General features: G+C 52.0%; 4 protein-coding genes across 9 annotated transcripts; 3 read left to right on the top strand and 1 right to left on the bottom strand.

Annotated features, from left to right (window-relative positions):
* The first annotated feature begins 33,341 nt into the window (after positions 1-33,341).
* Positions 33,342-61,881, top strand: LOC104144878 (olfactory receptor 5AR1-like). Of its 5 annotated transcripts, XM_068944418.1 has the most exons (6): positions 53,440-54,191; positions 54,723-54,821; positions 56,435-56,580; positions 57,835-58,009; positions 59,130-59,231; positions 59,921-61,881. In XM_068944418.1, the coding sequence occupies exon 6, from the start codon at positions 59,935-59,937 to the stop codon at positions 60,886-60,888; it is 954 nt and encodes a 317-aa protein (XP_068800519.1). In that variant the 5' UTR covers positions 53,440-54,191; positions 54,723-54,821; positions 56,435-56,580; positions 57,835-58,009; positions 59,130-59,231; positions 59,921-59,934; the 3' UTR covers positions 60,889-61,881. The 5 variants fall into 5 exon arrangements, with proteins under 5 accessions (XP_068800521.1, XP_068800519.1, XP_068800517.1 ...); XM_068944416.1 differs by lacking the exon at positions 59,130-59,231; XM_068944420.1 differs by lacking the exons at positions 53,440-54,191; positions 54,723-54,821; positions 56,435-56,580 and adding an exon at positions 33,342-33,491.
* On the top strand, positions 33,934-40,323 carry LOC104144884 (olfactory receptor 5AS1-like). Its single transcript, XM_068944422.1, has one exon. The coding sequence runs from the start codon at positions 36,369-36,371 to the stop codon at positions 37,314-37,316; it is 948 nt and encodes a 315-aa protein (XP_068800523.1). The 5' UTR covers positions 33,934-36,368; the 3' UTR covers positions 37,317-40,323.
* On the top strand, positions 40,528-45,768 carry LOC104144879 (olfactory receptor 5J3-like). The gene is made up of 2 exons (XM_068944423.1): positions 40,528-43,116; positions 45,695-45,768. Exon 1 carries the CDS (start codon positions 42,155-42,157, stop codon positions 43,091-43,093), a length of 939 nt encoding a protein of 312 aa, XP_068800524.1. The 5' UTR covers positions 40,528-42,154; the 3' UTR covers positions 43,094-43,116; positions 45,695-45,768.
* A 2,314-nt stretch (positions 61,882-64,195) lies between the features above and the next one.
* LOC104144877 (olfactory receptor 5AR1-like) lies at positions 64,196-68,489 on the bottom strand. 2 transcript variants are annotated; one of them, XM_068944424.1, is made up of 3 exons: positions 68,382-68,489; positions 68,135-68,248; positions 64,196-66,440 (listed from the first exon to the last, which is right to left on the bottom strand). In XM_068944424.1, the coding sequence occupies exon 3, from the start codon at positions 66,296-66,298 to the stop codon at positions 65,360-65,362; it is 939 nt and encodes a 312-aa protein (XP_068800525.1). In that variant the 5' UTR covers positions 66,299-66,440; positions 68,135-68,248; positions 68,382-68,489; the 3' UTR covers positions 64,196-65,359. The 2 variants fall into 2 exon arrangements, with proteins under 2 accessions (XP_068800525.1, XP_068800526.1); XM_068944425.1 differs by having other exon boundaries at positions 64,196-65,748.
* Between the last annotated feature and the right edge of the window lie 485 nt (positions 68,490-68,974).

Here is a 68,974-nt window from a genome sequence, read left to right as displayed (position 1 = left end):
CCTTCTACAATTCGTTGCCAGCTTCTCCTCTCCAGCGTTGAGGCAGAGGCCAGCTGGAGAAAGATGCTCTTGCATGTCCTAAGGTGAGGGGGACCCCCTTAGAACAGGGACTGACCCTGTGGGAGGACCTTTCCGCTGGGATCTGCCTTGGTTGCCCTCCATCTCAGCATGGAGCGCTTGAGGCAACAAATGGGCAATGCCAGGGCCTGTGCGCTGTAGGCCATAGTGCTAGAAAAGGTCTGGAGCTGCATCTCAGACCCCAGAGACCCTTTGACGGGACAGGTAAGCCCTGCAGAGCGCGAGGCCTGCTCTTGCTCCACCACGTCTCTGGAGAGAGCAGGGGACGCGAAAGCTTTTCTTCTCCTTGCCTCTTGGTTTTGCACCCCAGCAGAGTAGCTGGCGCTTTGTGGCAAAGACACTGTGTGTGTGTGAGTGTGTTCCGGCGGGAAGAGTGCGTGTCCTAGCTCTCGGGATGATCCTGATTCCTTCAGGGCCTGAGTTTTCTGCCGTTTAGTTTCCACCAAGAAAAGATTCCGACATGTGGTGAAGAGGCAGGGCTGCTGCTTTGGGGAAAGTGTAGCAGTGCTATGGAAACAGTTTGAGCCTAGGTTTCCAAGGAGCAGAGTCTCGCACAGGTCTAGCAGCAAAAGGAATTGATTATTTGTTGGTGGTGCAGCAAAGCAAGAGCTTGAGGTGGATGCCTCTAAGGAGGGACCCCGAACAAAGAGATTCTTTACAGTCTTATTTCCCTGCCTGCCAGGGAAGGTCTCGTTCAGTTTCTACTGAGTTGGTGGTCTCTCTCTTTCTGATTGGTCTTGGCCTACATCCCGGGCTGGTTGCCATGTCCTTGTCTTCCATGGTCCCTTGTCCTCTCAGAGGTGAACCACCACCCAGGTGCATCCCGTCTGGTCTCCTGCATGCATCCTGTTGTATGTCCTCATTAGGTAGTTGTGTGTCCTCATTAGCTGATTTGAACTGACCTTGTGGTTTTGTGGTCAGCAATGATTCTCGAGTTTGTTGACAGTTGGGCCTGGAGGCTTGCAGGCTTTGTTCACTTGAGATGCTAGTGCTAAGCAAGGGTTAGACTTGTGCTAAGCTAGTTACCATCTGAGTTACCATGTCCTTCTCTAACAAGCACAGGGTGGCCTGGCAGCGGCAGAGAGGCCAGGAAGCCCCCAGAGTTCCTTGCGCGCTCAGGTGGCCGCCATGGGCCGAGCAGGCCAGGCTCAGAAGTGAGCAGAGGTGCAGCAGCAAAGGCTGCTGTGTCTTAGAGGCCGCTGCCACCTCTGCCACTTGTTCCTGATCCAGGAGGAGAGGGTTCCTTGGCTGGCTCTGGCTGGAGACTTTGTCCTTGAAGCTCTCAGGATCAGGATGGTTTGGGCCACCAGCGAACAAGTGGAGGGCCTGGCTCTCTTCTGCAAGGTTTCAAGGGCTGAAAGAGCAAGGACCAGAGCAGAGATCAACCCCCCCCTGGATCTGTGCAGACCCCAGGCTTCCCCTCCCCTGCTGCCAGGGCCGGTCCCACCTAGCTCTTCCCATGGCCAGGAGGAAGTGGGGGGACAAATGGCTCAGCTGCAAGTGTGTGGCCAGGAATGTCTCAAGGGCCCCTGAACTCTCTCTCCTCTCCCCACAAGGCCCCTGCTGCGCAAGGGGAGCAGAGCAGTGGGGTGGGGTGCTCACTGCCCAGGGTGTGTCTTCCTCCCTGTCAGCCCTGGCTGACCTGCCACTGCCCTCACTCACCCTTGCAAATGTGCTGCAGCTCCTCCTCATCCTGCTCCCTCATCTGCCGTCCAATGAGCCCTAGGCACACACAGAGCCTGTCACAAATCCCGCTCGCCAGCGCACTGCCAGCAGCAGAGCTCCTTCCCAGCCCTGCTGGCGTGGCCGCGGGCCCTGCTCTGTGCAGGCAGGGCTGACTGCAGGGTGCTTTCCAGAGCGTAACACTCAAGGAGGCTGTAAGGGACTGGCCAAGGCCCCCACTATTCCCACTGGCGTGGACAAGGCTGGGAGAAGGTGACATGGAGCTGCCAGGCACGGGGCTTCCTGCACAGGGCAGGTGGGGCTGTGGCAGCCCCGGGGCTGGTTGTGGCTGCCAGCCCAAAAGCCAGGGCTGGGGCCAAGCTGCCCTGGGACAGAGAGGGACCCCAGGAGGGGTTGTGGCTCACCAAGGAACCTCACGGCTTCCTCTTGCAAGGGCTCCTGCGGGCTCTGCAGGTAGCGCAGGCTCTGGCGCAGGTATTCCGCTCTGTTGTTCTCCTTTGCCAGCTGGGGAGAGCACAAGGGTTGGTGGTTGGTGCCGAGCCTCCCCACTCAGCTGGCCAGCACCTCCACCTAGGAGCAGTCTCCCCTTCCTTCCCCTGCCAGGGCGTTCACGGTGCCCGGCCAGGAGGCGCGTAGCGCTCGGGTTTGGAGGGAGCAGAGGCCACAGTGTTCCCCAGGGATGATGAGGTGCCAGGTGGGCTGGAGTTGCCTGAGCGTGCCAGAGGTGAGCGAGGGGCACAGCTGCCTGCACTATACACTGGGCCTGGAGGGGCCCAGGCCTTATGCAGGCTGGGTGCTTTGGGGCTGTGCTTACCAGGTACTCGCTGATGCGCCTTGTCTGTCCTGTCTCGGTGAGGTAGGTGAGCTGCTGCCATTTCAGGAACTTGGCAGCACCCAGGAGGGCTTCCTGAGAGGCCTGCACAGCAGCAGAGAGTGAGAGATGCCACCGTGGCCCAGGGGAGGAGATCCTGTGCCCCCGTTCTTGTGGTGAGGCTCAGAGCCTTTCTTAGCCCGTGGTGGGAAGATGCCGCAGCTGGGCGCCAAGTCTGCCACTGGGTTCAGTGCCCCAGGCAGAGATGTGAGGCAACCACCATCTCAGGCGCCTTATGCTGCCAGGGCAGCAGGACAGAGATGGCCAAGAGGTGCTGAGCTGTAGCCAAAGCCAGGAGGAGGCTGAAGTGCTGCAGTCCCAGCGACGCCAGTGCAGGACTCGGGCAGAAGAGCCTCCCCTGGGGCTTCCCAGCGTGGTGCTGGGCTCCCTGTCCTGCTCAGTTGCTGTTGCCTTGTGGCCAGGCTCCAGAGCTTGGTAGCTGGGATGCAGGGCTGGTTCTCTGCCCTGATTGCAAGTGTCTGTGTCTCTGCCCTCCCCAGGCAGGGGGAGGCTGGGCAACGTGCTGGCTCTCGCAACCCCTTGAGGGTGCTGCACCCCTCTGCAGGGGCCAAGTGCCCTGGCCATGGGTAGGGAGAACTCTGTTGCTGTGGTGGTCATGCCTTAGAGAGCTGGGGCATGCCCCAGCCCAGACACCTGTGTGTCCCCTGGGCAGAGCGTGGTGGGGCGGGAGGGGAGGAGGGCCGTGATGGGGAGAGCATAACCCTGGCTTTTTGACTCCTGCAGGGACAGCTGGGAAGCCTGTGGGGCCTCGAGTGCTTAGGCTGTTTTGGCCATGGATGGCTGCCGAGCCTTGTTGGAGCAGGTAGAGGAGCTCTGGGAAATGGCCAGCTTCTCTGGGCCTGCCGGGGCTCTTGCTATGGCCCGCACTGGTGGAGGGCTGTAGGGAGGGAGCGGGGCTGTGAGGGGACCTCAGCTCTCTGTCCATCTGTGCAGGAAGAGGCATGGCAGGAGGATGAAGGCAGGGCAGTGGGTGGCTTGGTAGAGACAGGGAGGAGGCTCTGTGCCCTGCTCAGGGCCTCCGGAGGTTGGGCCTCAAGGTAACACCCATTCAAAGGGAGCGACTGCCGGCAGCCTTTGCTCTTGATGCTGAGGCCCAGCCAAGGTGGGGAAGGGGTCAGCATTGCCCTCCTGCAATGACTGGTCAGGTCAGAAATCCACACCTGGGCCACGCTCTGGACCTGGTCGTGCAAGTGGAAGAAGAGGAGGAGCAGGCTCCTCTGCACTTGCTTCCTCATCAGTTTTCTTGTGGTGCCCGCTACCATTGTCATCATATCTTTCAGGAGGTTGATGGAGAGGTTTCTGACGCAGCCGGACTCCTGGTGGGAAGGAAGAGGAGAGGAGCTCAGCCCTGGCTGCTCCAAAACCACAATGGGCAAGGGGCTCAATGTGGCTGGAGCAGCCTGGGCTGGCCATCCGCATCAGATCCCGGGGGACCCAGCGGGCCCCCGACTCTCTCCCGAGCCTTACATCATCGAAGAGTGGCAAGAGTTTCTCAGCCAGCTGCGGAACGATGAGGCTGGCCCTCTGCCCGTCCAGGAGATGGATCATGCTGCTGAGCAGAGCTAGGGCCTTCTCGCGGATGTCCGTGTCTGTGTCCTGCAGGCTCTCCATGAGGGCTGGCACCAGGGCCTGCATTTTCCTTGCCTGTGGGAAGTGCAATTTCCTTCAGCACAGCATTCTTGTGACTGAGGTGGTTTGGAGGTGGCTTGCTTGGTGCAGGGCTGGGGTCTGCCGCCGGCACCGGTGCCTTTCTCTTTGTGCAGCAGAGCCAGGGCCCTGTCCCAAAGGACTCCCAAAGTGGGCAGAGGAAGAGGACAGCTCTTGAGCTGTAAGCTACTGAGTTACCCAGCCCCTCCTGCCCAGCCCCAGGCCTCTGGCATGGCTTCAGCTGGCTGTCCCCGCTCGCTCACCATCTCAGGTCTCTCCCACAGCCTGAGGAGGCCCCTGAACACCAGCCTGCGCATCACCGAGCTCTGGCTTTGCAGGTATCTCAGGAAGAGGTTCAGGATGTGATGGTCCTCTCCTCTGAGGTCAGCACAGCCCAGCAGCTGAAACACACACAGCAGTGGCAGACTGACAAAGCTGCAGGACTCCCCATATCCTGCAGTGCTGGATCCAACCACCAGCTGAGGGCAAGGCCACCAGACCCGGGCAAGGGCCAGCCTGAAGGCAGCAGTGGTTGCGAGAGCCCCTGTGGCCCTGTCCTGTGCCTCAGGGCACGCTGTGCAGCTAGCTCGCTTGTTCCTCCAGGCCTGGCCACCAGCTGCAGCCTCTTACTGTCATGCCTCTGAGGAGCAGTTGAGTAGGGAGAGCAGGCACAAAGCAGATAGATAGGAAATACAGGTAGTGGCAAGCGTTCCCCCACCAGAAATGGACCGAGGTACTGCTCGGAGTGCACCCACCACCCTACTCCATTCATTGCCACCCACGGTGCAGTGGTGGGCACAAGAGAGCAGAGTGGTTTGAGGCACCCCAGAGATGCACCGCTGGCCGCTGAGCTCACCTCGACGAGGAAAGCCATAGCAGGGATCTCATGGGAGGGCTTCTCCCTGCTGAGCAGCTCTAGCAGGTGGTGGAAGATGTAGGCACGCTGGGGCCTGGGGGCCTTCCTCATCTCTCTGGCAGGGGGGAAAAAGGTAGCGTTGGCCTTGAGCAGGGCAGGCCAACCTCTTGTGGGATGGCACTGCCCAGTCTAGGTGTTCTCCCACAGGCCAGGCCAGGCCAGGCAGGGCGAGGCCATGTTTGTGCTCAGCTCCAGCAGCATTTGTTTTGCCGCTGCACCTTGCCATTAGAAAGGCAGTGCCCAACATGAGGAGGCTCATTTTGGTGGAGGAGGCTGGAGAAGCTCCCTTCCTGCCCTGAAGTCTGCCTTGCAGCATAACCCATGTCCTGCGCACTGTGGAGTCATGCCCCGTGCCCCCACCCCGCGGGCTCTTGCAGTGTTCCCCTGTGCCTCCTGCCCCTTCCCTGCTGGGCTGCCCGGGGTGGGGGTGGGGGAGGCGACTGCTGCTGTGCATCACCCTCTTTTGTGCCTGGTAACACCAGCTCTCCTCCAGGAGCTCTCAGAGCTGGGCTGTGACAGAGCGAGACCACCCCCCGAATCCACACCCAGCCCTTTGTCGTTCCCCTGTGCCATCCCTCAGTGACGAGGGCTGAGAGTGCAGCTCCTTTGTGGAGAGCTGGGGCTGGCCTGTCAGCCACGAGGAAGGGGATTGTATAGGGTGTCCCACCAGTGGGGAGAAGGGCTAGGGGAGAGCGGGGAGGAGGGGGCTCTCACATGGCCAGCAAAGCCACTCCGCAGTGGTGGGTGGCGGCAGTGAGGAGCATGTCCCAGGCGCCCTTGCTCTCCATGGCAAGCACTTGGCTCTTGTAGTTAGCCCAGCAGAGCAGTGCTTTCATGGCCTCTGCTGCGCACCTGCCCGCAGAGGAAAGGCCAGGTCACCCTGGGAGCCCTGGCCTTGGCCCCAGGTGCAGGGCAGAGGTGGGGGAAGTGGGAGGCAGTACCTGGTGGGGCTGGAGGCAGCAGCCTGATGCTGTTGGCATTCCCCCCAGAAGACAGCAACCTCCTCTGGCATCATCTCGAGAGCGAGGGAAATGCGGAAGAGCAGTGCCAGGAGGAGTTGGGGGAAAAAGAGCTTCACCTCCTGGGGGCAGAGGGGCTGATGGAGAATCTCGTGCAGCGCCCTGGTTGCCTGCAACAAACCCCCAGAGACGGTTGTCAATGATGAGACGGTGTTGCCCTGGCCGAGCTTGGGGCGTGAGGCTCAGGCGCTGCCCTGCGCCCCAGCAGATGCAGCGCAGTGTGCGCGCGGCCTGGCTGTCTGGGCAGGGCTAAGTCATGGAAACTCTTGAGGCTCAGCTCCTGTTTGTGACATGGGCCCATCGAGCCTCCCTGCGTGGGCATGGACATCAACCTGGGGGGCGGCTCTCGCGTATCTCCTGTGTCAGCCCTTGCAGCCTGCTTGGGCTGTGCGTGGGCCCTGCCTGGCCCTGAGCCCGGCCCCCACCGCTAAGCCTGCCCCTCACACAAGCTTCCAGCCTGCTGAGGAAGGCCAGGAGATGCAGAGACCCAGGAGGCCAGAGAGCTGCCCAGGCAGGCCTCGTGCTTGTGCGCGCAGGGCTCCAGGCGGTGCTCGGCAGCCCAGTGCACTGGCCCAGCAGAGGCTAGACGCTGGGCAGAGCCCTGCTGGCCATGGCCCTGAGGTGTGTGCGCCCTGTGGGAGGTGCCAGCTTGGGGGGCAGATGGGGAAGGCGAAAGGGAGCGCTGCCTCTTGCCTGGGGAGGCAAGCGCAGCCCTGAAGGTGATGGAGGCCTCGCCTGGAAACTCACAGCCCACGAAAGGATGCCCGCGTTGTTCCCGATGAAGGCGGATGTCTTGCCCAGTGGTCCAGCAGCATGGGTCCCAGAGTCCTCCAGCAGCCTCAGTAGTTCGGGCAGCACCTTCTCTGCAGCGCCGGGCTCCGAGACCATCACCCGCCACATGGCCTTGGCAGCGCTGTAGGCCCCGAGCGCTCTGTCAGCAGGCTGCCTTGGGCGCGCCGTGGCCTGGCTGCCCTGGAGGGCCCAGGCTGGCCACCAGCCCTGCCTCTGCCCACTGCCCTTTGCTAGCAACAGCCAGTGCGCCCTGCCCCACCAGCAGCACGTGGCCGAGCTGCAGTTCCTTATGGCGCAGGCAGGCACCAAGGTAGCCAGGCTCTGCGGCTCACTCGAGCAGCGCTCCAGGCAGGCCTGATCACCTCTGCCTGCTGCAGCCCTGCCTCATGCACCAGCACTGGGGCCAGTCCCTCAGCAGGGGTCCTGGAGATCTCCACCTCTCTGGTAGCCCCCATGGCATGAGCTCCCAAGGCTGCTGGGCCCTGAGCCCTGCAGGCAGCTGAGCCCCGTACCTGTTGCATGCCGGCGAACAGTACAAGAGGCTCAGGACTGCCTCGTGAGGGTGTGCGCAGGTCAGCTCCAGAAGAGCCCTGTTCACGCTGTGCCGGGCAGATGCCTCTTTGATGGCCATCAGGCAGCTGCACATGCACCTCATGATGATGGCCACCTGCAGGGCACATGGCATGGAGGGAGGCATTTCTCCAGCTCCCACCGACAACTGCTTCCCTTCCCACCACTCCGTGCTGGCCTCAAAGGCTCTTAGGTGCCTGGGAGGGAGACCTGCGTTCAGAGGAAAAACAATGCCCTGCAGGCCTCGAGCCCCGGCCATGCCAGCCGCGGGTGACTTACGTGCTTCAGCTGAGAGGCGTCCTCTGTCACCAGCACATCCAGCATGTGAGCGGCTGCCTGTGTGACAAAGGCACTGGAGCAGCTCATGGCCCTGATGGCTACGACAATGAGATCTGCTCTCTCCGAGGCCTGGAGGTATTTTGCAAACATCTAGAGGAGAAAGGAGGCAGGGAAGAGAGATGCATCACACGCAGTGCCCTCGTGCTGCTGGCTGCTGCCCAGCTGAGCAGTGAGAGCGGCTCTGGAGAGAAGCGTGTGGCAGTGCTGGCTCTGTGCTGCCAGGAGAGCCAGGAGCAGGGGTTGAGCTGGGCTGGGTGATGGCCCCAGGCAGGAAGTGGGCGGTTGGGCTCAGGGTGCCCCTCTGCTGCTCCTGTGGGGAAGCAGAGCTCTGGGGGGGGGGGAGGGGGAGGGGGCCAGGCCACAAACTTGTGGCTAGTCCATGCTCAAGAACAAGGTGAGCCCCCTGCCCGATGACGGCAAGCACCCGTTAGTCCCCCTGTCAAAGGGTCCCTCTGTCCATCTGAGCATCATGCTGACCCCACGGCTGGCAGTCCCAGCAACGGAGACGCTCCTTACCGCCGTGATTTCCCTAACGTCGTTGGGTGGCGAAAGGCGGCTTTTTGCCTCTTCCCTGTCCTTTTGGATCTGCAGGTGCTTTGGGCTATCGTGGGACAGCTCCATGCCTGGACAGGAGGGGAGACACAGGGCAATTAGGAGGGAGGATGGTGACTCAGAGGTGGTACCCTGCAGGCCTCAGCGAGAAACGTTGCTGGCAGAGAAAGCAGGCGTGCCAGAAATGGATGGGGAGCAGGCTTTCCGGGGAAGTCCTGGGCCTATCGCAAGGCAGGTGGGAGGGGAAACGGCTTTTAAGACTACCACAAGGCAGAGGCGTTTGAGCAGCCGTTCTAGTAGGAAGCGAGACACAAGCCCTAAGAGGAGCAGGGGCTGCTGAAGGTTTTCCAGCCCGTTGGTAAGCGGGCGAGGGATTCCAGCAAGGCAGCTGACGGCCCTGCGTGAAGTCTAGGAGGTGGCTGCTGTTTATTAAGTAGTGTGTGCATGCCCCCTCTCTCCCCAGAGAGCTGGCTACAGATCACATCCCCCATGGCCTCCTGCTTACGGGCCCGCTACACTGAGCCTGGGCTCTGTGAGCCCTGGCCTTTACGCAGTGCTTGCCCTGCGCCTACAATGCAGGAGTTTCTGGCGCTTTGCTGCTGCTGCGGAGAGTGGCTGAGGCAGCACGGTGCCTTGCCTGCCCTTGCCTGGCTCTGTGCGTGTGTGGAAGGACTCAGCCTGCGGCCGCTTCTCTTACTTTCTTCCTGTAGGATGAACGTGTACAGGTGATGAAGAGCTTCTGCAGCTCCGTGACTGGTGCCTTGGTCCTGGCAGGCACAGCACAGGATGACGTGTCCCACCAGCCCGCCCAGGATGGAGAACTGCTTCCTTCTGCAGTCGTCAGGGCCGTCACTGCTTCTTTCCAAGGGCGAGCGGACCTGGGGGAGGGAGGCAGGGCTGAAGGGTGCTGCTTGCCACCAAAGCCCCGAGGCCACATTTAAGCCGTGACTGGACCGCAGGTGAGCGGGAGCTGTGGAGGGCCTACCAAAGGGGCTGGGCAGGGAGGGCTGCCAGAGCTGTTGGGCCCACAGCGTGTGCCCAGGGCAGTGCTGCCCTGCCCAGGGCTGCGAGCAGAGGTGGCGTCTGAGAGAGCAGGGCCTGCAGAAGGAAGCCCACCGAGGCATGGCCAAGAGCATAGCTTCAGGGCAGGGCCTTGCTGAGTGCCCTACCTTGTAGCCAGGCTTCCCTTGGAGGCAGCGCGGAGCTGCAGAAGGCTCCGGAGCACCATGGAGGGGTGATGGGGCGGCTGGAGGTTGCCTGGACCTGAGGCGGCTTACCTTGAGCAAGGGAGGGATGACCAGGAGCTGCGTGAGCTCGGCAATGCGCCCCACAGCCCTCTGGCGCGTGGCTGCTTGCTTGGACCGGAGGAAGGGCAGCAGGACCTGGGAGGAGAAAAGCTGCTGGTCTGCGCGGTGACCTGCCAGCTGCTGCAAGCGAGGCAGCTCTGCTGATGCCCGCTCGGCTTTGCCCTTCAGCTCCTGGGAGCAGGAGCAAAGCCCGTAAGTGGGTTCTTGCCTTGCGAGTCCCCCCAAACTAGGGACAAGTCCCCTCGGCTGAGCGGCTGGAGCCAGGCAGGCAGCAGGCTCCCGTGGCTCCTGCAGCCTCTGCTGCTTGCCCGAAAGGGCCCGCTGGGCCCTCCTGTCGCGGAGGGCCAGGGCTTAGGGCTTTGCCTTCCACTGCAGGAGTCGGGTGGGCAAGAAAGGACTCTTGACTGCAGCCAGGAGACACTGGGCTTGCAGAAGAGCACGGTGGGGAAGCCTCGCTCCCCCGAGGGAGACGCTCCTCTCCCTGCAGCATGCTCTCTGCCCCTAGCGCTGCGGGGCCGAGCAGAGGGAGGTCCCCTCCAGAGAGTCCCTTTGTTTTGGGGTGAGAAACAGTCGGTCCCTGTGAAGGCCACTCTTTGCGTAAATGCCACACCTGCAGGATGTTCTGCAGCTCCAGGAGAGCAGGCGAGAGACATGTGAGCACCAGCGCCTGCAGCATGCTGTCCAGGGCAGCCAGCGTCTGCAAGGAAGACAGAGGCTTGTGGCACTTCTTCCCTGGAGCCCCCTGCCTGCAGGAGAGGGGCTTGAATCCCTGCAGCCTGAGGGGGCCACCCAGGGCCCTGCGGTGCCCAGGGAGAGGCTTAGGGCAGAGGAGCTGCCGCACGAGGACCAGCTTGGCGACACTACACGGGGCCATCGCCAGGGCAAGGGGGAAAAGGCACGAGGGTGGGAAAGCCGCGCTGCAGTGCTGCTCTGGCTTGGAGCTTGCGCTCATCTCTCGGCACAGAGCAGCCGGGGACCAGCCCAGGGGGACTGTCGGGCTCTGCAGCCCTCGGCCAGGGCGTACCTTGGAGTAGAGGGCAGCCTGCAGGCTCTGCATGTGCTCTGTCGGAGGAAGGAAGAAGACCGCGCAGAAGCAGGACTGGAGGAGGCTTGTCTTCTGGTTGCCATCTAGCACCAGCTTCACTTTGCTGCAAGGAGGGAGAGGCACTGCTCAGAGCCGGCGGCTGACAGTGGCACCTCCAGAGCTCGTGGGCGGCAGAGCCTATGCTGCTAGGGCTGCGAGGTGGGGAGGCCCCTGGGGAGGTGCCTCTTCCTCCTGTGATGCTGGCCCAGGGACAGAGGACGGTCCGGCAGCATGTGCCCGATACCCTCTGCATCTCCTGCCTCAGCCTTCGTGAGCAAAGTCCAGAGACACTGGACAGGGCCCTGGAGCCCTCTCTGCCCTCCCGTCTCCAGCACTGTCAAGGCCCGTGCAGGGGAGAGCAGAGGCTCCGCAGACGCCTCGCTCAGACTGCCCCCGAACGGGAGATGCCGCCCAGCTGCAGCTGGTGCCGTCAGGTCCGTAGGCTGTGGAGGCCTTGAGCAAGGCAGGGGCTGGGGCAGCTACCTCATTGCAGCGATGGCGAGGAAGGCTTGCTGCCGCACCGCAGTGCTCAGCTGCTCCACGGGCTCCTCTCGCAACAGCACCTGGAGAGCGCAGCGAGGACGCGGCGTGGGAGCTGTCAGCAGCCAGCGAGGAGCCTGCCAGGCTGGCAGAGCCCAGGTGCCCCCGTCGCACCCCAGCGCTGGCACCCAGGGCAGCCCCCTCGTCGCCCCGCTCTCGGTGGCTTCTGGAGCCCTGCAGTGGGCAGCGCTGCGCTCACGAGCAAGGGCTCCCCACCTTCCCACGCTCACGCACCCCAGTCCTGGCCTCCCTGGTGTGCCAGTGCCCGGCTAGGCTTGCCCACTCCCCCAGGCCCCGGCCTGCGCCCTCACCTCGATTGCCTTTGCCAGATCCACCCTGCACAGGAAAAGCAGGACCCGCAGCAAGACATCCGTGCTGGCGCCTCTGCAGAGGATGCACACGTCGGCCAGAAACTGCAGCTTCTCGGCCTCTTCCTGGCAGCAGCAGGACGAGAGAGACGGAGAGCATAAGTGCGCCAGAGGCATGGGCAGCAGCACCGGAGCGTTTGCGGCCACGCAGTGGTGCGTGGCGTGCCTCTACGGGAGCAGCTCTGCACAGCCAGCAGCCCTTGCGGGGCCGCCTGAGCGTTGCACGTGCAGGGGCCACCCACCAGGAGATGCAGGCACAGCCCAGGCACAAGTGCCTGCCGTTACCTTGCCTCCGCTTCGCAGAAAGGTGCGCATGCTTCCCAGGGCTTCCTCCTCTCCTGGCAGAAGCTGCCCTAGATGTGACCAAGAAAGAGAGTGGGCAGAGCTGTCGGGGCTGGCAGGAGACAGGGACCAGTTGAGGCCTGTGCCCAGCTATGGGCTCGCAGCCCCCGGTCCTGCCCAGCCCAGGGGTGCCCACTCACTCACCTGGCTGCAATGGCTGGAGCGAGCACTGCTCCGGCTGCGAGCTGCTCCCTGAAGGGCCTCCATCCTCCTCCTCCTCCTCCTCCCAGGCAACCCTGGTGTAGGTGGAGGGTCCACCCTCCTCCTCGTCCTCATCCTCGTCCTCGTCGTCCTCCTCCTCCTCCTCCTCCTCCTCCTCCTCCTCCTCCTCCTCCTCCTCTTCCCAGGCCCTCCTGGGGTGGCTCTCTGAAGGGCCTCCGTCCTCCTCCTCCTCCTCCAAGGCTTCCTTTGGGTGCCTGGGAGGTCCATCCTCTTCCTCCTCCTTCAAAGCCACCCTAGGGCAGCTGATGGAGCCATCCTTCTCATCCTCCTCCCAGGCCACCCTTGGGAGCCTGGGGGATCTGTCCTCCTCCTTCAAAGCCACCTCAGGGCACCTGATGGAGCCATCCTCCTTTTCCTTCTCCCAGGCCACCCTGGGGTGCCTGGGGGGTCCATCCTCCTCCTTCTCCTTCAAAGCCGCCCTAGGGCAGCTGATGGAGCCATCCTTCTTCTCCCAGGCCACCCTGGGGTGCCTGGGGGGTCCATCCTCCTCCTTCTCCTTCAAAGCCACGCTAGGGCGGCTGACGGAGCCATCCTTCTCCCAGGCCACCCTGGGGTGCCTGGGGGGTCCATCCTCCTCCTTCAAAGCTGCCCTAGGGCAGCTGATGGAGCCATCCTTCTTTTCCTTCTCCCAGGCCACCCGGGGGTGCCTGGGGGGTCCATCCTCCTCCTTCTCCTTCAAAGCCACCCTAGGGCGGCTGACGGAGCCATCCTTCTTCTCCCAGGCCACCCGGGGGTGCCTGGGAGGTCTCCTCTCCATCCTGCAGGGAGGAAGAAAAGGGGGACGTTGGGAATGGAGGAGCCTAAGGCCAGGCCTGGCACCTGGAAACAGTTGCACTGTCCCCCTGGGCTTAGCAGACAGCCTGGCTGGAGAAGGCCGAGCCCACGGCTGTGGTTTTTCCATGCGAAAGGTGTCATTTGGAAAATGCCCGCAGGCTTTGCCAAGATGTTCTTGGAAGGAAAACCTTTCGCTAACCCCACCAGCAGAGGGTGGTTCCCTGCGGGACATTGGCGTCCCCCTGCCCGCTGCAGGTGTGCTGGGCCCTGGCGCCAGCTCTCCTGCACCTTAGCTCCAGCCCCACCCCATCACCCTGCCTGCTCCTTCCTCTCCTGGCCATGGCCATGGCCGAGGGCCCCCTTGAGGCCCTGGGGAGCTGCTCAGCCCCAGCCCCAGCCCTCTTACCCAGGTCTGAGCTGGGGGTGCCTTGGGGAAACGCCTCGCACTGCGGGGCTGCCCGGGGCGACAGGGAAAGACATCGCGCGCTCAAGGGCTCCTTCAGCAGCCCTGCGTGCTCCTTCCTTTCCTGTTGCCGTCCTCCCGGACACTGCCTTGCTCATGCCATAGTGGTGCCCAACAACACCATGGGGCGCCATGGGGTCACAAAGGCCCCTGCTGTGACCCGCCGCCCTAGGGAGGGGCAGGGCACATCCCTTCAGGGGCGCAGGGCTGCCTGCCCCTCAAGGGCACCTCTGTCTGCCTCTGCGCCTCCATGGGGCTCTGGTCACAGACTCACAGAGCGGTGGAGGTTGGAAGGGACCTCTGGAGATCATCTAGTCCAACCCCTCCGCTCCAGCAGGGTCACCTAGAGCGGGTTGCCCAGCACCCTAGCCAGATGCCTTTTGACTATGCCCACGGATGGGGACTGCACGACCTCGCTGGGCAGCCTGTTCCAGCGCTCCGTCACTCCCACAGCAAAGACGTTTGTCCTCATGGTCCGATGGACCTGCCTGTGCTTCAGTTTGTGCTCACTGCCTCTCCTCCTGTCAGTGGGCCCCTCTGACAAGGCTCTGGCCCCATCCTCTTGACACCCTCCCTTCAGATATTTCTACCCATTGGTCAGATCCCCCCCCCAAGTCTTCTCTTCTCCACGCTGAACAGGCCCAGCTCTCGCAGCCTTTCCTCCTATGCCCCCATCCCTTCAGCATCTGAGGAACCCTCAGCTGCACTCACTGCACTAGCTCCATGTCTCTCTTGTATTGGGGAGCCCACCCCTGCACCCAGGACTCCAGGCGAGGCCTCACCAGGGCTGAGGAGAGGGAGAGGATGACCGCCCTCCACCTGCTGCCAATGCTTTGCCTACTGCAGCCCGGGAGATCATTGGCCTTCTTGGCCACAAGGGCACGTTGCTGCCTCGTGCTCAACTTGCTGGCCACCTGCACTCCCAGCACCTCACTCCCCAGCCTGTACTGCTGCACCAGGGTGTTTCTCCTGCAGGGCAGGACTCTGCCCTTCCTTGGCTTGAACTTCATGAGCTTCCCCTCTGCCCATCTCTCCAGCCTGTCGAGCTCCCACTGAACGGCGCTACAACCCTCCAGGGTTGCAACCATACCTCCCAGTTCAGAACAGCCGCAAACTCGCTGAGGGTGCACGCTGTCCCTTCAGCCAAGTTTCTGAGGAACAACTTGAACACGATTGAAGCCAGTATCGACCCCTGGGGTACCCCACTCGCTATGATGCACTAAGGCATCCAAAATAACTGTAGCTGTCTGCCATGCAGATAATTAAGATGATCCCCTAGGATAGGATTTAAGATTTACATCTTAATTTGGGGGGGTGTGCGTGTGTAAAACTGCGTGTGAGCAGGTGCCCTTTTCTATTCACTAGGGACATAGTCGTTAAGGTCAGTGTTATCTCGAGAGCTATTCACAATGTGCCAAGTGGACACACACTGTTTGGTCAGCTTGGTCTGCCATTTTCCTGATGTACCAAAGCCAATACACAGCCTAAATAAGACCCCCCCCCCATCTCCAATCATTAAAGGAACAAATGCAGTAAATACCAGTGTTTTTTCTTGGGGAATGTGATGTCATTTTTTCCTACTATTCCTAATTAGGCTCGAAGCAAAAAGAAGAAGAGAGAGTGTTTCCAAAATAAAAGGAGTGTGTTTATTTTATGTTTTTCTTGAGGGAGTAGTCAAAGAAGCTGTTGTTCTCCTCACTAGGCAATGACTTCTTCGTGTCACCGTGCCTCACGTGAGGGGATCTGTTTCTAGCACCACCACCAACAACAACAGCACAAGTTAGAGCAGCAATTCTCCTTCGCTCTCCTGTCTCCAAGAGGCCACAAATCAAGCACGCCCTTTAATTTGCTTCCATTCTCCAACCCTTTGGGGCTGAAAGAATACCTCCTTTTCTTCTCTCTTCAAGTATGGCACCTCCTAGCTCCAGCTGCTGTTGAAGGACACTGAGACTTGCCTTGTTCCCCTTTCCCACAGCACTTCGTTCCAGGCAGCTCTCTCCTACCTCTCTCAGCTGTCTCTTTTCCTTCCTGAAGAGCCCTCCTCCAGGCTCCCGTTCCTTTAACGGAAAGGGTCATCTCTTTGACTAGTCTGGTCATGCTTTTCTACATCTTTCTCAGTTCCAGGAAATCCTCTGGCACCCCAGTATTTCACAGAGTCACAATTGGAATTCGGGATTTCGGCTCACCACGTGGCGAGAGTCCTTTCCAGATGCTTTGATACATGCCTAGCACACGTGAGACTACATTTAGACAGGATTATCATTTTCCTCCGGTGGCAGACATAACGGCTAGAGACGTGCAGTCCTTCTGCAGTGCCACCGCTCTCTGGGATCGATTGGGTGAAGGGCTCTCTGGAAGGGCCTGTTTTTCTCCACAGCCTAGGGAGGGAGCCCGGAGAAGCAGTTCAGACCTTAAGTTTGGCTTCCTAAAGTTAGATGAGATAACTCCACCCCAGTTACTAGCCTAATGGGTTTTAAGACTGTCGGCTTCCTATCAAAAAGCCGCTCTTTTCCTTTTGCCTTCCTTTCCTGCTGTCTGCCTTCCTTTCGAGCCTCAGTTATGGGCACAGAAGATGGGGTTAACATGTCTTGGAAACCACACAGGACGTGTCTAAGGGGAGGAAGGGAAAGGAGAAAGACTGCAGCGAGGAGGCCTAAGGCAGATGTAAGGCAGCAAAGATAACGGCAAACTGATACTAGCTCAGAGAGCCCGACACGGGCCCGCACGAACTCGGAGCGGTCCCGTAGGAGCCCGTAGGGCCCAGCACGAGTCCGTTGGAGCCCCTAGGGCCCAGTGCGGGCCCGTACCAGCCCACAGGGCCTGGCACAAGTCTGTATGAGCACGCAGAGCCTGGCGTGGGCTCGTACGAGCCCGTAGAGCGCTGTGCAGGACCGTACCAGCCCACAGAGCTCGGCACGGGCCCATATGTGCTCAGCATGGGGGTGTACAAGCCTGTAGAGCCCCAAACAGCTCTGTAGGAGTCCACAGAGCCCCGTGCAGGCCCATGGAAGTCCATAGAGCCCGGCAAGGGCCCACCCGAGCTTGGCGGGGACGGGGGGACAGCGAGGGGGACACTGAGGGGGGACAGCGGGGACCGCGTCCCTGGCGCCGGCAGACCCCGCCCCGCCGCCCGCCCGCTCGGCGGCGCCCACGGCCGCCGGACGCCATCTCCGGCCTCTCTCCGCTCCCTCCCGCCCTCCGCCCGGGCCGCCGCGGGGATTGGCCGGCCGGGCCAGCTGCCTCTCGGCCATTGGAGGGCGCCTGCGCGCCGCCCGCCGCTGATTGGCGCCCCGCTCCCGCCTCTGGCCGGGGGAGGGGGGAGCGAGCGGCCGGCGGCGAAGATGGCGGCGGGGTGGCCGGCTGTGTGGTGGCGCCTGGCGGCGGCGGCCGGGTCCCGTCGCGTCGCGTCGCGTCGCGTCCTGTCTGGTGCGGTGGCGCGGCGCTGCTGGAGAGCGGCAGGCTGCGGGACGCGCGGCGGGTCGTGGCGCAGCCGGGCTCGGGGGCGGCGGGGGGGCCGGGCCGGGCGCGGGGAGGCGGTCGGGGCGGCCGGTCGCTCTCGCCTGGGCAACGCGCAACGGTTGTGGCAGCGCCGTTGGCAGCGCGGCGGGACCGAGCGGGACGTGCGCGATGGTGCCGGCCGCGAGCTGCTGGCAGCACCGGCGGGCGCCGCGGAGGAGCGAGCGCCGGCAGCGAAGCGCTGGGTGTCTGCGGGCGCTGTTTGCCGGCCCGTGCAGCGAGTGCCCGGCGGGCTGCGGGCGGCGCCGGAGGAGGGAGCGTTGGCAGCCGGCAGCCGGGCTGTCCGGAGCGCCGGGGAGGGGGCAGCGCTCGGGCAAGGGCTTCCCTGGCGGCCCCGAGGCGGCCGGGTGGCGCTTCCCGCCCCGCCGGGGGCTCGTCCGCTGCCGGGGGCGGCAGGTTTCCAGCGCGGCTGCCGCCCTCCCTCGGGCTTTCTTCGGGGGCGGGTGTTGGCAGGCTGGTTCCCAGCCCTGTGGGAGCCGCTGGAGCCTGGTGGTGGCTCGGCGTGTGGTGGCGCTGGCGCGGGGTCCTTCCTTGTCTGTCTGTCTGCCCGTGCAGAGCTTTCAGCCTTTGCTGTAGAAAGTGGAATCAGAGCGTATCATTTGGCCAGGGGGAAAAACCATCTTCTTGCCTGTGAAGCGTATAAGTAGAAGATGTGTTTTACTGGCGAGGCTGTTTTGGGGTTTCAGCTGCCTGAGGAGCTGAGAAGCGTAGTGGGAGCTGTGTCCTGTCTCTGCAAGATCTCTGTCTGCTTCCTTTGTGGCTGCTGAGAGCTGATGTGCTCACTGAGAGCTCGGTTGTGTTTCTCGGTTGTGTTTTCTGTTGCCTGGCTCAGCTCAACGTGGCCGCTTTGTCTGTCTGCGGGGGCAACTGGGGCGTGCAGCTCCCGCTGCCGGAGGGCTGTGGGGTGTTTCAGTTCCCAGTAGGTCATGACCGACTGGGTTACGCTCCCCGGGGCTCCTCTCCGCAGGTAAGCCCGGTGGGAATGTCTCGTGCCAGGGGAAGGGGCTCTCTGGGACAGCTCTGGCTGGGCTGCAGTGTACTGGAGCGTAGGAGGGGCTGGAGGACTTTGGACTTGCTTCTCTTTGGCTTTGCTTTTTGGAGTTGTTTAGCAAGCTCCCGGCCTGGGCTTCCCAACAACCTGTGCTTGTGGCTGCCCCTTTTTGGGGAGCTGTTGGGCAGTTGCTGCGAAAGGCAGCCCGGAGAGTCTTGGTGTTGCAGAGAGTTGAATTGTGCAACTGTTTCTTGCAGAGTAGAGAACGTGGCACTGGAAAACGAGGTGGGACATGTCTGCGAGCTTTTAGCTAAGGAGGAAAGCAGTGATTTGGGGCAGAACCTCAAGAGCTCCCTTGCCTTTTCAGGGAAGCCACGGGCACTAATACAGGAGAGGGAGTGTGAGTTGTGTGCAAGAGCTGCTGTTGCTGTGTTGTGGTGCAGTGCCAGACTCGAGAGAGGGTCTCTCCTTTTCTAGGTGTCTGGGCGTCCCCTGCAGCCCACGCAGTAGGAACGTTGTGTCCCCTCGGCATTTCTGTACTGTGCCGGCGCCTTCTCCCTGAAGGCAGGCCTCTTGGTGTTCAGCATTGTCGCCTTGCACATGAAGGAGGAGGAGAAACGGGCCTGAGCTGCGTATGGGAGGAAGAGGCGTTTTGCCCATCCCTGGCAGCACGCAGAGAGCAGCGGCGCTCGGGCTCCTTCCGAGACCTTTGAGGCCTGGTAGGTGCCAGACAAGCTATGGCTCTGGTTTTGATTTATTTCATTATTAGTAGTAGTATTGTTTTTTAATATTTGGGGCCACTAGTTGTGTGCGTTTCTGCTCTGTTTTCAGCAGGAGCCGTGCTCTGTGGATGCACTGAAGGCCAGAAGGCAGAGCCGCAGTGCGCAGAGCCCCAGCGCCCGCTCCCCGGGGGGGGACGCGGGGTCGGGCCCGAGTGTTGAGAGAGGGGAAAGTGCCTGCTCCTGCTCTTTCTTAAGAGCTCTGTTTTGTTTTCCTAGGTGCTGGTTGCTGGCAAGAGCTGCTCTTTCGTCTCTTGCCCACCCCTCCCGCAGCTCTTTGAGGCCCCAGCTTCAGACTCCAGCTGCACTGAGGAAGTGACCTGCTTTCCCAGAGACCCCCCTCCCCCCCCCGAAGGAGCAAGAATCCGGCTTTGGCCTTCACGCACCCCTCCAGGAGCTGCCGCAGCAGGAAGGCGGCCTGCGCCTGCCAGCTCGTCCTGCTCCCCAGCAGGCGCCAAGTGGGACTCGGGCACGGTGGCACCGCGCGAAGGTGTTTGGGCTCTGGGCAATAAAACTTGTCGCGAGCCCCAGCTGAGGCGAGGTGCCACGTGCTGTGTTCTGTGCGCGGTCTCTGTTCACGCCTGCTCGCAGCTTGCCGAAGGCTGCGTTCTCCCTGCTCGGGGAAGAGCTCCTGGCTGCAGCGCTGGAGCGGAGAGGGGGCAGCCGGCAGCCGGGGCCATCTCGCTGCAGTAGGTGAGAGCTCCTGTCCCAAGGGGCTGTTTCTCCTGGCCCCCAGGTTGGCCCTTCCTTTGAGCAGGGGCCCTGGCAGCCCAGCTCCAGCCCGGGAGGCAGCGGGGAAGGCCGGGGCGACGAGGGAGCAGCGAGCGCTCCTTGGCCTCAGGGCTTTGTGTGGGGGCAGCCGCTGGGCAGGGCGTTTTTGTGCCCCCACCAAAGCCCTGAGGCTGGGGAGTGGGGGGGTTTGGGCTGAGGCCTGCCCCTGCTGCCCTTAAAGGCAAGGTGGAGAGGCTTTAAGGCTCTTCAAGTCTCTGGGGGCTCTTCAGGGAACTTGGAGTCCCTTAACTTCTTCCCAAGGAACTCCCAGTTACTTGAGGAACCACCTCAGGGACTCAGCCCCCCTGGGAGACCTTCCTTCTTCAGTTCTCCCAGTTCAGCTGAGTCCCTGAGGTGGCTCTCCAAGTAACTGGGAGTTCCTTGGGAAGAAATTGAGGGACTCCAAGTTCCCTGAAGAGCCCCCAGAGACTTGAAGAGCCTTAAAGCCTCTCAACCTTGCCTTTAAGGGCAGTGGGGGGCGTGGGGGCCAGGCCTGGCCTGGCCCCCATTGGGCCACACCCCCCCCGGGAGCCAATGGGGGCCCTGGAGGCCCCTGGGCTCCCTAGCCTAAGAGACTTGTGTGGGGGCAAAAAAGCCTTGCTGAATTTCTGTCCCCACACAAGTCTCTCAGGCTAGGGAGCCCAGGGGCCTCCAGGGCCCCCATTGGGCCAGGCCGGCCCCTGCCCCCCGGGGGAGCCAATCGGGTCCAGGCCTGCCCCCGACGCCCACCACTGCCCTTAAAGGCAGGGCTGGGAGACTTTCAGAGTCTTCAAGTCTCTGGGGGCTCTCCAAGTTACTGGAAGAACCACCTCAGGGACTCAGCCCAACTGGGAGACCTGAAGAAGAAAGGTCTCCCAGGTGGGCGGACTCCCTGAGGTTGGTCTTCCAGGTACTTGGAGCTCCTTAATGTCTTCCTCAGTGCCTCCTGGTTCCCTTCAGAGCCCCCAGAGACTTTAAGACTCTGACAGCCCCTAGGGACTTGTAAGGAACTCAGCTGACCTGGGAGCCCTGCAGAAGAGAGGTCTCCCAGGTGGGCTGAGTCCCTGAGGTTGGTCTTCCAGTTACACTGAGGGACTTGGGAAGAAATTAAGGAACTCCAAGCTACTTGAAGAGCACCCTGAGGCTTGAAGACTCTGACAGTCTCCCAAGCCTGCCTTTAAGGGCAGGGGTGGGTGTCGGGGGCCGGCCTCGACCCGCCCGGCTCCCCCGGGGGGCAGGGGCAGGCCTGGCCCCACTGGAGCCGCTCCCACTCCAGGGAGCTGCTCGGGGCAAAAAAGCGCCGCGGCCTCGCTGTGCCTGGGGCGCCCTCGCTGCTCGGCCACGTGCCCCCAGCCGAGTTGACGCCCAAACCTTGGCTGTCACGAGGAACGCCCACGTCCAGCCGCGGAAAGGTCGGGGCCCCGGGGACCTAGATGGCCCCGCAGCGGCCGTGGCTGCTTTCTCCACCGCCTGGGGGCCCGGCCGGGCCGGCAACGCTGCTCTCCCTGGAGAGGAGGCTGCTCTCCCCCTTGGGCTCCGGGATCGGGTCCCTGGGGGCTGGGGGCCGGGCCCGGCCGTCTCGCTGACTCCGCTGGCGCTGCCGCAGGGCCGGGCGGGCTGCAAGGGAAAGACAAGAGCCCTTGATGGCCCGTCCTCTGCCCGGCTGCTGACGGCTGAGCTGCCGGGCGCTGCCCGGCCGGAGAGGGCTCCGCGGGCACAGGACCGCGGCTCCCTCCTCTTCCTCCTCCTGGTGCTGGGCAGGGCAAGGGGATCGCTGCCAAACTCCTCTGCCTCCTGCCTGCCTGCAGGTGCTGCACGAGCCCCTCCCCGCCTGGCTGGGGTGAAGCCAGCAGGGTGCAGTGTTGGGGGGGGGGCTCTGGGGTGCCCCACAAGACAATCCAAGCATCGAGGGCGCTCCGAAAGGCAACCCGAGGAGCCGGGGCGCACGGAGAAGCGAGCGGCGGGCCGAGGAACCAAACGGAGGGCTCCGAGGTGCTCTGGAAGGGGAAAAAACACAAACAAACAAACAAACAAACCACCCCCAAGGCTCTGGGGAGCCAAAAAGCAAACCCCAGGGCTCCAGCACATCCCCACAGGCGAGCAGAAACATCTCAGACGCTTCAAAAGGCAAACCGAAGCCTAGAGAGCTCTCAAAGAGCTACAGCGGGGCTCCAGGAAAAGCACCCGAGGTGGCTAGAGCACCCTGAAGAGCACCCCAAGTGCTCTGGGGTGCCCCAAAAGGCATCTCCTAGGGGTGCAGGGTGCCCCAAAAGCCACACTGAGGGTCCAGGGGCACCCTGAAAGGCACTTGGGGGAAGCAGAGCACCACACAAGGCACCCCCCCACATTGCTCTGGGGTGCAAGGAAAGGCACTCCGAGGGGGCTAAGACACCCCAAAATACACACCAACAGGTCCAGGACGTACCTAAAAGGACAAGAAATGGGTCTGCGGTGCCCCAAAAGCCGCATCCCGAGCTCTGGGGCGCACCAAAAGGCACAGCAAGGGGACCAGAAGGCACTGAAAAGCACACCAAGGGGTCTAGTGGCCCCCAAAAAGCACACCAAGGGGCCCCGGGCACCCCGGACGGCACACCGAGGGGCTGAGGCACTCCAAAAGAAACACCGGGGGGTCTGCGCGGCCCGAGCAGCACAGCGAGAGGCCAGGAAAGCCCTGAAAGACGTGGCAAACACTCTGCGGGGCGCCAAAAGTGACACCGCGGGCTCCAGGGCAGCCCCAGACGCGCAACGGGGGTACCGGGGAGCACCCACAGCCCCACTCGGGGCTCAGGCTGCTCCGAAACGCCCACCGAGGAGCCCGGGGCAGCAGGAGAAAACTGCTGAGGGCGCCAGGCCTCTCCGAAAGGCCCAACGCGGGGCCAGGGGCACCCCAAAAGCCACAACAACCCGCCTGGGACCTACCAACAAGCACACGACATGGCTCTGTGGTGCCCCAAAAGCCACATCCACAGCCCTGGGCTGCCCCAAAAGCCACACCAAGGGGCCCAGCGCACACCAAAAGGCACCCTCAGCACCTCTAAGCACCCCAAGAGGCCCACCAGACATCTCCACGGCACCCCCACACACCCTGAGGGCACTGCGGGCCCCCCCTCCACGCACCCCGAGGGCCCTGGGCGCACCAAAAGGCATGGGCAGGCACCCGCGACACACCAACACGCCCACCGAGCTCCCTGGGCCACCAGGAGAGCCACAACCAGGGGCCGCAGAGGCACCACAAGGCACAGCCAGGCCTCTGCGAGCAACCACACGCACCTCACAAGCCCTGGCCTGGCCTCCGACGAGCGCCCCAACCCCCTTCCAAGGGCCACCGGCAACCCTAACGGCACCACAAACGCCTCCGGGCAGCCACCGACCCCACACCAAGGCACCCAGCGGACACCACAAAGCACACCCAGGGCTCCGGCTGCCCTCCCAGAGCACACCCATACGGCCGGGCCACCCCCAAAGGCCCCCAAGACGCCAGCGCAGCACCCAGAGGCACACCGAATGCCCTGGGGAGCACCAGCGGGCACCACGAGGGCTCTGGGGCGTCCCCAGAGGGGCAGCGACGGGTCTGGGCAGCACCACGGGGCACCTGAAGAGCCCTGCGGCGGGCACAAACGCACACCGAGGGGTCACGGACGACACAAAAGCACAACATGGGGTCTGGGCACCCCCCAAAGCTACCCCGAGGGGTCGCAGGTGCCCCAAAAGGCACCAAATGACTCAGAGGCACCACAACAGACAGACCAAGGGGGCTGGGATGGGGCCCAAAACCACCCCCAGGAGTGTGCGGCACCCCAGAGGGCACACGGAGGGCCTCGGCCACCTCCAAAAGAGCCCCAATGAGACCGCAGAGCCCATCCAAACCCGTCCAAACCTGCAGAGCCTGCCACAAGGCCGTCCGAGCACGCAGAGCCTGATACGAAGCTGTCCAGGCCGCACCCAAAGGCACGCGGAGGCTCCACGGCCGCACTCGAAGGCGCGCGGAGGATCCCCAACTCACCAGAACGACACTCTGACGCTCCCCGATCTTGTAGAACGACACTCGGAGGCTCCCTGGCCGCACCCAAAGGCAGTCGGAGGCTCCTCAGCCTCCTACAACGACACTCCGAGGCTGCCCGGTCTCCTACGACGATCCTCGGAAGCTGCCCGGTCTCCTACAACGACACGCGGATGCTCCCCTGACTCGAAGGCGACACTCGGATGCTGCCCACTCTCCTAGAACGACATGCACAGGCTCCCCGGCTGCACCGAAAGGGACGAGGAGGCTCCCTGGCCGCACCCAAAGGCACACGGAGGATACCCGGCTTCCTAGAACAAAACTAGATGCTCCCCGGCTGCTCCAAAAAGCACACAGAGGATCCTCCGCTTCCTAGAACAACGCTCCGAGGCTCCCCGGTCTCTAGAACGAAGTTCAGAGGCTGCACGGCCGCACCCAAAGGCACGCGGAGCCGGACCGGTCGACTGAAATGACACTCGGAGGCTGCCTGGCTTCCAAGAATGACGCTCCGAGGCTGCCCGGTCTCCTAGAACAACACTCGCAGGTTGCCCAGCTGCACCCAAACGCACGTGCACGTTTCCTGGCTTCCTAGAACGACACGCGGAGGCTCCCTGGCCGCACCCAAAGGCACACGGAGGCTCCCTGGCTGCACCCAAAGGCACACGGAGGCTCCCCAATCTCCTAGAAAGACACTCACAGGCTTCCTGGTCTCTTAGAACAAAATTCAGAGGCTGTTTGGCCGCACCCAATGGCACACGGAGGCTCCCTGGTCTCCTAGAACGACACTCGGAGGCTCCTCAGCTTCCTAGAACGACATTTAGAGGCTCCTCGGCCTCTTAGGATGACACTCGCAGGCTCCCTGGCCGCACTGAAAGGCAGGCAGAGGCTCCCCAGCCGCACCAGAAGGAACGCGGAGGCTGCCCGGCCTCCTAGAACGACATGCGGAGGCTGCCTGGCCGCACCCAAGGGCACGCAGATGCTGCCCGCTCTCCTACAACGATACTCGGAGGCTCCCTGGCCACACTGCAAGGTTCGTGGACGCTGCTCGGTTTCCTGCAACGACACGCGGAGGCTCCCCGCTCTCCTAGAACAACACGCGGAGGCTGCCTGCTCTCCTAGAATGACACTCCGAGGCTGCCTGGCCTCCTACAATGACACTCAGAGGCTACCTGCTCTCCTAGAACGACACTCAGAGGCTGCCTGGCCTCCTACAACGACACGCCGAGGCTGCCTGCTCTCCTACAACGACATGCCAAGGCTTCCTGGCTGCCCGGCCGCACACACAAAGGCACGAGGATGCTGCCCGCTCTCCTAGAACAACACTCGGAGGCTGCCCGGCCGCACCCAAAGGCACGTGGAGGCTGCCCAGACGCTCACAAAGGCACGTGGAGGCTGCCTGGCCTCCTACAATGACACTCGGAGGCTCCCCGCTCTGCTTGAACCCCATTCAGATGCTGTCCGGCCCTACCAAAAGACACGCAGTGGCTAACCGGCTTCCTAAAACGACACTCAGACGCTGCTCAGTCTCCTACAACCACACGCGGAGGCTGCCCGCTCCACTAGACCGACACGCCGAGGCTGCTCGGCCTCCTACAACGACACTCCGAGGCTGCTTGGACGTACCCAAAGGCACATGGAGGTTGTCCGCTCTCCTACTATGACGCTCAAAGGCTGCCCGGACGTACCGAAACATATGCGGAGCCTCCCCGGCCACACCTAAAGACACGCACAGGATCTCTGGCCGCACCCAAAGGCACGCGGAGGCTCCCCGGCCTCCTCGAACGACACTCGGAGACTACCCGGCCTCCTACAACGACACTCCGAGGCTGCCCGGCCGTACCCAAAGGTAGGAGGAGGCTCCCCGGCCGCACAGAAAGGCACGCGGAGGCTCCCCGGCCTCCCCGAACGATACTCGGAGGCTGCCCGCTCTCCTGGAATCACACTGGCAGGCTGCCTGGCCGGACCGAAAGACAAGTGGAGGCTCCCTAGTCTCCTGCAACCACACTCAGAGGCTGCCCGGCCGCACCCAAAGGCACACGGAGGCCGCCCAGCTGCACCCAAAGGCACGTGAAGCTTTCCCGGCCTCCTACAACCACACTCCGAGGCTGCCCGCTCTCCTTCAACCACACTGCGAGGCTGCCCGCTCTCCTAGAAAGACACGTGGAGGCTCCCCAGCCTGCTAGAACGACACTCCGAGGCTGCCCGGCCGCACCCAAAGGCACGCAGAGGCTGCCCGGACGCTCACAAAGGCACGCGGAGGCTGCCTGGCCGAACCAAAAGGCACGCGGAGGCTCTCCGGCCTCCTACAACGACACTGCGAGGCTGCCCCGATGCACCAAAAGGCACACGGATGTTCCCCAGTCTCCTACACCGACACGCGCAGGTTGCCCGTTCTCAGCTCGGTGGAGTGGTTTCTGCCCCGACACAGTGCTTTTCGGCTTCACGGAGGGGTTTCAGCCCCGACACAGTGCTTTTCGGCTTCACGGAGGGGTTTCAACCCCGACACAGTGCTTTTCGGCTTCACGGAGGGGTTTCAGCCCCAACACAGTGCTTTTCGGCTTCACGCAGGGGTTTCAGCCCCGACACAGTGCTTTTCGGCTTCACGGAGGGGTTTCAGCCCCGACACAGTGCTTTTCGGCTTCACGGAGGGGTTTCAGCCCCGACACAGTGCTTTTCGGCTTCACGGAGGGGTTTCAGCCCCGACACAGTGCTTTTCGGCTTCACGGAGGGGTTTCAGCCCCGACGGAGCGGTTTCAGCACTGGTGGAGTGGTTTTGGCCCCGACGGAGTTGTTTTCGGCTCGGCGGAGTGGTTTTGGCCCTGGCGGAGTGCTTTCAGGCTCGGCGGAGTGCTTTTAGGCTTGGCGTAGTGGTTTTAATGTCGACGGAGTGGTTTTAGCCCTGGTGGAACGCTTTCAGGTTTTGGCCCTGGTGGAGTGCTTTCCGGCCTGACGCAGTGGTTTACAGCCTGACGGAGCAGTTTCCGCCCCAGCACAGTGGTTTCAGCCCCGACGGAGGGGTTTTAGGCTCGGCGGAGTGGTTTCAGCCCCGACGGAGTGGTTTTAGGCTTGATGTAGTGGTTTTACTGTCGGAGGAGTGGTTTTGGCCCTGGCACAGTGGTTTCGGCCCTGGCACAGTGGTTTCAGCCCCGACGGAATGGTTTCAGCCCCGACGGAGTGGTTTTCGGCCTGATGCAGTGGTTTTAGGTTTGATGGAGTGGTTTCAGCCCTGACGGAGTGGATTTGGCCCTGGCACTGTGGTTTCAGCCCCGATGCAGTGCTTTTAGGCTCGGCGGAGTGCTTTCAGCCCCGACAGAGTGCTTTTCGGCTTCACGGAGGGGTTTCAGCCCCGACAGAGTACTTTTCAGCTTCGCGGAATGGTTTCAGCCCCGACAGAGTGCTTTTCGGCTTCACGGAGGGGTTTCAGCCCCGACACAGTGCTTTTCGGCTTCACGGAGGGGTTTCAGCCCCGACGGAGCGGTTTCAGCACTGGTGGAGTGGTTTTGGCCCCGACGGAGTTGTTTTAGGCTCGGCGGAGTGGTTTTAGGCCTGACGCAGTGGTTTTGGCCCTGGCGGTGTGGTTTCAGGCTCGGCGGAGTGGTTTCAGCCCCGGCGGAGTGATTTAGGCTTGATGGAGTGGTTTCAGCCCTGACGGAGTGGTTTTCAGCCTGACCGAGCAGTTTCTGCCCCGACGCAGTGCTTTTAGGCTTGATGGAGTGGTTTTAAGGTCAGCCGAGTGGTTTTGGCCCCGACGGAGTTGTTTTAGGCTCGGTGGAGTGGTTTTAGGCCTGACGCAGTGGTTTCAGGCTCGGCAGAGTGATTTCAGGCCTGACGCAGTGGTTTCAGCCCCGACGCAGTGGTTTTAGGCTTGGCAGAGTGGTTTTGGCCCTGGCGGAGTGGTTTCAGCCCCGACGGAGTGGTTTTAGGCTCGGCGGAGTGGTTTCAGCAACCACGGAGTGGCTTCTGTCCTGACGCAGTGGTTTCAGGCTCGGCGGAGTGGTTTTCAGCCTGACGGAGCAGTTTCTGCCCCGACGCAGTGCTTTTAGGCTTGATGGAGTGGTTTTAAGGTCAGACGAGTGGTTTTGGCCCTGGCGGAGTGGTTTCAGCCCCGACGCAGTGGTTTCAGGCTTGGCGGAGTGGTTTCAGCCCTGACGCACTGCTTTTAGGCTCGGCGGAGTGGTTTTCCACCTGACGCAGTGGTTTTAGGCTTGGAGGAGTGGTTTTAAGGTCAGCCGAGTGGTTTTGGCCCTGGCGGAGTGGTTTCAACCCCGACAGAGTGCTTTTCGGCTTCACGGAGGGGTTTCAGCAACGACGGAGCGGTTTCAGCACTGGTGGAGTGGTTTTGGCCCCGACGGAGTTGTTTTAGGCTCGGCGGAGTGGTTTTAGGCCTGACGCAGTGGTTTTGGCCCTGGTGGAGTAGTTTCAGGCTTGACGCAGTGGTTTCAGGCTCGGCGGAGTGGTTTCAGCCCCGACGCAGTGGTTTTGGCCCTGGTGGAGTGCTTTTCGGCCTGACGCAGTGGTTTACAGCCTGACGGAGCAGTTTCCGCCCCAGCACAGTGGTTTCCGCCCCGACGGAGGGGTTTTGGCCTCGGCGGAGTGGTTCCAGCCCTGACGGAATGGTTTTAATGTCAGCGGAGGGGTTTTGGCCCTGGCGGAGTGGTTTTCCACGTGACGCAGTGGTTTTAGGCTCGGCGGAGTGGTTTCAGCCCGACGCAGTGCTTTTAGGCTCGGCGGAGTGGTTTCAGCCCCGACAGAGTGCTTTTCGGCTCGGCGGAGTGGTTTCAGCCCCGACAGAGTGCTTTTCGGCTCGGCGGAGCGGTTTCAGCCCCGACGCAGTGGTTTTAGGCTCGGCGGAGTAGTTTCAGCCCCGGGGGTGTGGTTTTCGCGCCGACGCAGTGGTTTTGGCCCTGGCGGAGTGGTTTTGGGCCTGACGCACTGGTTACAGCCCCGGCGGAGTGGTTTTAGGCTCGGCGGAGTGGTTTTCAGCCTGACCGAGCAGTTTCTGCCCCGACGCAGTGCTTTTAGGCTTGATGGAGTGGTTTTAAGGTCAGCCGAGTGGTTTCAGCCCCGACGGAGTGGTTTTAGGCTTGGGAGAATGGTTTTAATGTCGGCGCAGTGGTTTTAGGCTTGGCAGAGTGGTTTCAACCCCGACAGAGTGCTTTTCGGCTCGGCGGAGTGGTTTCAGCCCCAACGCAGTGGTTCTGGCCCTGGCAGAGCGGTTTCAGCCCCGACACAGTGCTTTTAGGCTCGGCGGAGTGGTTTTAAGGTCACACGAGTGGTTTTCGGCTTGGCGGAGTGGTTTCAACCCTGACGCAGTGGTTTTCGGCTTCGCGGAGGGGTTTCAGCCCCGACACAGTGCTTTTCGGCTTCACGGAGGGGTTTCAGCCCCGACACAGTGCTTTTCGGCTTCACGGAGGGGTTTCAGCCCCGACACAGTGCTTTTCGGCTTCACGGAGGGGTTTCAGCCCCGACACAGTGCTTTTCGGCTTCACGGAGGGGTTTCAGCCCCGACGGAGCGGTTTCAGCACTGGTGGAGTGGTTTTGGCCCCGACGGAGTTGTTTTAGGCTCGGCGGAGTGGTTTCAGCCCCGACGGAGTGGTTTTGGCCCTGGCGGTGTGGTTTCAGCACTGGTGGAGTAGTTTTAGGCTCGGCCGAGTGGTTTTAGGCTCGGCCGAGTGGTTTCAGCAACGACGGAGTGGCTTCTGCCCTGACGCAGTGGTTTCAGGCTCGGCGGAGTGGTTTTGGCCCTGGCGGAGCAGTTTCAGCCCCGATGCAGTGCTTTTAGGCTCGGCGGAGTGGTTTTAAGGTCAGACGAGTGGTTTTGGCCTCGGCGGAGTGCTTTCAGCCCCGACAGAGTGCTTTTCGGCTTCACGCAGGGGTTTCAGCCCCGACACAGTGCTTTTCGGCTTCACGGAGGGGTTTCAGCCCCAACACAGTGCTTTTCGGCTTCACGGAGGGGTTTCAGCCCCGACACAGTGCTTTTCGGCTTCACGGAGGGGTTTCAGCCCCGACACAGTGCTTTTCGGCTTCACGGAGGGGTTTCGGCCCCGACACAGTGCTTTTCGGCTTTACGGAGGGGTTTCAGCCCCGACGGAGCGGTTTCAGCACTGGTGGAGTGGTTTTGGCCCTGACGGAGTTGTTTTCGGCTCGGCGGAGTGGTTTCAGCCCCGACGCAGTGGTTTTAGGCTCGGCGGAGTGGTTTCTGCCCTGACGCAGTGGTTTCAGGCTCGGCCGAGTGGTTTTCAGCCTGACGGAGCAGTTTCAGCCCCGACGCAGTGCTTTTAGGCTTGATGGAATGGTTTTAAGGTCAGCCGAGTGGTTTAGGCCCCGACAGCGTGGTTTTAGGCTCGGCGGAGTGGTTTTAGGCCTGACACAGTGGTTTCAGGCTCGGCAGAGTGATTTCAGCCCCGACGCAGTGGTTTTAGGCTCGGCGGAGTGGTTTCAGCCCCGATGGAATGGTTTCTGCCCCGGCGGAGTGGTTTTGATCCTGGCACAGTGGTTTCAGCCCCGACGCAGTGGTTTTAGGCTCGGCGGAGTGGTTTCAGCCCCGGCGCAGTGGTTTTAGGCTTGGCGGAATGGTTTTAATGTCGGCGCAGTGGTTTTAGGCTTGCAGAGTGGTTTCAGCCCTGACGCACTGCTTTTAGGCTCGGCGGAGTGGTTTTCTACCTGACGCAGTGGTTTTCGGCTTGGCGGAGTGGTTTCAGCCCTGACGGAGTGGTTTTCGCCCCGGCGGAGTGGTTTCAGCCCCGACGCAGTGGTTTTGGCACCAACGGAGTGGTTTTAGGCTCGGCGGAGTGGTTTCAGCAACGACGGAGTGGCTTCTGCCCTGACACAGTGGTTTTAGGCTCGGTGGAGTGGTTTTCAGCCTGACGGAGCAGTTTCAGCCCTGACGCACTGCTTTTAGGCTTGATGGAGTGGTTTTAAGGTCAGACGAGTGGTTTTGGCCCTGGCAGAGTGGTTTCAGCCCCGACGCAGTGGTTTCAGGCTTGATGGAGTGGTTTCAGCCCCGGTGGAATGGTTTTGGCCCCGGCGGAGTGGTTTTAGGCTCGGCGGAGTGGTTTTCAGCCTGACGGAGTGGTTTCAGCCCCGACGCAGTGGTTTCAGGCTTGACGGAGTGGTTTTAAGGTCAGACGAGTGGTTTCGGCCCCGACTCAGTGGTTTCGGCCCCGACTCAGTGGTTTTAGGCTCGGCGGAGTGGTTCCAGTCCTGACGGAATGGTTTTAGGCTCAGTGGAGTCGTTTTAAGGTCAGACGAGTGGTTTTGGCCCTGGCGGAGTGGTTTCAACCCCGACACAGTGCTTTTCGGCTTCACGGAGGGGTTTCAGCCCCGACACAGTGCTTTTCGGCTTCGCGGAGTGGTTTCAGCCCCGACACAGTGCTTTTCGGCTTCACGGAGGGGTTTCAGCCCCAACACAGTGCTTTTCGGCTTCACGGAGGGGTTTCAGCCCCGACACAGTGCTTTTCGGCTTCACGGAGGGGTTTCAGCCCCGACACAGTGCTTTTCGGCTTCACGGAGGGGTTTCAGCCCCGACACAGTGCTTTTCGGCTTCACGGAGGGGTTTCAACCCCAACACAGTGCTTTTCAGCTTGGCGGAGTGGATTCAACCCCGACAGAGTGCTTTTCGGCTTCACGGAGGGGTTTCAGCCCCAACACAGTGCTTTTCGGCTTCACGGAGGGGTTTCAGCCCCGACGGAGCGGTTTCAGCACTGGTGGAGTGGTTTTGGCCCCGACGGAGTTGTTTTCGGCTCGGTGGAGTGGTTTCAGCCCCCACGGAGTGGTTTTAGGCTTGGTGCAGTGGTTTTAATGTCGACAGAGTGGTTTTAGCCCTGGTGGAATGCTTTCAGCCCCGACGCAGTGGTTTTGGCCCTGGTGGAGTGCTTTTCGGCCTGACGCAGTGTTTTACAGCCTGACAGAGCAGTTTCCGCCCCAGCACAGTGGTTTCAGCCCCGACGCAGTGGTTTTAGCCTCGGCGGAGTGGTTCCGGCCCTGACGGAATGGTTTTAATGTCAGCGGAGGGGTTTTGGCCCCGACGCAGTGGTTTCAGTAACGGCGGAGTGGTTTCAGCCCCGACGGAGCGGTTTTTGGGCTTGGCGCAGTGGTTTTAATGTCGGCGGAGTGGTTTTCGGCCTGATGGAGCATTTTCCGCCCCAGCACTGTGGTTTCAGCCCCGACGGAGTGGTTCTACGCTCGGCAGAGTGGTTCCAGCCCTGACGGAATGGTTTTAGGCTTGATGGAGTGGTTTTAAGGTCAGCCGAGTGCTTTTGGCCCTGGTGGAGTGGTTTCCGCCCCGATGGAGTGGTTTTGGTCCTGGCACAGTGGTTTCAGCTTCGATAGAGTGGTTTTCGGTCGGATGCAGTGGTTTTAAGCTTGGTGGAGCGGTTTCAGCCCTGACGCACTGATTTCAGGCCCGACGGAGTGGTTTGAGGCCCGACGGAGTGGTTTCAGACCCGACGGAGTCGTTTTTATGTCGGCGGAGTGGTTTCCGCCCCGACGGAGTGTTCTCCCAAGCCCACCAGACTTAGCAGTAGGCCGTACCAGGCTGCACCAGCCCCCCTGCCCCCACACCACGCCACCCTAGCCCACCAGGCCGCGCACCAGGCTGCACCAGCCCCCCAGGTACAGCACCAGTACAGCCAACCTCCACTCTCCAGGCAGCAGGCAACATGGCAATGCAGCTCTACAGCCCAACACGTCCCACACCCAGCCACAGCCTCTTCCTCTGCGTCCCACCTCACCTCAAGCCACCTCTGCCCTCAACGGCCCTGCCAGCACCAGCACCTCCAGCGCCGCCTCCGCCTCTCCGGCACCCGCTCTCCACAGGCTCCACACGCCACCTTTCCCCCTCCAAGCGCTCCGCTTCACCACACCCCCTGCCAAAACCAAGCACAACAAGGCCACGCGCAGCTTTCCTAGGGACCCTCTCGCACGGCCGGGCCTTTCCGTGGACAGCAGCCCCCCGACCCGCGCCTCCTCCAGCCTCGCCGCCCTCGCCGACACCCCGCCTCGCGCAGCCCACCCCCTCGGGCCTCGCGGGACACCCCAGCGCCTCGGGGGCAGCGCTCCCCCGCAACGCACCCTCCCGCCTCGCTTGGCGGCACCCTGCGCACAGCCCAACCTGCTCCCAGCACTTGGCCTTCGCCACCGGCCGCTCCAGGCCCGCGCCAGCCACCGCCGCTTCCTGCCTGCCCTGCCCGCAGCCCCTGCCCTGCCCGCGCACGGCGCCTGCCCTCCCCGCTGCCCTCTGCCGCCAGCCACAGCCGACCGCCCTGCTCTCCTGGCCGCCTCGCCCAGGGCCACCAACCCCCGAGCCCAGCAGCTCCCGGCCCACTTGTTTTGCCAGGGGCCCCTCGGCCCGCTCTCGCCCTTCGCCCCCACCAGAGCCGCAGCTCGGCCGAGGCGCCCGAGCGGCACAAGGCGGGCGGGCACAAGGGGTGGACGGGGTCGAGGGGACAGCGAGGGGGACACTGAGGGGGGACAGCGGGGACCGCGTCCCTGGCGCCGGCAGACCCGGACCCGCCGCCCGCCCGCCCGCCCGCTCGGCGGCGCCCACGGCCGCCGGACGCCATCTCCGGCCTCTCTCCGCTCCCTCCCGCCCTCCGCCCGGGCCGCCGCGGGGATTGGCCGGCCGGGCCAGCTGCCTCTCGGCCATTGGAGGGCGCCTGCGCGCCGCCCGCCGCTGATTGGCGCCCCGCTCCCGCCTCTGGCCGGGCGGAAGGGTGTGGTCGGCGGCGAAGATGGCGGCGGGGTGGCTGGCTGTGGGGGGGCGCCTGGCGGCGAAGATGGCGGAGCGGAAGGGGAGGGCTCCCCATCCCGCCCCGTCCGGCCCCGCGGCGCGGCGCAGTTGGAGAGCGGCAGGCTGCGGGACACGCGGTGGGTCGTGGCGCAGCCGGGCGGGCAGGGCTCGGGGGCGGTAGCGGCAGGGGAAGGGGGCGGGGGGCGGCGAAGGGGCTTTTCGGGGCCCGAAGGGCGGCGGCGCCTGCGCCGGGAGGCTGCGCGAAGGTGCTGGCGGCTGCGGGGCTGGTGCTGGTGCTGGTGCTGGGAGGCGGCGGGGTCGGTGCCGGGCGGGCCGGGGAGGGTTTGCGGCGGCCGGTCGGGCGGGGCCGGGGCCGGGGCCGGGGCCGAGCGGGGCTTCGGTGTCGCCCGGCGCCCGGCTGAGGAGGCCGGTGCGTCGCCGCTGGACGGGGGAGCGTTTGCGTCCGCCGCCTGCTCGCCCGCCGCCTGGGGAAGGGAGCTGAAGGGCGGCAGGGAAAGGGGTGGGGGAAGTAGGAGCAGGGTCGGAGCTGGGGCGGGGCCTGTTTGGAAAGGGCTTTCCGAGGGTTTTGTTGCTGCCGTCCCGGGTTGTGGATCTGTGTGCGTGGGGCTGGTAGACAGTTCATCCGTTAGGCGGGGACAAATCATCGTGCTCTTAGTGCAGATAACTGACAATCAGAGTATTAGGAAACATTAAAGTTGTGGGAGAGAGAAGCTTACGGGTGAATCCTGATAATGTTATTGCCCATACTTGGAAACCTATTCATGTTGTAAGTAGGATTTAGTACTATGCTAATGGCCTGCAGAAATAGCATTAATCAGTTTGCAGTCTAAGGGAATATTAATTAGAAATATTTCCAGCAGTGTGTAAAGTATGTATACAGCGTGTTGCTTCATGAAGACAGTTGCACACTGAGACGTTGGTAGCATTTTAATTGTTTGTTCTACTGTTTTTCCCTTGAGAAGATCAGGGTCTCCTGTGTCCAAAGCATAAGTATAAAATCTCTGACAGCTCCAAGCAGCAGTGTTTTGCAAATCTCGGAAAATATTATTTCTTTCCCTGGCAGGTGAGTTTTGTGATGAATTCAGCCCCTAACATTTTCTCTCAGGCATGTAGCAACAGTTTCAAATCAACTGCCTGTTAGAAGGATTAATTTTAGGTGCACTGAAGGAAAAAGTTTTATTCATCAGGATAAAACAAAAGACAAAAATTATGAAAATGTCTTTGAAAATAAAGGTGGAGCTTAAATTTTAAAGGTACCTAAAATACTGATCTAGAGATATAAATCTCTTGCAGTTATATGTCAAAAGGCTGTTAGAAGGTGTTAGGGTTCCCATGCCTTCTTATGTGAGGATGGTCAACAAACTGCAAATATGAAAAAACCAACCATGTCTAAGTAACCAAGAGATATTTCTTTTAGGGCAGAAATGGTCTTTTTCCTCTTCTCTCAGTGTTGTCTACGAATACCTAAGCTTAGTGATAGTTTGAAAATAAATTGCAGTGTTACTCTTTCTTCCTGTAACTCAGCTTGCCTAACTTTAGCTAAAATTCTGGAAATGGCTGCTTGTCACCTAACGTAAGGAACATAAGCCAGGGACATAATTCATGACCTTAAACAATCTCGGTGCCTATAGAGTTAAGAAAGAGGCACATCCGGAAGGCAATTCAGATATTAGAGGGTTGTACTCAGCTCACTCAGGCTTGATTATTAGAAAGTTTGGCTATGAATTTAGGCTGGTCATCGTGGCGTCCTTTGTTATTAATAGACTAAGAGAGAAAGGCACCTTCAGGAAACGACGTATCCTGCCCATCTCTCTCTGATGATTACAAACGGATCTGAGATGACTCAAACAGACGTTTAGACAGCTAAATGTAGACGCAAATCCTTCCAGCTACAGTATCTGGGAACACGGTTGGGAACTGAAGACTTACTGTTCTGAATCCCCAAATTCAGCCTTAACCATTTGGCTGCCTATCCTGAATGGTTCAGAATTTTTTGTTGCTGTTGTTCCGGGATTTTTTGCAGGAACATATGCATTTATGTTTTCATTGTGTTTTTGTCTACGTAGTGATAAAATTTGCGATTATTTTAGTGATTTGTACCAACATCTCTTTTGTTAGATCCCCTTTGTAAATAAAAGGGGGAAGAAGATAGAGCTGTCCTTACTAGAGTTCATATTAGCTTAAGCAGAAATGAATCTTTACTTTTACACGTTACTTTTAGGAATATGAAACTAGCATTCAGAACTGATTTTCTGGGGAATGTGTTTGGGGGAATGCATTCTGGGGAGTATATTAGAAAATATAATTAAAGTTCAGTTTATACTTCTTTTGGTTGAAGCTATCTGGGGATTCTTTTTAATTGTTCTGATATTTAAAATAGCTGTTTCTTTTTGTTTTCATAACTAGTTTTCAGATTCAAAATTGATCTACCTCAGAAAAGAACCTCCCCTCCCCCAATATTTTGTAAAGAATTAAAAAAGAAAAGAAAAAAAAGATAAGATGCAGCATGCAATAGTAAATCTAAATGCCATTCTAATCCCAAGTTCTGCCTGAACCCTATGCTTCACTCACGTGAATATCTGGGACTTATTATATGTTAAGTAATATGTTTTCCCTGAGTGATGCATCATATACAGCTCTCTGATATCCATATTATGCTCTCTGCTCTGAAACAAAAATGTCACTTAAGAACCTATTTCATATTCATATCATTGAATATATCTAGTTTAGGAGGAAGAATTCCTCAAATGGAATTTTTATTGTTCCTCATGTGGAATCTGTTTACTAATTTCTCTTTGAATGTCCTCCTAAACTATGATGGATGGTTATGCTCCAAGTCACTGCTTTCGCCTCTGGATATTGTGTCAGATACACACGTTATCATTAATTCTCTTGAGCAGGGAGGGATGAAACGTGTTTATTCATTGCTGAACCATTAAGACTGACTGATCCCTCCAGCAGCGCTTACCTAAAGGTAAACATGAAGTAAGGAAATGTCTGAAGAAAACTGTACTGCAGTGACCAAGTTCATTCTCTTGGGTTTCATCAGCCGTCCAGAGCTGGAGTTACCTTTGTTTGTACTCTTTCTACTCATCTATGTTACCACTTTGGTGGGGAACATTGGCATCATTGTGCTCGTTCGGTTCAATGCCTGCCTTCATACCCCCATGTACTATTTCCTAAGCAATTTGTCCTTCCTGGACCTTAGCTATTCATCTACTATTTGTCCCAAGATGCTGGTGAATCTGTTAGCACAGCGTAAGACCATTTCTTTAACTGGTTGCGCAACACAGATGTTTCTCTTTGCTGCCTTTGCTGATGCAGAGTGCCTCCTTTTGGCTGTGATGGCCTATGACCGCTACATGGCCATATGTCATCCTCTTCTCTATGCAGTTGTCATGTCTCGCAGGGCCTGCGCCTCCATGGTAGCCGGGGCTTATCTCAGTGGTGGTCTGACCTCACTGGTACACACGTGTTTAACATTCACGCTGTCGTTCTGTGGCCCCAACACCATCGATCATTTCTTCTGTGACATTCCCCCGCTGCTGAAGCTCTCCTGCTCCAACATATATGTCAACGAGGTCCTTCTCTTTGCCTTATGTGGCTTCATGCAAACTAGCACCTTCCTGATCATCGTTGCCTCCTACATCTGCATCCTTTGCACCATCCTCCGAATGCATGCAGTGGATGGCAGACACAAAGCCTTCTCCACCTGCACCTCCCACCTGACAGTCATTGTGTTATTCTATGGCTCCCTCCTCTTCACGTATTTACGGCCCCACTCCAGCTACTCGCTGGACACAGATAAAGTGATTGCTGTATTTTACACTGTTGTCTTTCCCATGCTAAACCCCCTCATCTACAGCCTGAGGAACAAGGAAGTAAGGGAAGCCCTAAGAAGATCAACAGAGAGAAAAGTGTTTTCTCAGTCATCTACTTAGCAGGAAAAAAAAAAAAAGAAGACTGAAGAGACTATAGGGTAGTTCTGATGCAGTATGCAACAAAACCACATACAGAAGTCCATCTCACTAAATGCAGGTATCTGTGTTACTCATGTCTCCATCTAAACGAATTTCCCCAGGTTCACATTGTAGTTCCTGGGGGGGGGAAAAACAGTTTAAAAGATGATTCATCTCATCCTAAAGCAGAAACCTAAAATAGGTCAGAAGAATTGTATCCCAAAGGAACATATTTCTTTGCGCTGCCTACAAAAAGGAATCTATCCGAGATATGGACATCTACTTTTTTGGTGCTTGCGCTTAATGAGATTGCTCTCAACCAATATGTTTTAAAGAAAAGTCTGATTCATATGTCTACTGTATAAGAGTACATTGTATGTTTTTAAAAACAGAGCACTTAAACCTTGTATCCTAGAGAAATCTTCAGTTGATTTAAGAGATAGCTCTCCCATGCATTTTGCAGAGTTATTTCATAACACTGATTCAGATACATAAGTGAAATCCCTCTATCTCTTTGATTATGCTACATTATTGTATACACTGTAATAGATGTGTGTAGGAATCAACCCTTCAACAAGTGCTGATGACAATTAATGGGAAGGTTTCTATTATGGGATTTGAGACTAGCCCACATTGAAGACTTTCTGGGATATGATCTGTGTGTACTTTTGCACATGTCTAACTTCTGAATAAGGTGAAGGCAAACTTTCAGGGTACTTGTCTTCCTTCTTTGATGGAGTGAATACCTTTGTATTCTTTTTTTTGTTTTTTTGGGGATATTTCTGGTTTTTGAAGAGTGAAGCATATTTCTCTTAGCTTGTGATGAAGAATGAGATAAAAGCTTACAATTTCAAGGTCTCTCTGGCTTTTAAAGCTTTTTGTCCCTGTGGTTTGTGCTAACGCTAAATGAAAACGCTTTGTGTTGAGATGGTTGTTCACTATCAGTGCTTATGGCTCCTCAGAGGGAATCAACAGAGGGCTTAGGACTCTTATCAGGTGTCAAACTTAATCACATGACTGGATATTTGAGATAACATATCTTGCCCTGTTCTACAAATGTGAGCAACACAGGCCTCCATACCAAGGAAGTATAGATGATGAAAGGAGACATACATTAAAACAAAGTCCGTGACAGTGATGCTGCCTGACTTTAGTTTTAAATATGCAATTTGTCTCACTTAGATGTAATAGAAAGTTTTCATTGGTAAATATGAAATCTTAAAAAGTAGACATCTACATCTGATCTGATCTTCCAGGGGTCCCTTTAGAGTCAATAGAGAAAAAACAAATATTTTTAAGGGCACGACTCACTTGTAGCTGATATAGACCTGTATAATACACTAAACATATCACGCTGTAGAAATGCCTATTTTTTCTCCATTGCCTAGAAAGTCAGCGTAGGGGTCACTTGATCAAATGCAGATGTCTACATTGTAGACCGATAGTGAAACAAACCCCATTCAAGACATGTAGAATTAGGTATCCACTCTGAAAAAGTCTCCTAGTCTCTCTACAGTCAGTGCAGAGTTACAGGTTTCTGAGAAACTTTAGCTGAACCATCTGTAAAAACGGTCATCGTCAATGAGGCGATTTGAACGACTAGTCTATACCATCTGGTATGACTTCTCTATTACGAGGTCACTACTTGGTCTAACATGAATGAGCCTTGGTGGAGATATTCTTACTGATGAGTCACTTTCCTGTTTAATGCAATACAGATCAAATTCTCCTCTGCCCTTTATACTTACCTGGTAGGAAGAGAGTTAGAGGACATCAAGATTGTAAATAAATTCTTCTCAGCACAGCCCTGCAAAGGAGAGATGTGCTGTAAACCACTATAAATCCAGCTAATATGTAAATGGAGATATAGAGAAAAGCAAGCAAAGAAAGAGAACAGGCCCACACAGATGTCATATTAGTTTCTGCTCTAATTACATTGCTCTTGCAATGCCAGAATATTCCTCAAACTAGTAATCTCATTCTAAGCTAGTATTTCAGGAAGGTAGAATGAATCAGACTGTTCAGGGGGCCCCAGCCCCTTTTTTTACAGGGGAAGCCTAAATGGTAAATTTAGTCTTAGAATGCTAGCGCTCAGGCTCCTAACCTAGTCCTCCATGGGTCAAAAGAGCACTAAGTGCTTATGTTTAGGAAACAATCAGGCACTTTGGGGTCACTTGGCTCTCAGAATACATGTAGAATTTGACATGTAGGTGTCTATATGTGACTAAAACATATAGGATCTCATCGTACTCACTGGAGACCTAGTCAATATAATGCCTGTAGACTAGCCAGCTCTTCAGCTGACCAAATATAAATGAGCTGTATAGCTTTCCAAGTGACATTGGGTAGTTCTAGCCTATGCAAAGAGACTCCTATGTCACTTGACAATAACGGAAGCAGTTGTAAACATAAATTGCTTTTCTCTTGGGGCAATTCAGCTGAGGGCAATTATTCTACACTGAAAACCTGTTTTTAAATAGCACTATTAATTGGTACTAACCAGTTATTATAGATATCTGGAAAGGCAAAAAGTATATATGTGGCTTTGAGTTCATTTCCATCACCCCACTTTTTTCATCTCGAAGATGTGGATTCTTTGAAGGCACAATGTGACTGCTTCCCTTCTTCCAACAGAAAGGTTTCCTAGCAGTAAGTATAAACTACAGTTGGCCATTTGAATTACCAAATTTGGAGTTTCCTGATATTCCTGGGCTGATATATTCCTGATATTGTCCTGGACTGTTCTGAACAAGAGCAAGCTATTTTGGAAGTCTTCGGGAAATAGAATTAGCATCACAATTCAACTCCATGTGTCATTTCTCTCTCTCTCTGTCTCAAAACCCCTTTCCTCCTCCTAATGCTGAGTCCCTCTGCAACCATGTTAAAATTCTGTTACCAAACTTTTCTGAAATCAATCAGTTTACTTCTTTTCTCATAAACTTTTCTCTAACACAGGTGCAGAATCAGTCCTAGAATGACCCAAAATAGGTAAAAGCAAACCCAATTCTTTGCTGTAGTCTTCAGTGACATTACGCCAGTGTTGGTTTCTGATGTGGAATAAGTTTATTTTATTTTGCTTTAAGGAAAGAATGTGAAAGACAAATCTTCTCTTGGAATCTTTAATGACATCAGTAGAGTGGGAAGGAGAGGGAAGGGATGGGAAGGGGATGTTCTCAAAAACTGAACTTTTCAACGTCCAAGTGATCAGACTGCCTGGATATTAGGGGATAAAGCATGCCCATAGTTTATTCAGTGTAAACGCCGGTACTTTTCATACATGCAGATAAAACACACAGGATCTGCATGTTATTAGTAATAATGCTAGTTAAGATTGTCTAGATTGTGTCATAAATACTTATGTCAGATAATTTTTCCTAGCCCTGAATCTAGCTTTATGGATGTAAGAACTCATTGAATCTTTAGGAACAGAACACAATGTTCATTTCTCCTAACATGTAAGGAGCTAATGGTCTAAACTAATCGGCCTCGATAATTCTCTTCACCTTGGTCTCCTCCACTCCGTCCCTATAGTGCTACTCCATGAGAAGAAATGGTCGTCTTCAAGATTGTTTCATGTCATCTATCTTAGGCACCTATCTTAGGACGGAACGGAGCTCTGTCTCTTGACCTAGAAAAGAGCTGAGACTGGGAGCTTTCCTTTGAGACAGGTGCAGTCAGGAGAGAGGCTTTTCACCCACATGTAAATAGCTCTCCAAACTGGAGTCTCTCAGAACAGCATCATCAGTTCTGAAATGGCTTCTTAAGGAGTAAAGCATAAGCAACATGAATAAGGTTTCTTCTTCTGATGCTTTGAAAATAAGAAAAATGATTACTCTATAGCTTTTTAATTCTTTCTTTGACTGATATATGCTGTTTCAAAAATACTGAGCTAGCATGAAAGATAAGTCATGGATTTAAAACTACACTGCTGATTTACTGCCTTGTTTCTTGACTAAGGCATGTTTTAGGCTGCTCTTAATGATAGGGTTCTCCGTCCTGAGCGGAAAAGAACCTAGGAGTTTCTACCTGCTCTCAGACTGTCTTCTGCATTGCTAGTGAAACTGTTTTGGGTCTGACTTCTTATTCTAATCTTCCTGTCCTATACAGTTGCTGCTAGGTGCATGGCACTCGGAGCAGTTTGGATGAGATACGGTCACATGCATCAAACCAGTCTTTGTGCAGAAAGTGGTGTACTTGAAAACCTCTGATTTGGGAAGATGTCTTCAAAGTTGTTCCAAGAAATGGGTAAAATTGAGTGCTTGATGCCTCCTAAAAAGGAATCCCTTCAATAGACTGTTACTTACAGTTTCATGAACTGGTCAGGTCACCTCAAAGCACCAGTCAGTTTCGGAAGCATTAGTCATTATGTTTGGAAAGACATCTCAAATGTGCATTACGGGAAGAAACATGCTTGAAGAGGCTGTGAAGTCTCCCTACCACTGGTATAATGGAACTCTGCCATGGAGCTGGACAGTGAGCTAAAGATTTTCTTGAGGTGCCTTCACTTCCCAAGAAATTTACCCTCTCCTTGGACTCTGATAGGTTTACTCTCTAATTCTTCTTGAATATCTCTTCTTGAATACTAGAGGTTGCTTTATCTTGTGTCAGAGAAAGGTGGCTATGGAAGAGTAAAGGAAAGAAAGGAGACCAGTGAAAGGAAGGTAGAAGCGAAATATCTTCTTATTGCTGCAGATGAAAAAGCTAGGACTGGAGCAAATCAGTTGCTTTAAGACTGTGGTGGTGAACACTAACAATCCATCTCCTACATTGATACGGGGCTCTTCTTCTCTATTGCAGTAGGCAGCAATTAAGTGAAACTGATGTCTGAAGACAATCATACCACGGTGACTAGCTTCATTTTCACAGGATTAACTGATAGACCAGACCTGCAGCTTCCACTCTTTGTTGTCTTTTTATTGATTTATGGGATGACCCTGCTGGGCAATCTAGGGTTGATTTTAGTCATTAGGTTTGACCCACAGCTGCACACCCCTATGTACTTTCTCCTCAGTAACTTATCCTTCCTGGATGTCTGCTACTCTTCCACTGTCACTCCCAATATGCTGCTCAATTTTTTGGCAGTGTTACAGGAAGTTTCATACAGTGGGTGCATTACACAGTATAGCTTCTTTGCAGTTTTTGCCACCACTGAGATGTTTCTCCTGGCTTCAATGGCATATGACCGCTATGTGGCCATTTGTAACCCATTGCTGTACACTGTCATCATGACCAAAAAGGTCTGCCTACTGTTAATAGCTGGGTCATATTTGGGAGGTATTGTAAATTCTCTGATTCATACCTATGGCTTGTTGAGATTGTCGTTTTGCAGCTCCAATGTCATCAACCACTTTTTCTGTGATCTCCCCCCTCTCCTAAAACTCTCCTGTAGTGATATCAATCTCAACAATACCCTTGTTTTCATTTTTGGCACTTTATTTGAGGCAACCACTTCTATAGCTGTTATTGTTTCGTACTTTTTCATCGTTGTCACTGTGCTGAAGATCCGCTCTGCCAAGGGCAGGCAAAAAACTTTCTCCACCTGTGCCTCCCACCTCACAGCTGTGTTCACGTTTCATGGCACAATTCTGTTCATGTATTTCTGCCCCAGGTCCAGCTATTCACTGAGTACTGATAAAATAGTTTCTGTTTTCTACACAGGGGTCATTCCTATGCTGAACCCCCTGATCTACAGCTTGAGAAACAGTGACGTGAAATGTGCTGCAAGGAAACTGTTGAAGAGGGAGGTCTTTACATGCTGAAAGCCTTCCAGAACTGCATATGGGTAACTACAGGGAAAGTGTGGATAGCTATGCAAACTCCATTCTCTTTGATATGGGTTATCAAATACTGGATCCTTTACGTAACCTTATTGAAGATTCGTGCCATGAAGGTTGTTAGTTGAAGGATGTGAAATATGGAAATATATAGCAATTAGTCCTGTTGTTGTTAATGCCTTATTTCAGCAAATGGCTAGTCAATATGACACATATGCTCTCCACCACAGCAGTCTGAAGTCACCTACTAGTTCTTTGAAGTCTTTGGACACCAAATGTAGGATCAGTCTGCCTAATTTAAATATTTAGAAGTTGGATATCTAGCTCAAATGTACCCCATTTCCCTAACCAATGAAGACACCCCACAGTTTGAGTAGTCCTTCCCAGGAAAGGTGTTTAAGATAGACTAGATGCAATTTCCCTCTGAAGAGGCCTATTTTTTCTATTGACTATCAAAAGATCTAATGTAACCAGCTTAGACAAAAATCTGCACTTCCATCTGCCCAAATTTACACGTTTAAATCTCATGTCAAGGCTTTAAAGATTCCTTGTGATTACAGCTGTTACCACCACCTGTAGCCCTAGGACTAGGCAAAGCAAGAGTTAATACTGGCAGTACCATTTGTAGGATTCAAAGTGTTTCCATATGCTCTGAAAATATAGCAATCAGGCAAGCTGAAAGGTGACTTTGCAGTTATCTAGGAAGAAAATAAAGAGGGGAAACTACATACTGCTCACTGTGCTGTAAACACATGACATGGGTAGCAGTGCCAGAGGACCTTCTCTGGAAGGCTGCATGTCCGATGGGGCAGAGTCCTTTGCTCAGTGTGCATGCTTTGATGACCATGGTTATGACTTTTGTTCCTCAGATACACATCAGAGCTTCAGTGAGGAAAATAAACAGGCTTTGGCTCATGGAAACCTCACAAACTGAATCTTAACAAGTTCAATTCAGAGGCACTGGATTAAAGCTGTTGCATAGGTTACTGTAGGTCTCATGCTACCTACTGCTGAGAGCTGTAAAGAGTATGAGAAATATGTGTGCCTCTTGACTGCAGCGTCTTCTAACGAAACAGGGTTTACGTTCAAGTTTGCCTCTTGATGTCTCTTCTAGGTACATTGTAAGTCTGGGTTTTCAGCACATATCCATTAGAGTCTCTCAGAGACACCTGGCAGTGAATGCCCCTGTTCCCTTCCCCACCTTTGCAACCGTAGGTATTAAAGGACTTTTCCATGCTTGAAGTGTCTTAGAAACATTCCTTCCTGTTACACATACGTTCCACGTAGTGATTGCATGCATAGTCAAGCAGAAAAAAGAGAGTTTGCTCTTGAAGACCTTTGAAAAGAGATTAAGAAAATATAGAAATGAAATTACTGAACTGCTTTTATGTGCAATTTCAAGTTTTTTGTTTTTTTCTTAATTCTTGGTGCTATAGCTCACTCTTTCTTGAACGCATACCACTTTCAACACGAATATTATCTCAGTCTTTTCGTGGTCTTTCATACAATGCCTTTTTTCCCCAATAAGATTGTTTCTTGGGACTTGTGAATTCTGCTGCTACAGATCTCTGCTCTAGATATGAATAAAGGCCCTGCAGACCTCTTCAAACATCTCTCTGTTTGCAACTGCTTTACTGAGCCTTTGTCTCTGGATCTTTAAAGAGGCAATGAAATCTTACCAGAATGAGAGAAACAATGTGAAAATAACACAAGCCATCATAGGACTTTTCATCCTATCCTCTATATGAGACTCGTGTTTTGTTTCACAAATATTCTCTCCCTCTTTTTTCCTTCTGTTGTCTGCAGGGTCCGAACTCATGTAAATATGTACATTGTAAACATAAGAGGTTAAGCGACTTTTAGCTAGGTAAGAAGCATCATCAAAACATTCTATGCCTCCTATTTGGAGGACATCTTTTTCATTATTTGGGCCTTTGTTATATGTATTTCTATTTGTTTGTTTTAACGGCATGTGTAACCAATCAAGTATAATATTCAGCTGCAGTCATAATGTATTCTCCATCAGTCGAAGACCTTAATTTAGGATGGGCTGAGCTGCATCACTGGCTATTAGAGAGTCGTGCATTTCTCTCATCCAAACATTAGCCAACTCCTGTCTGAAAAACAATCCACCAGAGTGGTGAGACACTTGAGCTGAGCTAGCATTCCCTGCCTTTCAGAGTTTCTAACATGGCTTCCTGATCACTTAATGGACAAGTGTGGAAGATATTATTGAATACTGGCTACGGGACAAGGGGCATGACGACAAGATCACAAGACCTGCTTAAATGTAGTTAGACACAGAATGCAGGACCTTGGTTTAGAAACTAGAAAAATAATGTAGATACTAGTGTCTTGAGAAAAGTACATGACTTGCTACTAGTGTCCTGGGAAAGGTACATGACTTGCTACTAGTGTCTTGGGAAAAGATTCATAGCCTTCTACTGTATCCACCTATAAGGAGCTTGGCTTTTGCAATATGTATGAGCTAATTAACTCTGTTATATAAGTAATAAGATAATTCTGAATAAACTGAGACTTGTTGATCATCATCGGATGTGCTTGTCTCCCGTTGTTCTCCGACAGACAAGTCAGCCAGAAAGAATGGGACAGCATCCGCACCTCTCCATGCAAGATATTCAGCAGCTCAAACAATGGGAAAGAAGGATGAGAGAGGAGACTGACTCAAAAATAACTGCAAGCAATTTCTTTAATAGCCCTGAATGTGTGAATTTTTACCTTAGGATGTCTGTGTTCCTTTTAGGTGTCTCTTCAACCCTGATTTTCCAGTGTCCCACAGACTGTGTACATAGAGGGACACTGATGTTCAGCTAGTTCGTACACAGAATACTCCTGGGGCTTCTTTCCCTTTCCTGTGTCTTAGTAAAGCAGAGAATTTTGTTGTAAACTGGGTAACTGAGGACTGTAAACATACACGTTTTGTGCACGTTGCTGTGGGGGACCAGACTTCTGTTTATCTGTTTAAAGGCTCCCGCAAGGACACTTTAATGACGTCCTTCGGGTTTGATCTGAAAATATTAGCTGAAAACTCAGTTGTTTGTGAGAGTTCAGATCCTAATAGCTGAATTAGTGAATGGTTGCAGTAGCATGTCCTGACACAATCTCAAGTTTGAGGGATGAGCTGTTGTTCTGTGCCACTCAAGCATGAGACGATATTTCTTCTTTTCTGTGGAGGGAAGAGGATTATTTCATCTCTTCCCTGATGTCTTCACGCACTTCTCACTGTCATGTCAATACAATGAGCAACCACATGTATTTCATTTGTTTGCATATTTTCACTAAAGAGAAATTACAGATTGCAGACATGAGTTAGCCAAGATCATGAAAGAGACTGGAAGACACAGCTGAAAATTAGAGAAGAAGGCCCCTTTGTACGGATGGACAGAGGTTGTGATGGCATCTTTGTCAATGAGATCGAAATCCAGACTTCTGCGGTGTTGGAGCACTTGGAGGCTCAGGACTGGAGAGTGTTTGAAGTGCGGCTGAGCTGTAAAATCTAGGTATGTCCTTGATAGTATTAGCACGGAAGTGTCAGTTTGGCATTGATGATGCCCGTGTTCTGGGTACCACAAACACAAACCAATAGACTGTTTTAAAAAATTTCAGGGCCTGAATACACAGGAAAGAGCAGGATGGGAAAAGCAATATTACTATCTGCAGTTTATGCCCAGAGAGCTCAAAAAAGTTTGCCTGTTGGTTCACTTTGTGCAAAATCACAAAGTAGTGAGTTGTAGTATTAGCAAGATGGTCAGAACACTTCAACCATTAGACCAAATGTGGTACACAAAAATGTGTACAACCTCTGTGGGATAGATTTCACAGAGCTTTAGATTTCTCTGTTAATTTTTTAGGTTCTCAGTTAAACATCTCAGCTGCCTTTATGGTTAATTGAAAGAGACAGGACTTCTCAGAGGGAGGCTTCTAGGCTGCTCGTTCCCTTCAAAAGCTGAGGTGTGCTCACATCTGAAATTGGTGAGATGAATAGCTGACTGATGTACTGATCGTAGAGGGATCCTAGCTGATTTAGAAGTTTAGAAAAGATTTGGACATGTAAATGGTAATTGCCTGACTATCTAAAAAAGTTCCTTTCTGATATTGAGTCAAAATCTAGCAAGAGTCCCAGATGCCTACAAATTAAGTTATGGTAATTCTTCTTGTGTTATATTTTTGTATTTTTCATGAGTTATTTGTGGATAGAATATAGAATAAGTCATAAGGAGAGGGACCAGATCTCGCCTCCTGTCCCATTGCAGTCATGGACTCTCCCCTACAAAGCAAAAGCTCTGGCTCTGTCAGCCAGGAAATAGACCCAGACCTGTAACTCTCACTTTCTACTTTGGTGTTCTAAAAAGTTGGCTACTGTGAAATGTCACCTCTTCTTCCATTGACATATTGAGAGGAAGCAGCCACTGAGAGTGCCTTTTGAAGAAAGCCACATCCTGCCTGGGCCTCAGACACAGCGCTGCATGAGTCATTTGGGCTCCCTCTACTAGTGACTGCGTAGAAATAGGCACTTTCATAGACTAAAGAGAGAGACGAGACAATGAGTTCAGATGAGAAGCCTCCACTTTGGACAAAGAAACTCTGGTGAGATTAACTGTTTCCTCAGTGAGTAAATAACATAAAATACCTAGCTGAAAAGGTGAAGGAAGATGCAGAACTCACTCAGTGTTTAGCATATGTATTTGCAAAGCCAACAGTGTTAACTGCATGTCAAACTTAACATCACCTAAAAATATCCACATACTAACTCTAATTCAGCCAGAATGTTTGTGTTGCACAACAAAGCAGCATGCTGAATTTTTCAGCTGGGCCTCAGCTGCTGTATCGTCTCAGATGTGCACTGCTGTACCCCAAGATAATCAATAAGCTCTGCTCTCAGCACCTTGCTCCTATAGCTGTGCTGTTTCTGGGACTGCCTTGTTCACAGCTAGGGCAGAGAATCTCTCCATGAGGCTGGTCTGATTGGTAAAAATGTAATCAGCATTTCTGAGGAAGCTTTGAAAAATTTGAGCCCCACAAAATGAAAGCAAGATCCAGGTACTTAATCCCAGCCCTTGCCCTACCTGACGATGGATTACTCCGTGAAATACACTCATAAACAACCTTGTCTTCCTTTCTTCTCTATATAGTCATCACACATCTCATCTCAGCATGCAAGCTGTTACAGATGCATGCATGGCAGTAAGCAATCACACAGCAGTGACCCATTTCATCCTCTTGGGATTGACGGCTCGCCTAGAACTACAGCTTCCGCTCTTTGTGGTGATCCTACTAATCTATGTCATCACCCTGGCAGGTAATCTTGGAATGATTGGCTTGATCAGGATTGACCTCCAACTTCACACGCCTATGTACTTCTTCCTCATTAACTTGTCAATTGTGGATCTCTGCTATTCTTCGGTTTTTGCTCCAAGGATGCTGGTAAACTTCTTAGTGGAGAATAAGACTATTTCTTACTCTGCGTGTATTGCCCAGCACTTTTCATTTGTTGTGTTTGTGACCACAGAGGGATTCCTGCTGGCTGTCATGGCCTATGACCGTTATGTAGCTATTTGCAACCCACTACTTTACACCACTCTTATGCCCAGGAAACTTTGTATTTGGCTGGTGGCTGGATCATATTTAGGGGGACTCTTTAATTCACTGATACATACTTGTGGCTTATTGAGGTTGTCATTCTGTGGACCTAATATCATCAACCATTACTTCTGTGACACAAACCCACTGTTGAAACTTACTTGCTCTGACAATCGTATCAATGAGATTATGCTTGTAATCCTCTCTGGGATCATAGCTGTGTCCACCGTCCTAATTGTCATCATCTCTTATGTCTACATCCTCTTCTCAGTCCTGAGAATGAGCTCCCCAGGCAGGCACAAAGCCTTCTCCACCTGTGCCTCGCATCTGACAGCTGTAACCCTATTCTACGGGCCTGTGAGTTTAAGCCACATACAGCCCAGTTCGAGATACTCACTGGAACACGAGAAAATCTCTGCAGTATGCTACACGCTGGTCATTCCTATGCTGAATCCGCTGATCTACAGTCTCAGGAACAAGGAGGTGAAAAATGCACTTAGAAGGGTGATGGCAAGGAAAAAATGCTGTTCATTGGCTTGTTTATCAGAATAATAATCAATTCCCTAGAAAAGCTGAAAGGAGAGGGAAATGAACGGTTCTGTGAATGAACAATGTTTTGTTTTACACTAATTATGTGTGGTGTAGGAATCAAATGTAAATGAAGAATTAGAGAAACTTTGACAGATACTTTTTAGTATCTTGAAGAAACGAGAAGACCTAAAGTGGTGGTTTTTTGGTCTGCCCGCTGTAACTTAAAACATTTCACTTAATTTTGAACATTAAAACTAAATGGACATTAGGGGGAGAAAAAAACCCTCATCTTCGCTCTTTGTTTTTTGCTATGTCCTTGCAATTCTCTGACACATTTTAAATTTCCTAGAGGAAAAGAAGAAATTTATCTCCTTCTAGTGTTTGTCTCCCATAGCATGTGTATATGGTTTTGGGGGAACATTGTAGTATGTAGGAAAATATTTTAACTCTTTATTTCAAGGGCCAGAGGCTTACAAATTCAAATGCATGCTTGCAGTGTTAGTTCCCAGTGGTGACTCTTGCATTACCTATTTTTATTGCTGTTGCTGTGTTTTAATGGCATAGCTATATCTGATGTGGCTTACGTCACAGAAAGGAGTCCAGGTTGATGTTGGACTAGCACTGTCTACACAAAATCCTGTAAGTTCTCTCAGCTTTACTAACCGTGATTTCTTAGTAAATAAATAAATAGATAGATTGAGGATTTTGTTTTTTATTTATCTAATGTGGGAAACAACTTACTTTTCCACTGACGTACATTTTTTCATTGTCATTATGAGCTGTCAGCTGAGCAGTCTGTCTGTCCTCTTCACTTTCCATGGAGCTTTGTAAATGATGTGTCTTTCTGATCTTCCAGAAAAGAGGCACCCCAAATTATTGGGGTTGTCTATAAGGAGATGCTCTTCAGTAGCAGTGTCATGATTGGATATGTGCAGGAGAGAAGATCATCCGGTGCCCCAGGGTTTCATCTGTATTAAGTGGATGCTACTGGGATGCATAACCTGTCATTCAGCAATAGCAAGATTTGATGGGTATGAAGTAGGGTTTTTGTGAGTAGTTTTTTCACACGTTATCTGAGCCAGTGCAACACTCAAGAGGAAAGAAATGCAGAACGGAATGATGCTGTTTGTAAATTCTTTCATTCACCGCCTATGAGAAACAGATAAACAAGTGTTTGCTTGGCTAATTTTTGCATAAAAACCTATGATCAGAGGTAATGAAATCTCAAGGTGAAGAAGGACCATCTCTTGATCACACTTTCTTCATGTGCAAATTAGGCAGATAGGCGTTAGTTTAGATTTCACAGTACATTAACTTGAGAATCAGTTCCCTCCTCCCTGTTTACCTCTTAGGACCTCCCCTTTCTCTGGAGCTCAGAACCGTGCTAATTAATTTCAAGCAAATTGCATGGAAAAGTGCATGCAGATAAGGGCATGAATCCCATAACAGGACAAGAGGCAATAGGCAAAAATTGAAATTCAAGGAATTCTGTTTAAGCATAAGAAAAATATCTCTCGTATTATAAGGGTGATTGAAGATATTGTGGAGTCTCCATCCTTGGAGACGATCCCAACCTGACTGGACACAGCCCTGAGGAACCTGCTTTAGCTGACCTTGCTTTGAGCAGGGAGCTTGGACTAGAAGATCTCCAGAGGTCCCTTCCATCCTCAGTGAATCTGTGATTCTGTTACTGTCCCTAATGTAACTTGGAATAAGAATGTATTTTAACTCTGTGACTGTTTATGCAAATTGTTTACATTTAATGAAAACATTTTTATTTTTTGTCAAAGTAGTGTCGACTAATCAAGAAATTTTCTTTTTGCCTACAAAATGAAAAACAGTGTCGAAGAAAGCTAAAAGCCTACCTATCCCCTGAGAGCACAAAATGATGCATCAAAGGCAAATTACTTGAATTGCATTAAAAAGGATTGCAGCACCCCTTCTAACACTGATATGTCCCCTGGCAGTAGCTTTTACTTTCCCTTACGGACAGCACAAGAATCTTTTTTTTTTTCCATATTTGCTTGTGATAATGGACTTAGTATCATCTACTAATTCTACAGAACCCTTCCCCATGAAGCCTGTTATAGGTCTCAGATGATTTTGCTTTTTGAAACTATCCTGTTGGTCTGGTTCCACGAGTGAGACCCGATCAGCTAGCTATGTTGCAGTTCTAGGGTGCAATGGAGAACAGAACTGACACTTGTGCCTGATAGTGTGGGTGAGTTTAACTTGTGGCTCAGTACAATTTAAAGATGGAATATCAAAGCCATTTTGTTTGCTTGAAGTGTGAAAATGGTATGGCTTCAATGTGATGAAGATGTGTGACTGTTTGATACATAATACAGAGTGTTTTTGAGTGAGCTGTATAGATCCATCCGTATATATAAAAGGGAAAAAATCCTAATGGCGCACACATCTTTCAGAATAAAGGTTTCTAAAAACTTATTGTCCAGCAATTGTTTCTAATACCAAAAGCAGAAATAAAGAGCAGTGCAAGTCAGAATAATATCACAGTTGGTAGAGAGGAGGGAGGGGAGGACTCAAAACTTGATGTGAATCTAAATTGGCCTCAACTACAATTTTTTTGAGAGCTATAAATCAGAACAATTTCTTTCTTTGCTATAAACTTTGGGGGATCATCTTCTTTCTGACTGAGCCATTTCCTACTTTCTTATTTAGTTGAGAACTCCAGAAAGTGCTCTGAAAACTGTGCAAAAAATGCTCCCAGATTGTTTTCATTCTGGGAGTGCTGAATGCAAATATTGAATTTGCGAATGAAAGTATTGGCACTTCCCTACACAACAGCTGAGGATGGCAGATGGGGGACTTCCATCACCTGTAGCAGGGAGTGTCCCACTACTAACACTTAACTGCTTTCTCCTGCTGCTCCTGTGTGACTTAGGCTCATCTGGCAGAGGTGCTTCGTTTGACAGGGCTCCCAACCCCTTGTCTACTACTAGGGCACTGGATTTATTCTGTAGTTGCAAGTCGCAGGAGCCATCATCCTGGTGCCAAAAGTCAGAAGCTTCCAGCCTTCGCCACCATGGGAGTCTTCACTTCCCAATTTGATAGGCACGGACTTTGCCTGCCCCTCCTCACATACCATTGAGGGTTCAGACTTTCTAAGCTGCAGGGTCTCAGAGAAGATCTAGTAGATTTTGTTCTTGTCATCTCTGATGCTGTCATGCAACTAATCAAAGAAAAGAGAAGGCAAAAATGGAAACGTTTCTACCTCCGGCTTTTCAGTATCCTAACTGCTTTTTCGATATCCTTCTGTCAACGTCTGCATCCGTATTGTCAACAGGGAGACTGCAGACCACTTAGAAGACCCTCCAAAAAAATAACCCCGAAGGAGCCTTTTTCCTCAGGTCTAGTGTCAAGGTCAAATGTTGATTCAATATGGAACAATCTGTGTGGTTTTGGTGCTTTTTGGATTTTGGCACTTGTCTTCCACTGAAGGCCGCTCAGGACTCAGTGTCAAAGGCTAGGAGACAAATGAGATCCCTGAGTCCTGAAGTGCCTTTCAAGATCGGGGCCAGAGGCACTTACAAAGATTCTGCTGAAATAAACAAATTGCAGTTCCATCCTTCCAGCCTGAAGGCTGTGTCCGCACTCAGAGATCTTTCCAGATGTTCAGTGAACTAACATGGATAAAAGGACAGGGAGACAATGCAGAAAACAGGAAGCATTTATCCAACCTTTACGTACGCTAGGCTTACCTCTCTGTGACTTCTAGGGCACGTGACCTACGTGGACCTACATCAGTATAAAGCAAAAGTGAAAATCAACAAATTAGCTTAATTACAACAGTGCAGTCTTCCCTACAGTCCCAGAAAAGAACCGTAATACTAATGATCAGTGTCTCGAAAGGCCAATTGCCCAAGCACATCTGTATCACTTTAAGACCTTTATACCAAGCATGGAAATAGTCTCTCATTATTTACCCAGTCTGATCCTGTGAGGCTTTGGAAGTTGGGAATGAAATACACTGCTCCTCCCCGCCTCCCCTTTTCTGCAGCGTCTGAAAATTTCGGTGGTCGCAGCAGCTCCTGTATGGAAATGAGAAGTCTCTTCATCTGGAATCCAAAGGTCAGATAAAATCCCTTCCAAGATAAACGGAACTGAAATGGGCTCTGTAGTATGCATGTGATTGGGAAAGCTGTACTTCATATTTCAGGTGAGTATAAAATATTTTATTACAGCTCATACTGTAAACAAGAGAGCTCTTTTCAGGAGGCTTGGCCCTTTATTATTTTTGTTTTCTGTCCTTTTTTTTTCTTATTTCATTCCTGGTTGTGATGCTGAACATATGTTGAAAAGGCCTTGGGATGGTTCCTTTCTGAAATGATGGTGAATTTCAGTGTTCTATAGCTCAAAGTGACAGCTTAGGGCACTCTGAGGGTTTGTACGTTGTTTTTGTTTGGTTTGATTTGCTACTTGATATGGGTTTGGTTTTCTGTCTTCATTTGTTATAAAGATCAATGTTTTTAATTGGCCAGTGGAGTGCCTTAAAAGGTTTCTTTTCAGTTGGGCAGATTAATGGAATTATAGATTTTTTTTGGTTATCGACCACTTTAGTCCCCCTAAGAAAATTCTTCATTTTTAAATGAACGCTTTTTTCAACCTCTTAACAAAGATTGCCAATTTCAGATGAAAAAAAAAAAAACCCAAAAAACCCAGGGAAGGATTCTTCTCCCCTAACTTCATTCACCTGAACACGAGAAGTGTAAGCCAAGTTTGTTATCCAGATAATTCTATAGAAATAGAATTTTCATCCCTGCTTTTTCAGAATCCAATCTTGGAGTGAAATGAATTTCCCTTTTGAGATTCTTGTCTCTCTCCTCTGTGTAGGCAAGCAACCGAATCTTCTGTCTACTGGTCTAGATACCTGACATTGAGACAGCAAAGCTGGGAGTAAATCCCAAGTCAGAAGAGAAGGCAAACACCAGTGAGTTTCGCAAACCTATGGGATAAGGTTATGCAGGATTTTTTAAAATACATTGAAAACATTGATTTGCTTCCTCTCAAATTTGGATTTAAACTTTACTAGTAGTGAATACTGCTCATTCAGAGATCCAGTTGTGGACTACACTGAATGCATGCAAAGCTTTATCAGTCTGGGGTACAAAGACACTCAGTAACTGGGAACATGGGGGCCTCTGTTTAGAGCCTAGGCTCCATATCTAGTGAACAGAAAGAGGTATTTTTTCCAAGCGATGATGATGATTCAGTGTTAGAAGTCAAATTCCCTTCACTTAATTACTGTAAATGCCCTCTAGAGGGACTCACCTCCCTCCATTCACTACTCATTAAGCCAAGGCTTCCAAAAGAGATATCCATGTTCACTACTGGAAGTTAAGGCATGTGAAATACTACTGACTGTGTTTATTTGGTACTTCTCCTCCTGCCCAGTTGAATTCTTGCTGTGCAACTGTTTTAAATGTTAATATTGCGTGCCTCGTCCCTCTTATCTTGACAGGCAAGAAGTATTTCAAAGCTGAAATAAATGGATAGGAGCAATCACAGGGTGGTGCCTGAGTTCATCCTTCTGGGGCTGACAGATCATCTGGAGTGGCAGGTGGCTCTCTTTGCCGTGTTCCTAGGAATCTATGTGCTCAGCCTGGTGGGCAATACTGGGTTGATCTTATTAATCAAAGTCAACACCCAACCGCGCACACCCGTGTACTTCTTCCTCAGCAATCTGTCCCTCATAGATTTGTGCTACTCATCATCTGTTACTCCAAAGACTTTGGTGAGCTTCCTGTCACAGAGTAAAGCAGTGCCCTATGCTCAGTGCTTTGCCCAGTTTTCATTCTTTGCTGCGTTTGTAGGAGCAGAGTGCTTGCTGCTGGCTGCCAAGGCCTATGACTGGTTTGTGGCCATCTGCAACCCCCTGCTCTATAAGGTGGTCATGTCCAGGAAGGTTTGCATCCTCTTGGCTGCTGGGTCATATATAGGGGGGGGTTGTGAATTTCCTGGTGCACCCAAGCTCTTTGCTGAGCTTGTCTTTCTGCGGGCCCAATATTATCCACCACTATTTCTGTGACCTCCCCCCGCTGCTGAAGCTTGCCTGCTCTGATACCCAAACAACTGAGGTCTTACTGTTCACTTTTTCTGGAACTATTGCTGGCATCACCATCCTCACAATCGTCGTCATCTATCTATATATTTTCTCCACCCTCTTGCAGATCCAGAGCAGTAAAGGCAGGCACAAAGCCTTTTCCACCTGTGTTTCTCACCTGACAGCTGTCACTTTGCTCTGTGGATCCCTAAGCTTTATTTACATGCAGCCCAGTTCCAAGTATTCACTTCAACAGGAAAGAATTGTATCAGTGTTTTATATACTCTTGACCCCACTGCTGAACCCCCTGGTCTACAACCTCAGGAATAAAGAGGTGAAGGGTGCCTTGAGGAGGACAGTGTCCCAGAAGATCTTTTCTTAATCAGTGCAATGGTTGACATTATGGAGGATAACGGAGTGGGAGGAACAGTGTATCTCCTAGAGCTAACCGAGTTCATGATAGTTGCTGTTCTTTTAAACAGCTCAGCCTAAAGCAGCATCTAAAACTCAAGTGCTGACTCCCATTGTCAAAGTACCTATGTCCCTCCAGTGAGTAAAAGAGAATATCAACAACTCCGTTGGACATATAAACCAGAGGACTCTCAGTTTCTGAGGCAATGTCATGATAACTGTTTATTAGATCACGATATCCAGTGCACCCAGAAGGAAAGGAACAGGAACTTCTAGCTCCAAAATCGGTTTTTGAAAGTCCTTCACAGTCTTCCCTTACCATGATGCAGTAGAGCAATGTTCTGCATACAGCTTTGCAGTAATTTGTCTCAGGGGTCTACAGGAGACCTTGGGCTGCAGAAATAGTCTCAAATAAATGTTTATGAAAGGTAAGATTCACCTAGAAGAGAGGCGTTTAAATCTAAGGTAATAATTAGGCTTTTGGTGAGAGGAAACAAATAGGTACATCCTTGGGATAGAGTGTCCTAAAACTGATGTCTCAGTAGGCTTAATTTCTTTGTGGAGATGCTCAGCTCTTCTCCTACTAGTGCCTAGGTAATTTACCTGTACTAGATCAAAAAATTCAAGATGACTCAAATTCATGGAAGCATACCTGTGAGCAAGATCCCATCTAGTAGAAGCTGATGTGTTTCCACTGACCAGTTCCCTTGTTGCTACAGGCTGCAGATGGGTTGGTATGCACCAGAAGAGGAGCTCCCAATAGAACATAAAGAACAGAAAAAAAAGGGCTGACATGCCTAAGGGCTTTGCTAATATGTGCAGCTAGACTGGAAGCAGCAGTTCCACAGGACAATTCAAATTTAAGGTACCCCAAGTCATTCCTTGCCCACGCCTTTCCCTTCTGACTTCATACTGAATCTGTGTCGGCTGCACCCTCAAAGAAGTGTATACTATTACCTGATGCAGCCTCAGTATTTGTTGGTATACGTATATAGATGGCCATCTGTAGTGGGGTTATGCTCACAGGGTCAACAACATCAGAAGTTACAAGGTATTACAGTGAACAAGGGAGGGCTGTTAATCTGGGAGGGGATGAGGGTGGTAAAAAGGAAGAACTGAAGAGGTTAAAAAAGGAATAATGTTATCAGCCCTTTCCAGGGGTATCTGTCAAACAGCCCTATGCCTGATCAGCGCAGCTTGGAGCAGGACAACAAAAACATTGTTGCTTTGACCAGGAGCATGTCTTTCTTACTTCGATGGTCAGGGGAGTCCTGGCATGCTTTTCCTGCCTATCACAAGAGTGAGAGCACTCAGAACGGACAGACTAAAGAGTCTAACACTGTTAATTAGCTGGGTTAACGCATGATATGTCACATATGTCCCTAGGCTGACAGCGTCATGCTTCTGACTAAATGAGAAACAGAACGAGCGTATCTTTTGGCCTATTTCCAGAGTCTCATACTTGCCCATTTGTTTGCATGTGAGCTCACAGATAATTGCAATGAAATTTGACGCGAAGCTCAGCCGGAGTAATTTCTGTTATTCTCCACATTAAGCAGTATGACTGTGTTGAATTTGAAACAAGGAAGTCTAAAAAAAGGGAGGGGAAAAGCAGGTATAAAATGAGAGATTTAAGGGGCAAATCCTCAAATAATGCATGGTTGTAAAACTCCATTGGCTGTAAGCAAACCTGATCATTTTTATAGCAGTTAGAAGCTGATCTTGAAGCAGGGATTTAACCAAAATTTTTTGGAAATAGGCAAGGAAAGATTAAAGAAAATTTTGTAGACGTACTCTATCACATGCATGTAAATACATTGCAAGAATGTTTTGTTTCTCTAATCCCTACATGATTTAATCTTGCCTTATGCATTGCAAATGTATTTCATCTAGTCTTATGTTGTAGCTTAACTGATCCTTTCAATTTGTTCTACATGTTTATTGTTCACATTACTAACTATCTCATCTAACATTAGTAAAAAGGTCATAATGAACATAACATGGATGAAAAATGTATTGAATTGATCATAGATATTGACAAGAAGGAATGAAATAAAATTGTATGTAACTGGGAATTTAGCATTTCTGAATGCTAAATGTTGAACCTTCTGATCTACAGCCTCAGAAACAAGGAGTTTAAAGCTGTCCTGAGAGGATTCCTTCAGAGAAAAAAGACTTATCAGTAAATTAATTTACTTTTTGAAGACTAAAATTTGTGGTTTTAAGACAAAAAAGACTTCATGATTTCAAAGGAACTGAGGTGCTGGTGTTTTTATGGGAACAGGAAATATATGGTGAGTGCAAAATTCACTTTACCAAGGACACTGTTTATCCCAGCTTTAGTTGTTTGCTTGTATTTTTTTATCACTTGGTGTGTCCTCTCCTCACAGTGCTTTTCCTGCCTCTCACTGCAACCCCAGCTCTGTATGGGGCTGAAGCTGTACCTTGTTTTCATCTGTAGAGTAGGTGCAATTCAGACTTGGAATCTGCTAGCCCAGCACCCTGGGGAAAGCACAAGGTGTTACTTTATGTTCCACCAGGAACCAATGGCCAATGATAATACCGTGGATTCCACTTTTGCTTCAATTAGTCAGTACAGTATGGAGAGTTCATACTCATAAACACTCACAACTACCTCTAGTGGCATTTAAATACATCACTTATGTAAATCAGATGTCATATTTCAGACCATTTCGAAAATAGAAGGCGTGATTAATTGCTGTTATCCACACACTGGGAAGATCACTGCTGCCTGTCATGGCCTATTGAAAGCAGAGCAAAGGGAAGTGATGAACAAGTACAAGGTGGGCTCTGCTGACCTGCTGACCTCTGTAACAGCTTGGAGCATTGATTGAAAGGTCTATTTATTATTTGTTAAACCCATATGAACTCTCTGTACCTGGTACCTTAATACAAAGGGTAATGCATTTGCTCTGAATATCAAAGGGAAATCAAGATAGATTTTTGTGGCGTTTAACTCTTAAATGTATAGCCTCTTCAATCGCACTCAGCTACTGAAAACCAAATAGGTTGGCTACAACTTAAACCATGCTTCAGAAAGATTAAATGAGGGCTAAAAACGATGGTTGAAAAAGAGATTCAGGGACGCAGAATGATAGAAGAAGGGTAAAGTGCACAAGGGTGAGATGAGCCATCTGGAGAGGCTTGGCGCAAACAGTCACAAGTGGAAGGGCAGAGAGGAAAGCAAGGTAAAGAGAAAGGTAGGGAAGCCTAGAGGAATTAGATGGTGTGAGAGGCAACAGGGTACACAGCAGAGGCGAGGAGAAAAGCTAGCAGTGTGATAGCTGAAGCTTGAAGCTCTCCATGAGATTTGAGAAGTGGGACGGCCAGAAGAACTGGAATATGCTTCAGCTTTGTGTGTGTTGTGATTAGTTTCTTTTCTTTTGCCTTCAGACCCAAAATGGCCTCACGATCTCCCTTCCAGACTTTGTCTTCCTCTCCCCAAAGCTTCTGAGACTGTAATATTAAACTCCTCATTTTCTGAATGACTCTTAGGTTAGTGCAGTGCTCCCTCCCTCTCTTCCTCCGGCCCAACAAATTCATTACTCTTTCTCTTTACCTCAGGGTTGCTTCCAAAACTAGTGAAGGAAAGATGCAGTATTTCTACTCTTATTCTGAAGTATTACAACACCAACCAGCAGCCCCTGCTGAAATCAAAGCTGTATTCTTCTAGGCACTGTATCACGCTCTGTTTGAAAAAGGTAGAAAGGGAAAATGTGATGTGGAGAAAATCTTGATCACAAGAGGTCAAGGGCAGAACTGATAATTCAGTCTGTGTCCAATCCCATCAAACTACAGGTACCAAAATGAGATACTGAGATAGAAATGAACCTACCCTAAGCTCTGTCCACAGGCAGAAAAGTGAGACACCTTCAGAAGTGATTTCCTCTATGCCGAGATAGGTGTTTAGGAAAGCTGGGATGCTTTCCCTTTCCATTCAGAAGGTGCCTCTCTCCTTCCTTGGATTATAAAGGAAGACTAGCTTAGACTAGATGACTAACTTCTCAAGGGCCATAGTGTGGTCGGTCCCACTCTAACCCCCTAGAAATGAATGATCAGTGTGCCCTGTCTGTACAAGATGTAAATAAACAAGTTATCCCATTCCAGTTTAAACAGAGAGGAGGGGGGGAAAAAGGCATAGTTTCCATTGCCTTAAGTTTTAATGCTCTCTTCCTCCTCAATAGATGTGAGACACTGAATGGCAGAGGAGAATTACACCTTGGTGGCAGAGTTCATTCTTGAGGGCCTGAGTGACCATCGAGAGATGAAGGCAGTCCTCTTTGTGGTGTTTCTATTCATCTACGTGATTACCCTTTTGGGCAACATGGGGATAATTGTAGTCATCCGAGGTGATCCCCGACTCCACACATCTATGTACTTTTTCCTTGGCAGCCTCTCTGTTGTTGACATCTGCTTCTCTTCTGTCATTGCTCCCAGGACTTTGGTGAACTTCCTATCAGAGACGACAACCATTTCCTTTGCTGGCTGCACGGGGCAAGCCTTCTTTTACATTGTCTTTGTGACAACCGAATGCTTTCTGTTGGCTGTAATGGCATATGACCGATACGTGGCTATCTGTAACCCTCTTCTCTATTCAGCCGTTATGACTAGGAGGCGGTGTATGCAGCTGGTGGTAGGGTCGTACCTGGGGGGTCTCGTGAACTCTGTCATACAGATGACCTTCATCATCAGGCTGCCCTTCTGCAACTCCAATGTTATCAACCACTTCTTCTGTGATGTTCCTCCCCTCCTTGCTCTGTCCTGCACCAAGACGTACATCAGCGAGATGATCCTCTTCTCCTTAGCCGGTGTTATTGAGTTCAGCACCATCTCCACCATCCTGGTCTCTTATGTTTTCATCTCTGTTACCATCCTGAGGATCCGTTCAGCTGAAGGCAGACAGAAAGCCTTCTCTACCTGTGCTTCCCACCTGATAGCTGTGAGCATGTTATATGGGACAACAATCTTCATGTATTTGCGTCCCAGCTCTAGCTACTCTCCGAACAGTGACAAAGTGGTCTCTATCTTCTACACAGTGGTGATTCCCATGTTGAACCCCCTCGTCTACAGCCTGAGGAACAAGGAAGTGAAGGATGCTCTGAGGAGAACAGCAGAAAGAATTGCGTCGAACAGAATGAACACAGTCATGTAGGCACTGAAAAACTGCAAATGCAGTGAGTATAGCTTCACAAAGCGGGACTCAAAGCTGCTACTCACTGTAGCAGCTGAACTGTACCCTACAGGCATGCCCTCATTAAGAACTGACAGAGGAATGCACATAACGAAGAGTAACTGGGAATTTTGCTCTGAGAGGCTGTGGAATCTCCATCCTTGGAGACAGTCAAAACTTAACGAGACAAGGCCTTGAGCAACCTGATTTTGCTATGAAGTCAGCCATCCTGTGAGCAGGAGATTGGACCAGAGACCTCCAGATGTCCCTTTGGACCAGAATTGTTTGAGGAGTATATCTAATGTAAAATACAATGTTATATTATACTGCGTGTTTTTATATATTATGCAATATATTGTGTTTTGTGCGTGTAGACATGTACACTTATCCTACTGGTTTCCTTGTCATTCTCTAACCCTAAATTAGCTTTAGTACAAAGCTACAGCCATCTGCTCAGTGTATTAAAGGATATGGGGCATTCCACTTTTGGTTTTAGTAGATAGATGTCTCTAGCAGAGAAAAAGCCAAACAATTTCTCACAATGTTTCAAACTACTGCCTGTCCATGCTACAAGGTTTCTCACGGAGATTAGCATCGCGTAGTGAGTTGGGATAAGCATTTCTTCTTCTCCTGTGTTCTGCTCGGATTCTTACTGCAACCAGTGAGACTGCCTACAGAAATATGCCCCTAGACATAGAAATATGCCCACCTTGTGTTTGTCTCCTGACAGTTGCTCTTTACAAACTCCACCTATACATGATCATTTGTGCTGGCAAATGTAAAATGGAGAGGCACAAATATTCATCGCTTTACTCCGCTGTGTGTCATCAGCTACACAGTTTGTTGTGGTTTATCCATGTTATTCAATGGATGATGGCTCTTGTCCTTGGGACTAACCCAGAGGTTGAAATTTTCTTGATAAGCAAGTGAAAACAGCTCTGTTATCCAGAGTGTTTCAAACAGTCTGGACAAGCTTCTCAGCTAACCTAAACACTACATTTTGCCCTTGGGGTCTCAATGATTTATGAGCCTGGCATCTGAGAGCCAGCTTCTGTAAGGCTTTTCCTAGGAAAGACAGAAACACAAGGTCTGAATCGATAAACTATGAAGCCGTCCTTTGATGATAAGGGGATAAGGTGAATAAGCCTACTAAAGAAGAAATATGAATTTTTAATTAGGTCTAGCCTTGAAACCAGGCCATTGATTTACCAGACCTTTGCAGCGTTAAGCTGATCTTTCCTTGTTAGCTCCTTTAAGGCCCCTCCATCATACATCTCTCTTCGTTTTTTTCTTTCACAATTTCAGCCATTAAATGTTTTGAAACAAAGCCTAATTGGCTTTCTGAATTATGCCCACAGTGGTTTGTTAAAAGCAGTGAGAAAAAGAAAACACATTATCAATACAAGCTGCGTCCAGAGAATTAGCGCTTAGGCTTGAGGCAGTGGGGAAAAGGAACGTTAAGAAACAAATAAAAAAAGAAAATGAAGGTCAGAAAAAAGACAGAGGAAAAACAGGCCATATTTCTTCCTCTGCAAAAGCCAGCTCCTGCCAGAGATCGCACACCCCCATATCTCACTGTATTCTAGCTAGAAAATTGCAGGTGTTGTGAGGATCCATTGCCACCAGGGGGAACAGTAGCCAGAGTTTTGTCCCCTCCCCTCAAATAACTTCTATTTCTCCAGCATTTCATCAGTCAGAAATAATAGGTGTCCCAGGGAACATTGTCTTAACAAGCTCCTCTGGGAGGGGACTTAGAAATGATTTCCTGAGACTGAGAAGGCTTGGGTGAATCCTGGATGAGGTTTTGTAACTGCAGGCACCTATTCTGCGCTGCGGAGGGCTGAGAGTTTAATTGTCCAAGTCAAAATGTTTCTCTCTCAAACACACTGACCCTCAAGGGGAGCATAGGCTCGAGGGTCTGGATTCAGCAATTCAGGCCCCCAATCTAGCATTTAAGACTAGATGCCAAGGAGAGTTTTCCAAAGGCAAATGTATTATGAATTCAATGGCTTTAAGTGATGATGGGCTTGAATTCTGAGTCACAAAAAGCTGTGGATTTCATGCTTGTTCTACTCTAAATTACTGCTGAACAGGGTTGTCTTGCTGCCGTGAACAAAGCAGACTATTTCCAGTTCTTAACAGCTGGTCATTCCCCTTCTTCCTAATACAGTTCAGTGCTATTTTTGCAAGCCTAAGAAGGCAGCTGTGGACATGGGAAGAACTGCAAAATTGAGTCCTTGATAATGCAGACACCTGAACAAACATTACGATATTGCCAAATACTGATATGTTAACAAATATCTTGAATAATGGGCAATGGGATTTTGAGGCAGGGACAAATGACCATGGGATGGGTCTCCCATCTTCCTGCTTTCCAACTGGACTAACCTTTCTGCAGGGCATGCCCTGGGGAAACACCACCGCACCGTGAATGCCATGCCAGCTGAAGCCCTGCTAAAATGGGTCCCCCCTATTTTGGTGTATGACAGCCACTAATCCAGGATGATCTCCTCCCTCACTAGCTCCCCCTCCCATAAACCTACGCTACCTTACAAATCGAGGGAGGGAGGGAGGGGAAAGGATTCTCCACCAGAATTGTGAGGAGGCAGGTTGGGGAATCAGGGTGGAGAGATGGAGGCACACTTGGGGGCAGACAGTAGGGAGGATTATGTGGTGTGGGGCACAAAGTTAGCATCAATACCGCAGTAGCCTCAGCGCCTCGTCATGTTTATACAATTGAATATCACTCACATTCAAATCTATCAACACATTACAAAATTCAGTCTTGTCTTATTACCAGGATTTAACAAGTTACCGACCACCAGCTGAGCCAAGATAACAATCCTTATGCACTGTAAATGAAAAATAAGCTATATGCACTTAAACCACGGTCAGGGAGCAAAGGGATCTGGGCCTAGCCTAGTGAGTGTTTGTAAGAAGATGGTGTTGATCCAGCTGGAATGACTTCCTCAGCTAATCAAAATGCTTTTATCCCTAGAATTTATTTGTTAATCACTAAGATATTTGAGGACCAGATGGATCCATCACGACCACATTCTTGCAACTGCCAGTTAACACAGGCTACAGGCAGGAAACCACTGTGCTCTGCTTCAAACCTCAGTCAAACTCCAGGTCTCCTAAAATGTTTGAGGCAAGAGGGCAGTAGGGAAATGATAACAGATGCTAGCTTTAAAATGATAGTTTCCTTAACTGGGAGCCTAGTCAGCCCAGCCTCCTCTGTAGCTAGTCAAGGAGAATGGATGGGATGTGTTGCCTCTTGGAGACACCCCGGTCCTGAATCAATCTCTGGAAGCATCTGTAATTGCACTGAAACAAGGACATACTTTAACAGGGGGACTGCTTGTAAACATAAAGCAGATACACAGACAGAAAGAATAGGAGTGACTAGTTTGATAGAAGATCGAAGGTGTGGAAATGGATTCACAGACAAGCATCTCAATGATAGTTCTATTCTTTTAATCTCTGCGAATTTATTTCACTGCTATTCCCGTACATTGCTGCCACCAGAAGAAAACAAGTCATTGTCATTCATGAAAGAAATCAAGACTTCCAGTACTCCCGGAGATCCTGAAGTCTGATAAAGTATCACCTAACCCAGCAGGGGACCACCACTTCCTCAAGACAGAGACATATATTTTACGATTACAATGTGATAAAAATTGAATGGTGGTTGAATTATACGGCCTACGCTTGATTTCCTCATACCAGCTTTTATGAAGCTGTGCAGCAAGGATGCTACACAATTCTATGTACAATATGTTTTCTGAATACACGTGGAACTTAGATGATTGTTTGGAATTGTGGTAAGTCAAACTTTTAACTTGAAAAACAAAACACACTTTGTTTCTCTTTCTTGCATTAATTTCTTTAAAGGCAACTCAAACGAGAGGGATAATGCAGTCTGGAATTCAATTCACCCTGCTTTTTCCACTCTGCGTATCTTATTAAGAGGCTAGGGTGAATCACCCACTGCAGGTTCCTGTCTCTCTCTGTTAAGCAGAATAGAGGAAAACAGACAAATTTAGACTGGCCGTCTAATTTTGATGTAGTTTTGATTAGGTAAGCCAAATTCCAATCTAAATGCAAGACTTAGCACTAAAAGTGTAGCTGGAAACCCTGGTATGCAAGGGCTGTTATATCAGCAGATTTCTATATCAAGCAAGGTGGCATGGCAGCTCCATGGAGGAATCAAGGGGCCACTGTCTCATACATATATTTAACATAAAGAAAATTCACTGTATGTAGGACCTTCCTCTGTCTTTCATTCACCATTGTTCTCTATGAGAGATATATTGGACGTCTTTGCAACTGAAAGTCCTTCGCACTTGTTAGCGACATTGTGAGACATAAGGGTGCGTTTCCAGAGATCTGGATACTTCTCTTCCTTTCACATTTGTGTTATGAGTGCTCTAAAGCCTAGCAACACGTACAGTCATCGGGAGGAATTTTTTCTCCTCATGAGTCTTCCCAAAGCATCCTTCACCTCCTTGTTCCTGAGGCTGTAGATGAGGGGGTTCAGCATGGGGATCACCACCGCGTAAAAGACGGAGGCAATTTTGTCTGTGTCCATAGAATAGAGATGGCTGGGTCGGCAATACATAAAAAGGACGGTCCCGTGGAATAGAGTGATGACCGTTAAATGGGAGGCGCACGTAGAGAAGCCTTTGTACTTTCCCTCTTCAGAGCGGATCCTCAGCACAGCCAGGATAACGACAGTATAAGAGGCGAGGATGATTATGATCGTGCTAGTTTCCACAAACGTAGCGAAGGCGACAAGCAGCACTTCATTGATGTGTGTGTCAGAGCAGGCAAGAGCTAACACTGGAGAAACATCACAGAAAAAATGATTAATGGTGTCAGGTCCACAGAAGGATAATTGAAAGGCGGAATAAGTGTGTATCAGGGAACATATGATACCACATATATAGGATCCAGCTACTAAATAAATACAGAGTTTTCTGGACATAATAAGCATGTAAAGAAGTGGATTGCAGATGGCTACGTAACGGTCATAAGCCATCACAGCCAGTAGGAAAGACTCTGTGACAACAAAATTGAGGAAAAGAGACATTTGTGCTGCGCAGCTAGAGAAGGAAATCACTTTTGTTTCAGACAAAAAGTTGACTAACATCTTAGGCACGATGGATGATGAATAGCAAATATCAACAAGGGACAAATGGCTGAGGAAGAAGTACATGGGGGTGTGCAGGTGGGGTTCAGCTCTGACCAACAAGATCATTCCCAGGTTTCCCATCAAAGTAGCAATATAGACCATGAGGAACGCAATGAAGAGTGGAACCTGCAGTGTTGGATGATCTGTCAAGCCCAAGAGAATAAACTCAGTCACTGTGCTGTGATTTTGTCTAGCCATTCCACTGGTGCTTGTGCGTTATCTGCTTCTGCGTCGCTCGGGAAGGCGAACGCCAGAGGGATCGCTGCCTTTCATATTGACAGCAGTTAACAGCAGTGCAGAGACTCAAAGGCACTTAAGAAATTGTTTAGGACATTTCTCTCTGGAAAAGAAAAAGTGGTTTGAAATGAAACATTGCCTCACAGAAATGTCTCTGTTTCCCTATTAACTATGTAAGATGAGAAAGTCTAATAAAAAGCTGCTGCAGACTGAGTTAAATAACTTTGCCTGATTTCTTTTGGCAAGGATAGCCTCTTACCTGAATGGATAGAGCTGTCTTGTCCGAAAAAGCTGTGAGTGGCTTCAAGATACAAATGGCCTCAACAACAGGTCCAGCCAACCTATCAGGAGGTCATCTTAGTCTGGTGCTACTTATTAAAGGACTAATATGAAATCAGGTGCATATTTGTTCAGAAAGTCACTCCGAATATTCTTTTCCTAGCCTACGTTTTGGTCCATGTCACCTCTCTCTTTGCATCCCTCAATTGCTGTTGTATTTCCTGCACCTCTTACTCTGGCTGCAAGCGGCCTGGCCTTCTGATGCTGTCTCCAAGCAACCCACTTTGCAAATTTCCATTAACTGTTTGTTATCTTTATGAATGACTGAGATGTGTTTTAAGCTGCTTCACCGAGCCGGGAAAAACCGACACACACCTCTCTCTCAGTGAGGGAGTAATCCGTCTTAAATCTCCTTTGCTAATTTAGAAAAAAAGTCGCTAATGATTAATATTGAGGCTTGACTACTGACTAATATCTCATTTGCTTGTACTTTTTTGTTTCTATGAATCACCCCTTGTTTCAGCTTTGAAGTTCTGTGTGTCTCTTTTGTCCTATAGCACCAAAAAAAAAATGGATTCAGCTGTACAATCAGGCCTGTTAGGACTTGTTTTGACAAGAAAGTGAAGAACCTTTGGGGTGTAATATTTTTAAGAAGCTGGAATCTAGAAAATTAGATGTCTCACTTAGTCAAAGGCTTCCAAAATCCCAGCTGCAACCTGCCCCCCCCCCAACATGTACACATCCAAAAAAGGTGTCATGGCTTTTGCTTCCTTCAGCAATTAAAACAAGGCTAAAAAGGAAGATGAAAAGAAACAAGTAGAAGCTATGATATGGAAGAATTACAAGGACAGGGCACCAGAATACCCATTTTAAAGAGGTATTTGGTTATATCTGCCAAAGACTTGGAAAGGACTGCCTTTCACCTAGTATCTAGTTTCTAAAAACCTGTGGCTCCAAAAATAGCTTCTACTATCTGCGGCTGTTATGATCACTAAGTGTTGGACTAATCTGAAATGTGAAAGACAAGGCAGCTATCCATTTCCAAGTTAATTTTTGCCTAGATACCCATTATCACCAGTTGAGACACTGGAATGTGCTGTCTCCACATTTGTTCGAATTTCTGCTCCAGGACGAGAGGAGTTGCATCACAGAAATGCCTCTGTTTCCCTATTAACTACAAAGAATATCTAGATAAATAGTTCAGGTGCAGATGTCTGCCTTACAGATGTGCAAAGACTGATATTATGAATACCTTGGCCGGTGCTTAGTACTTTGAACATCTGGAGCTGATTACAAAAACAAGTAAGGACTGCCAGGATTCAGCTCGAAAAGAGAATAAACGCTTGAACAGAAAACTCTCTTGAAGCTACTACAGAGATTGTTTCATCATGAGGAAAACATTGCTCTAAGTACTCTCCACTGAGAAAGAGAACATTTCTTGGCAGAAATACATGGGCTAAGCACGAGCTACCTGGAGTGCAAGGTGAAAAGTAGCAAACCCATAGTCTTCTAACTCACCCATGGAGGAACGCGCAAGCCTCTTTCTCACTTGAGTCCAACAGCTCACACAGCAGAGGCACCAGGACTTTTACCGATGATTTCAAGACACCTGGGACTTTGATCCTCAGAGAACTTGAAAATAGCCAGGAGGAGGTCAAGAACACAGGGACAAATTAGGTACGTAGTATGAGAGAGGTATTTTGATCCTTAAAGCAGCAGGAAGGCAGACTGCACAGTAACTTAAGTTTCATTGTGCTACCCTTACCTTTACCCATTATCTGTATTTGCAGTTCCTTCTTCCCGGCACGTCAGTGGAGGGCTGGGTTGCTCGCAGGACCTCACAGCCGCGGCAGGTTCACAGTTTTTTTTTCTGATGGAAACATGAAAGCCCTTAATTTTTCACTCCACTCAAAAGACAAAGCGTTTGTCTTCTCTACTTTGACAGGCATAGCAGTAAAAGCGCTAAAGCATGAGCTGATTCACCTAGCTTGCCATCTAAAAGCTACGCATTTAGTCTCTGCCAGGCATCTGTGTTTCCTCTATAGCCAAAGCTTAGGGACAGGCATTTTTGTACAGCAATTAAGGCAGAAGGTGATTGATACTTCCAGTCTTCATCTCAGCTACATTCAGTGAAATGAATCCTCTCTGTAACAGCTCTTTTTGCAGGTTGAGATACAAGTTCACATTTTGCTTTTGACTTTAACTGAGCTGCCTGGGAACAGGCGTCCCATCATCTGAGCTGAGGAGCCAAAGACAATCAGACAGGATTGTGAGATCCTCTTGGTGCAATCGAGCGCATAATCTGACAGGTTTTAGCCACGCTGCCCCAGTGTACCACTTGCCTTGAGACAGGTTCAT

This window comes from Struthio camelus, chromosome 5, assembly GCF_040807025.1.
Source record: "Struthio camelus isolate bStrCam1 chromosome 5, bStrCam1.hap1, whole genome shotgun sequence".
In the NCBI taxonomy this organism is placed as follows: Eukaryota; Metazoa; Chordata; class Aves; order Struthioniformes; family Struthionidae; genus Struthio; species Struthio camelus.
Note: the sequence above shows the minus strand (reverse complement) of the source record. Positions and strands in the feature narration are given on the sequence as shown.

Excerpts from the sequence above, each read along its gene's own strand:
- LOC104144878 (XM_068944420.1), top strand. The coding sequence starts at position 59,935 with ATGGCAGAGGAGAATTACACCTTGGTGGCAGAGTTCATTCTTGAGGGC.
- LOC104144877 (XM_068944424.1), bottom strand. The coding sequence starts at position 66,298 with ATGGCTAGACAAAATCACAGCACAGTGACTGAGTTTATTCTCTTGGGC.
- LOC104144879 (XM_068944423.1), top strand. The coding sequence starts at position 42,155 with ATGTCTGAAGACAATCATACCACGGTGACTAGCTTCATTTTCACAGGA.
- LOC104144884 (XM_068944422.1), top strand. The coding sequence starts at position 36,369 with ATGTCTGAAGAAAACTGTACTGCAGTGACCAAGTTCATTCTCTTGGGT.